At 39.7% G+C, this 72,089-nt stretch overlaps 3 protein-coding genes across 3 annotated transcripts; 1 reads left to right on the top strand and 2 right to left on the bottom strand.

Moving 5' to 3' along the window:
- Window positions 1-12,459: 12,459 nt before the first annotated feature.
- On the bottom strand, window positions 12,460-15,188 carry LOC147309820 (interferon-induced protein with tetratricopeptide repeats 2-like). Its single transcript, XM_086269958.1, has 2 exons — window positions 15,184-15,188; window positions 12,460-15,046 (listed from the first exon to the last, which is right to left on the bottom strand). The coding sequence occupies exons 1-2, from the start codon at window positions 15,186-15,188 to the stop codon at window positions 13,747-13,749; spliced, it is 1,305 nt and encodes a 434-aa protein (XP_086126084.1). The 3' UTR covers window positions 12,460-13,746.
- Window positions 15,189-17,002: 1,814 nt separating this feature from the next.
- Window positions 17,003-37,713, top strand: pomgnt1 (protein O-linked mannose N-acetylglucosaminyltransferase 1 (beta 1,2-)). Its single transcript, XM_086269322.1, has 22 exons — window positions 17,003-17,227; window positions 17,340-17,519; window positions 18,336-18,438; window positions 22,426-22,541; window positions 23,207-23,272; window positions 23,574-23,687; window positions 23,789-23,906; window positions 24,530-24,628; window positions 26,476-26,603; window positions 27,385-27,455; window positions 27,548-27,623; window positions 28,608-28,691; window positions 28,853-28,894; window positions 29,380-29,438; window positions 31,729-31,801; window positions 31,949-32,077; window positions 32,434-32,559; window positions 32,720-32,784; window positions 32,875-32,919; window positions 33,020-33,155; window positions 33,244-33,353; window positions 34,941-37,713. Exons 2-22 carry the CDS (start codon window positions 17,400-17,402, stop codon window positions 35,020-35,022), a joined length of 1,962 nt encoding a protein of 653 aa, XP_086125448.1. The 5' UTR covers window positions 17,003-17,227; window positions 17,340-17,399; the 3' UTR covers window positions 35,023-37,713.
- A 2,073-nt stretch (window positions 37,714-39,786) lies between these two features.
- Window positions 39,787-55,904, bottom strand: tspan1 (tetraspanin 1). Its single transcript, XM_086269384.1, has 8 exons — window positions 55,450-55,904; window positions 55,245-55,307; window positions 49,387-49,593; window positions 48,250-48,324; window positions 42,847-42,945; window positions 41,371-41,514; window positions 40,122-40,205; window positions 39,787-40,037 (listed from the first exon to the last, which is right to left on the bottom strand). Exons 2-8 carry the CDS (start codon window positions 55,299-55,301, stop codon window positions 39,978-39,980), a joined length of 726 nt encoding a protein of 241 aa, XP_086125510.1. The 5' UTR covers window positions 55,302-55,307; window positions 55,450-55,904; the 3' UTR covers window positions 39,787-39,977.
- Between the last annotated feature and the right edge of the window lie 16,185 nt (window positions 55,905-72,089).

Below are 72,089 nucleotides of genomic sequence, written 5' to 3' on the forward strand. Positions count from 1 at the left end.
GCACAAGCAGAGGTTTTTGTTTGTAACCGTAACCTCGTTTTCAGAGTCTTGTCTAACATTTAATGGTCATGAAATGTGTCAGACTTTTTCCTCTACTTTAACAGCTAAGAGCATTTGAACACCGTGGAGAAAAAGGTGTGCATTAAGTAGGGCTGCACGATTAATCGTTAGAAAATCGCGATCTCAATTCAGACTTACGTGCAATCTCATTTCCAAATGACAAGGATTTAAAAAAAAAAAGAAAAAGAAAAAAAAAGCGGACGACGATTGTACCGCATTTTGATCCGGGACGTAATCTGCATGAAAACAAGTGCTCACTCTTCCTGCTCAACAAATGACAAGGGCAGAGCCTTATACCACGTGATACAGGAGCTGTGCCGTGTGATGCTAAAATTAGCAGGGGAAAAACAACGGAGAGCACGTCAGGGATGACAAGAAAGTGACAGGAGAAAATCCGTCCCGGTCAACCACCCAAACATCAATAACGGGAACCTTATACAGTGCTTCCCTATACCCGTCGAACTTCTGCAGGCACAAAGAAATTACGGAGGCTATCACTTATCACCTGACCAAAGATATGGCTCCCATCAACACTGTGCAAAACGAGGGATTTAGGAAAATGATCAACACCCTAGACAAACGCTACACAGTGCTGTCCCGCAACTATTTTTCTATTGTTGCACTACCTGCTCTATACACGCAGTGTCGAGCAACAGTGGAGACGGAATTTCAAGCAGTACAACATTTTGCGGCAACCACAAAACGTGAGACATTTGTTGTTTTTATGTTTATTTATTGTTTTTATGTTCAGTCTCAACTGTTACGAAGTTGATGTGCAGTTAATAAGTGCAATAAATATTTATACTGGAAAAGAAAATCGTGAGAGAATCGTGGTCTCAATTCTAAGCCAAAAAATCGTGATTCTCATTTTATGCAAAATCGTGCAGCCCTAGCATTAAGGATTTTGAACTATGATGTTTAAGTGTTGTCACTGCTGAGGATTCGTGGACACAGATCCTTATTCACTACGCTGCTGTTTACAGTTTAACTTTTCATCAGAACAATCACTTCTAATTGTACTTTGCTCCTCACTGACAAAACAAGTCCAGTAAATACACTTTTATCTTTAAGTTTGGGACAGTAATCTGTCTTAATTTATTTTGTGTTGTAGTTATCATATGGGGAAAAGTCCTGAGGTTATCCATCCGTCCTGTTCGAATAAACCCAAAGTTCAGGCACATCTTCTTTGGATCTGTTCAGTTTTATTCATGTGGCACCACTTAAACAGTCAACAAATTTTGACTCAAGTATGTTATAGTATGTAAGGTAAAGACCCCAAAGAGTTAATTTCAGACAAATGTTCAGACAAATGTGAATTACATTCACTTCATTAATGAAGTGAATGCAATTCAGTAATCAAAGGTGTTTGGCTATAACTGACTACATGTGTATACTGTATCATAAGTTGACAGACATGGATGTAAACCACACCTTAACCATTTGGCTGAGGCAAAACTACCACAAGGCAGGGATTCTAACTAGAAGGTCCTCTGGATATTATTAAATGTGAACATATCGTTAAATATGACATTTTCTGTTTGTCAGGTGTCCTGTTTGAAGAAAACACTTGGTAGCCACTTGAATGAATGTAAATAAACACATTTACATGAGGGCAACCTCATTTCAAGGAAATAAAAAATTTGAAAGCTTGTGAATTATTTTGTTCATGTATCAGCTATTTAGTCGTTTTATGACAAGCTGGATGCTGTCATTATATTTTAGTATAGTGTTTGAGTTGAGGAGAATAAAAGAATATTTAACATTAATTGTACCAATGTTGTTGTGTACGAAGCACAAATTAATTTAAGTTTTAGTTTAGGAATTTTTGAGTACATGGTGTACTAGGTTGTAATTGCATAGAAATGTACGTTTAAGGATATAAAGAACTATTTAATGAGTTACAGTGAAAAGAAGTGCTTGGAAATAGTAATATAAACAGAAATTTCAATTTTTCTATTAACGGAAAATATCAGTTAATGATACAGAAAATATACTGTGAATAAACGGAATTTTCCGTTTTATAACTGAAGGAAATGTCCGTAAATAGTACAGAGAGTATACTGTAAATCTACAGAATTTTCCGTTTTATAGCTGAAGGAAATGTCCGTAAATAGTACAGAGAGTATACTGTAAATCTACAGAATTTTCCGTTTTATCATTTACAGAAAAGTCCGTCAAACATCCATAAAAAAACAGAAAATGTACTGGCAGAAAATTATCAGGACATTTTCCTTTTTTATACGGAATTTTTTTTTACAGTGTAGGACCTGGCGTCCACATATGTGGACATCACATTTTGGGTTATTTAGACCAAAATACTCAATTTTGCTCTACAAGGGCCTGATATCCAGTTACGAGGACATTATACTGCTACTGTCCTATCGAAATTTTAAATGAATATCCTCATATGTGGCTCTCATTTTTCTTAGAAACAAAAATTAGGTAATAAAAAATCTGGTAATTCTTTGTTTTTACATTCATCAATGTAAAACAATGTAAAATCGTCCCAATTAGCCCAAATATCAAAGAGAAATTAAAAATGCATGCCATGAAAGAGTTCGGGTCTTAGGAGGTTAAACTACTTATTATACCAGACTCTAAATATTGATGGTCATCGCATGTTTTGGAAAAATCCCTGCACAAACAAGACAAGAAAAATATTGAGCCTGTTAAAGTGTGTGAAGCACACCAAAACCATTTTCAGTCATGGTCACATGATCTGGGTGTTTTGAACCATGCGTTGGAGCATAGTTTCAAAACATCTGTGCTTGAGAAGCTCAACACATGCTGTGCCCAAATTCGGGGGAACAATGCACCGAAGGATTCTACCTACCTACATCGCGTAGGTAGTATCCTTTGACAGACGGGTAGGCAGGAAGTGAGCAGCTGTGGACAGCCCCCTTTTTTCCATAGAAACTTTACTGAAAAAACAATGAGTATACAACATATAAAAAGCTATGGACAACCTGCCTTTGTTCAAGTCCGCCCTTACTTTTGTGTTTTCCGGTCGCTAGCACCACAGTGCGAGAACTTTTAAATGGACACAGAAATGTTGCTCCGTTTTTATATACATTTTTAATTCTGGAGGAGCTAAAAAAACCTTTCTCATTGCCATCTCTTTGAAACCTTTAGAATCTAATTTTTTGGTTTCTTTTTTTTCATAGCACTTTATCAAACTGCTGTCTGCTGTATAGGAGTTTCTTTTACTTATGCATTAATCACATTATTTTATTGTATAATGCCTTGGTGCCACTGGATTTAAACATGTTCCACACCCATACTGTAAGACAAATGGTGGGGGTCTAGTAAGGAAGTTGGGTGGAAGCAGACAACTCCACAGGAAAAGTGGGTGACTTTTCCCTGTAGGCCCATCTTCTCCAGAATTGTCTTGATCACACACACAACAAATAAGAGAAGAGAGGAAACCATGGCAACTATGTTAATCCTTAAATCTAAAAGGTTTTACAGCAGAACACTAGAGGAATACCGTCAGGACACCACAGGTTCTGTACAGCAGCGGTCCGTTAGTCATTTGGTACCGCCGCGAGAGTTGAGGCTCAGGTGTGAAGTTTATGGGTTTCAGGGTTTTTATTGTTAACTCGGTTTCCCTGGGTCTTTTCCCGTGTGATAGTTGTGTGTCTTATTTTGAAAGAAATATTTCCGTGATACAATAGCGACCAGAGAGCGTTAAGGGGCAGAGAGGAGGATGTTACTCTCAATTTTGGCGAATTTCAGGAGGATGCTGCTAACAAAGCTACATAATTACACAGTGAATTCATGTTTTTTATTATAGTTACAAAATACCACAGTTTTTGTCTTGGTCATATCATTTCATTTTGTTTTTTTCTGCGACACCTTAAAGGCCGGTCCTTGTCTGACATAAACCAGTCTGCGGCGCAAAAAACGTTGGGGACCGCAGCTGTACAACATTAGGGTTAAATGTGTAAATTGATTTATTCTTGTACCTCCATGTCACAGTGGTGAATTCTTCACCGCAGTAAAGTAGTGATCCTTTTCTCCTCGTTTTAATCAATTGAGCCATTTGGTCTTTGTTCCCTACAACATATCACCAAAGCATGAATTTGTAAAAATCTAAAGTGGCTGTATGTAAGCAGCAATACATGAAAAACCGCAGAACCCACCACACAAGCTCGTTTACGGTTATTTAAATTAGAAAAAATCATGTCTATGCAGATGCTCATAGCTTAACAACACAACCGCTATAAAAATTTAACTTTTGTACCACCAGATTTTCACAGTGTTTTCCTCTCCTGCTTCGATCAACATTGTTATCAGAAAAAATGGCCCGCAATGAATCCTGGGATTAAGTAGGACAAGAAGGATACACTGGACCCACCCTTAAAATTCGGGGAAAAGTAGGACACATTTGTCGCCACATTTGGAGTACTCTTTGAGTACAGTCTTCGTGGCTTTGCTGTGACATCATTGCCTCCAAGTATGGCATTTGGAGCATCCTTCCCCTGAATTTGGACAAAGCCATCCTTCAAATTCGGGTAAAAGTAAGATGCATTTGTCGCCACATTTAAAGGACTCTTTGAATTAGGACAGAATTCCCCTGAATTTGGACACAGCTACAGTGTTAAAAAGGCTGTTTCAAGCTTCCCATCCCTATAGTTCTGGGGAAACTGTGGAGGGAGTGTTTTTAGCATTGCACCAGGAGCTGGGGATTTTACTGCTGTGGATGTTACTTTTTTGTAACACTGGTTTTTGCCGGTCACTCAGGCACAGCTGGGGGCCGGCGGAGCTCATGGGCGCGTCACCGCAACTCCCCCTGGCTTCTGCTCCGCGGCTGCTGAGTGAACCCTCATCTGGGACTCTCCTCAGCTCTTACTGGAACAGTGGCGCGGCTGCCCCTCTGTTGGTCTTCCATGGTCTCTTGTGTTCTGGGGGCCTCTGGATGTCTGGAGTTTTGATCTCCTCCATACCCGCTTCACACCCCGGAGGACGGGGCTGTGGCCCCCCCACACTCCCTAGCAGATCGTTACATGGAGAAACCTTTGGAATACAAGCGCGCTGATCCACACAGGTATGCACACGGGTGTTCACTGCTCGTAGACCCAAATTACACCTTTCTTGGCTGCTACTTCGAAGCACATCTGTCCTGCGTGCTGCACAACAACATTGAATATTTAGTATTTACTGCTGTTTACACTTAGCTAGATTAATGCGATGGTGTTGTGTTTAGTATGTTGCTTTGTTTTTTTTGCTTGTTTTCTATTCTTCTCTCAACAGGTGATCCAGGAGATTTTTATTTTTTTTCTCTCCCCCTTGCTCACTGTCCCTCTCCCCTTCTGTTTTTCCTTTCCTTCCTCTTTCTTTCTCCCTTTCCTATCCCTCACTCATGTCTGTCCCGTCTGTAACATCTGAAAATAAAATATAATAAATAATAAAAACAAAGATCGACCAAATGGACCAATACGGCAGTGCCACGATGATCCATTTGGCAAAGTAAATCCATTGGGTATCCTTGTTGGTCTTCAGACAACAATTCTGATGGCTAAAGAACCAAATGGGACAGGCAAAAAAAAAACAAAAACACTGGTTTTTGCAACAAAACAGTGTTTCTGCTAAGAAAGTCCTGCAATCGAGTCCTGCTTTCCTGCCCAGTGACGAAACCTGACACAGTTTTAATGGGAAATTGTGACTTTCCCCTACCATCAGGCAGTGTTGTTTTTAGTTAAACCTTAAGCTGACCTTTTCATCTTCTGCATCCATTTTTGTTTCATTTGCTATCAACTGCTACATGGCTGAAGTGTCTTCAAATAAACCATCCTTCAGCTGTTACAGGACAACTATTGAATTTTTTAGTAAAAGAGGTTAGAAATGGATTATGCAAGACATCTGGTCAAGAAAAGGCTATTTATGTTATGCATATTTTAATGACCGCAACTTTAAGTCACCATGTAGCCTTTCAACAAAGATAATCTGATAATATTTCTAGCATTTTAAGGCAATAATAATGGTAAGACTTATTGGAACAATCTTGTTGGGACCTCATTTTTGACATATCATTGACATGTTGATCATTAGGGTGTATAGTAGTAGTACACCACAAATGAGCAATGTGTCAGTGAGATTTTTGTTATGCTTAAACTCGTTACATGTTTAATATTATTGTTGCTGCTTTATTATATGGTGTTTTGGTGATTTGTACAGCACTTTGTCAAAATAGTGCTTTATAAATAAATTGGAATGGATTAGATGTGCCAAGTGAACAGATGTATGAGGATGTGCGGTTTTTCTGTCAAGAATGTTTTATGAAATAAAATAATTGATTAAATAGAAAATCAAGAATTCATGGCTCATTTAAAAAGGTAAATTATTCTGTGTGAGAATTACTGCAGTAAATAACAGCATACCATCCACAGCATGGTATGCTGCCACTCCCCAGAAGGTCGGTGGTTCGATCCCAGGCTGCTCTAGTCTGCATGCCAAATATCCTTGGGCAAGATACTAACTCCATGTTGCTGTCCGATTCATCCATCGAAGTGTGAATTTTTTTATAAGGGTTAGATACTTAGCACTTAAGCTTAGAAGTGCTTGTGTGATTGGGTGAATGAATTAGTTGTATAAAGCGCTTTGAGTGCTCAGACAGAGTAGAAAAGCGTTATATAAGAACCAGTCCATGTACCATTTAGCATCCATCGGAATCTGGTCAAAGTTCTGGTGAAGGGTGGGATATGAAGATCTCACAGAACAAAGCCTCTACCACACATTCCCAGCAACTTCATCTATGAGTAGATGCCAAAACACCTGATACACCTCAGACTTATATAGGACACTTTTGTTGCGTCAACTTTGTAGCTTGCTACAAATTTGAGGCAACAAAAGTCTCACTGTCTCACTGCTCCTAGATCCTAAGACTCAGTGTTACTGGCAGCTTCCAGCTGTCCAGGCTGCTTTGGTTTTGTGCGTGTTCAATTAAAGGCTTGATCTGATAAAGCATAACTTCTGTATAGACATGCAGAAATAACAGCAATGCAGCACCCAAAGGTCCGATGGTCTTACAACAGGGTTAAATTCTGACATTGTCTGTCTTTGTTCAAAGGGCAAATAAACCAACTTTGTCACCTTCTGCCCAACATGCTGAGAAGACATACATTCTAAGTCTAGGTTTGCATTGAACTGCAATAGCATCTTGCCTTCCATAACAGTTTTTTGAGGAAGTGATTAGTTTGCCTGTAAGCTCTTCCAGTCCAGTGGAAAAGTGCATCCACATGGTGCCTGTAGCACCATTTATAATTACTTCATGTTTTTATTTCAGGTAATTTCTTTGAGGCATATTCTAAAATGTTTGCGAATAATGTATTTTGTCATAATTTCAATTTATTTTGAAAAGTGCCAACAGGATCTTCAGCTTTATTGTGAAAGGTTTATGTGGGGAAAGAAAACAAGCAGACGGTGGAGGCACACGCTGGGTTCACCATTGTTGTTTCTAACGTCAACGTGTAAAAACAGTCACTGGTCCATCCGTAGTGTGGTTATTTTAAATATAAGAGAAAGAGAGAACTTTAAGAAATTAATATAGCCACTGCAGTGACCGTCAAACCAATAAAAAAATATTGCCGTAAACAGTTTATTTTGCAACACCATGAAACAAATTATGGCATAATATGAAACAATAGACGTTTTCATATCGTCATCCGATATATCTCGTTATATCCATCAGCCCTACAATGACGGTATATTGTCACCTTAAGGGATGGCAAAGTGGGTCTCCTGAAGTACCTATGGAACATGAGTTCCTCATGTTCCATAGGTACCTCATTTCTAGCACAACAGAAATGAGGAGACAGAATTGCTGACCCTTTCAGATTTAAGCCAACCAGGGAACAAGAGAATAACATCTATAGTGTATCTGTTGTGTTTTAGCCACTCTTCTCTTAACTTTATTATAATTATTAACTAGATTCTGTAAAATTGGGATTAAACGTCATGATGACAGCTTTGACAGCTGCAATTACAGAAAAACTTGTGTATGTGCAGACGTACTTAGTAGAGAACTCAAACTCAAAAGAAGAAGTTGGTCTCGACGATACTGATCCGATACCAATACTTTGTACAAAAACTTAATGTGTTATTGTATTTAAAATTATAGCTTCATAATACTTATAGGACATCAGACTACTTGTTCTTATTGTTTAATTAAGAAGAATTATCATATAGAAATAAAAAAAACAGTTGTGTGTTAATTGACACTATTTGAACACGTATATCTTATCATTTAACATGTACTGTATTTTCGCTGCCCCATATCTCCTTGTAATAGTGGCACCTGGGCCCTATTTCAGGAAGCCGGTTTAGAAAACTCAGAGTGAAAAACGATACGCAGGGTTGAGTAACCCCGAACTGTCCAACTCGGAATATTCGGTTTCAGAAAGGCTGATAACAATTAGTTCAGTCAACGCGGAGTTGCTGTAACCCCAAGTGAAGCGCGCGGACGAGGATACATAAAGCCCTGATAAGCGGAGCACAGATTAAGCGAGTCACCATGGAGACGGAGGGAAAGAAGGCGCGGTCAATGTATTTCACAGCGCTTGAGGCCGGAATTCTGATGGCAGCATATGCCGATAACATGCAAATTCCGCGGAAAAAAGTAACACAGCCACAGCTGCAAAAGAAAGGGAGCATGCATGGCAAAACATAGCCGACAGAGTCAATGCGTGAGTGTTAATATAAACATTGATCTAGGGATTTCCACCCATTTAACACGTTATTTTATCATATGTTATTTTATTTGTTATTTTATACATTTTATTTTGTGATGTGATGTGAGCGCAGGTGCAACCCAACAGGCCCCAAACGTGCCTGGCAGCAAGTAAAAACGAAATATAAAAATATAGTCCAAACAGGTAAGGTGTAATTGTATTATGAGCCATAGTGCTTGGTCTGTTTGTCCCATGTAAATCAATTGCAGTTAGAGGCTACATTAATTTCCCCTCTGTAAGCACTTATTGAAATTATCTGAGCACATTACAAGTACATATTTGCTTACTCTGTATGCTCAAATGTGGCCCGTTATAGCCAACAGAAAAAAAGCGGAGGCCCGAAAAACAGGTGGGGGTCCTCCACCACCACCACTCACAGAGGCTGAGCAGTTGGCCCTCAGCCAAAACAGTGGGCGCCCTGTGGCCGAAGGCATCTCTGCGGGGACATCCTCTGAGTCAATAACCCCGCAAGACACAAGTGCCTACATAAGGGGTAAATTCAAAATAATACATGATGTGCATACATCCTTTCTTCACAGTCACCTTTGCAGTGCTACTCATTCATCTGATAAACTCTTTACCATAATGGATTATTTTGTAGTGAAGTTATTTTCCGACTGATTTTGCCTTCCCTCAGTCTTGGTTGTCTTTGAGAGCATAATGACAATGAAGTGTAAGGTGATTGGTATGTTTGTTAATTGCCATTTGGTCCCTTGTAAGTTATAAGTGACCTGTATAAACCTCATATTCTATCAGTTGATGGTGGTGGTGTACTGCATCTGGTGCAGCCTCCTGTTGAGCCAGACCAACATGCAGTTGTGAGTAATACTCCACAGATTATATGAGTTTACAGTAGAACAGCAATGTTGTTTATTTCTTTACTACAGGAAAATAATGAAGAAACATTGACAGCTGTTACAGAGGAGGAAGCAACAGAGACACTTTATGAGGTTTACATCTTTTAATACTTTGTGTACAGGAAATACAGGCGACCAATAAAGCCAGTTGAACAAAAAATCTGTTTATTCTTCTTTCAACATGTTGAGGTGATGGGTCAAAAGAAATGATTGTGACATATGGTGTCTCTGACTGCGCTTCCATCTTGTATGTCCGTGGGAGGGTCAGGATGTTCATGGTTTGGATCACTGCTGATGTTTGGTTCAGAAGGACAGTGTTCTCCTCTAATTGTGGCAATGTTGTGAAGAATCACACATGCCACAATAATGTCACATGCCCTTTCTGGGGTGACCCTGAGTCTTTGCAGGCACTGGAACCGGGCCTTAAGCATTCCGATAGTCATTTCAATTCTGGCTCTTGTCCTGCAATTAGCCAGATTATATCGCTGCTGTGGGCCCGGTTCAGGGTCAGGGTAAGGGGTAAGCAAATAGGGTAAACATGGATACCCCCTATCACCAAGCAAGTAGCCAGTGAACTCTCCTAAGACTGAAGGATACACTTCAGTTCAAATGTCCCTGAAGCAATTGGTCTTTATATATTTTACAGTATTCTCAACTCACCATGTCCAAATTTTGTGCTCAGTGTACATTCACGGAATATTTGTGAGTCATGGACAGAGCCTGGCCACTTGGCTTCCACATTTGTGATAATGTTGGCAGCATCACATATGATCTTCACAGTGCAGAGAACACAAATTAGCATCCATTACTATAATGAAATAATTTGTTAGTTTGAAATGCTACAGGGAACTATGTACCTGTACATTAATGCTGTGGAAAGACTTCCTGTTCACATAGTCTCCTTCATTTACTGAAGGAGCAATGATTGGAATGTGAGTGCCATCTGTACAGCCAATCACGCCTGGGAACCCTGAAAATAAATGTACAATTTAAGTAGTAGTCCAAGTATCACCACATCATAAATTAAGTTTTGGTCATCCTGATACCTGCAATTTTGTGGCATCCCTCTTTGATAAATCTTGTGGGTCTATGACCGGGGAACACCACAAACGAGTACAGGAGACGTTTCAGTGCAACTGTAACATTCCTGACTGCCCGACAGACGGTAGCCTTGGAAATGTGCTCAGCGTCACCAATATTATACAGAAAGCTCCCGTTTGCAAAAAACCGAAGTGCAATACAAATAATATGTAATGAACTGAGAGCATGTCCGCGATGTGTCACATGCGTAATATATGGCCTGAGGATGTTATCCAAATAACTTAGAGATTGTGCTGAGAAACGGTAACGTTCGCACAGAAAATCATCAGGAAATGATAAAATGTCCAGACGCGCTCTGATCACTCTCTCCCGGCGGAGAGCTCTGCAGAGAATTTGGGCTTCACGATCTACTGGCTCTTCAAGGAAGTGGCACGCCATGTCCGACACTTCCTACTGTCAGGTTTCCGACAAAGGGGCGGAGACAGTCAGGGTTAGTTGTAGTAAACCTGCTAGGGGGCAGGTTAGCTTCACGGAGTGTGTCGTCATAGTGACTCACTGAGGCTTCATCTGAACTCGCTTTGTGAAACCGAAAACCCAGAGTTTTCGTTAACTCAGGGTATACTTACTCAGTTTTTCCACTAAACCGGCTTCCTGAAACAGGGCCCTGATTGAAGTTCAGATTACAGTTTTCGGCTGTATTGACTAGAGTTGACATCTCATTTAAAGCAGTTAGAACATCCTGTGGCATCTCAGCTTGGCCTAACAATGACCTAAACAGTGTAATTTCCTGGTTCACAACAAACTGCTAATAGTTCACATCTACTGGTGGACACTGTGTTGCATTGGTAAGTTTATCCAGTAGTCTTTGGCTAAGTTCATTTTAATTGCTCCTGGAACAAACAGCGGTTATTTAACACTACTGTATTAGCTTAATTTAATGATGACATTACAGACACATATATCGGGCAGCATAAAGGGTGGACTTAAAGATACTGTTCACATTAATGTCAACATTGGATACTCTGCCATTGTTTATTAAAAGTGTAATATCTAACAATATCACTCGAGGTTACCCTCAAATATCTCTCACCCTCAGTCTCCTCCCTTCCTCCTATATTAGTGTAAGTGTGACAAACAATGTATGAAATTCGTAACAAGTAATCATAAAATAGCATTAATATATGTGTGCGTGTGACAGACTTCTTGACACTGAATATGAGAATGAGCATGTGAAAGGAAAACAATTTATTCCAGCAACAGGGAATACTGTGATTTGATTGTTTGGTAGGTATATAAAATCCCCCACATTAAAACGCCTTTACACTTTGCAACATCTTTGATGTTACACAAAATCATGGTCAAAAGTCTGAAACTGCATTAAAAAATGACCTGAAACTAAAAAAATTAGATTTGAAATAAAAAAGAAAATGAAGCAGAAAAATTGTGAAACTAAATAAATGCAAGAAAACAATTTATTCAAAGTAAAATAATTCATGTTTTCAACACATTTTTATTTTATTTTATTTTTTTAATTTTTTAAACTTCAAAACTTAGAATTTCTGTGTGAAATCGCTTGTTTAAATAAGTTTTAACCCTGATTTAGCTCTCTAGTTAGCTAGCCAGTTAGAGGAACTCAAAACTCCTCCTCATATGACGATAATTTTCTAAAAACATCACATGCCTTCAGAAATACGTATTTTCTTTTTTTTTTTTTACAATTTCACTTTTCTATGATGTTTTTTCATTACATTAAGCTAAACTACTAAGGGATACTTACTGTAGGGTCTTACAGTATTTCAAGCCAGACAGCCTCCCTCTTTGTGTCCTTTGTCAGAGTGGCATGAAGAAAGACCGCCCCTTTCCCGCTACTAATATGTCATGTTCCTGGGCAAGATTTGATTATTTTTCCAGCTTGTCTGTTTAAGCTTCTTTTAGTTTAATTTATTACCTATTCTTCCAAATTTAGTATACCATACACACCTTGGCCCACATTAAATCATAAAATATATGATTTGATAAAAATTAAAAGTGTAGGACTGTGAAAAAAACAATAATTGGATATTTACATTCATTCAGTTTATATTGTTAGAATATAATAGTTAATATACACTTAAACACAAACACATTAATCCTGAACTGCTTGTTTTAGATCCTGCTTTTGCTGGATTTTGAAAATAACACAAAAACAGTGCACATTTTTAAATATTTAGTGTTTTACACATTATATTAGAATTAAAAAATGTTTAACTTATTCTTTCTAAGAGTGGACCAGAGCTTTTTCAGTAATTTTACACATTTATTTCTTACAATTCAAGTCCAAAAAGACGTGGTCACAGAGTTCTTTCTTTCTCACAGCAGCTTTTTCTTTATCATGTAGAAAAGCAGTTAAAGATGTGACTTCTTTACACTAACAGAAAAAAGGGTGTCACTGGTCCACTTAAGATCAAAGTGGCTTTATGTGGCCTGTAATCAGTTTGATACCCCTGATCTGCTTCAGTCTTTGTCGATGTGCACATTTTGTAAACTGTCTGTGAGAAGCTGAGGACAGTACTGCTTGAAATCCACCGTGCAGCTGCTCACTTCTTTTTTTGCATCATGAGCCCGTGCCAGCTTGGAGATGTTCGCTGATCACTCTGCATTCCTTTACACATAACTGTTATGATCTCATTTCAGAAGGTGTCATACTGTTCCAGATCATTTTCCAGTAACTTCATTTGATTGTCTCAGCCGCAGAGGATAACAAGAAACAAATACAAAAGCTCTTAAAAAAAATTATTCAACCTTTTCAAAATTAAACCTTTTATGTAAAACACAATTAAATGAATGAACAAAAAACAAATGCAAACTGCAAAATTTGGGTAAGAGTCAGCAACATTAATGGAACAATATTACAATCAATAAAGTTCTTTTTCAGGTCATGTATGTTCTTGTTACTGTTATAACAATATCTGAATCAATAATAATTTATTATTAGTTTCGTTGCAAACATTTAGACTGCCAGCATAGTAAATGTTCTTTATCTTTATTCTCTTTCTTCTTCGTAACTTTAGTGTGAGCTCTTACTGTTGCAGCTTGATTAGAAATTCCTCTATTTCTCTGCTACCATATTTTTTAGTGTATTTCTCCAGCATTGTAATGCTGTTTTCACGATGGAAGGATTGGTGTGGTATCACTGCTGCCTTCTTGTGATATTCTATTGAATTTTGTCTATCAATCAACTTTCCGTTAAAATATAAATGTTTTGCATATTTGTTGTAAAGCATTTGTTGCTCCTTATATTCCAGGTCACTTTCTAGCAGTTCATTGTATATCTGGTCAGCTTTGTCTTGCTTATTTACCTTTACATACATGTCTGCAAGAGTTATTTTCATGTTAAGTGAAGAATGAGGGTAAAGCGAAATCACCTCCTTACAGAGACTGATGGCTTTGTCAATCATGCTGTGCTCGAGCAGATTGGTCCTTGTCTGCCTGGAAAAGATCCTACTTCTGTAGCAGTTCGCAGCACACCACTTCAGGTAACGTTCATCTGGATGTCTTTCCAGAGCTTCTTCTATCAAATCAATAGCTTCATGTACAGATAAATATTTACTGTAAAGCATAAGTACCGGATTGATACCACTGTAGCTGCTAACTGGCTTTTTTAAAACTCTTCTGGCCAATGTGCATACTTCATCTTTCATTTTTGTTCCTTTTTGAGGACATGCATCAAGGTAAAGAGCAGCAAGGTACAAGTTCTCTGGATCGTGTTCTTTGGCGATTCTCATTTTTTCCACGATGGCATGGTCGCTATTGTTATGAGCATTCACTAATGCTAACACATAGCTGGTCCGCCATGCCACCATGTCAGGCTGCATCCTGATGGCTCTCTGGAAGTAATCTATAGCCAGCAGCTTTTTTTCTTTGTTGAACTTCATCAGGGTCCAGGCTTTTTCTGCAGAGATCTCTGGATGGAGTTCATCCTGGGATGGAGATGGGTATTCATTCATCAGTGCATTAATTTTTGACAGGTAATTCTGACTTTGTACTTGTTCTCCCTGTTGGTTGTGTAGCCAAGCCAGGTTCCCATAGTTCACTACCAGCCAGGGACCCTCATCTGATACTGTGTTTCTCATCTGACGGAAGGCTTCTGTGGCTCTGCTGAAAAAACGCAGGGCATCTTCACTGAAGCCCAGCTCGTAGTGAATGAACCCCTGCAAGTTATAAATGTGACCCAACCAGCTGTACCCCTCTTCGGTGCCAATGTCCTCCAAATTGTACTTGAGACGGAAAAGTGTGGACCTGCTACAGTCCAGATTCCAGTTGAAGTGGCACTGCAGAGCCTCCAGTTTGGACTCCAACGTTGACTGACTCTGAGAAGAACTATGGGGATTCAAAATTAAAACAAATGCACATTCAAGAAATATAATGTTCTCTAAATATTCAAATCACATACGCCCCCCTCCCCCCCCAAAAAAACAAAAAACAAAACAAAACAAAACAGAAAAGCTGCTACTCACCTCATCTTCTAACTCAGTTGCTTTCTAAATAGCACTGGTGTCCTTTCTTTGGACTGTTTCTTTGGGTGTGGCACCATAAAAGTCAGTCATGTTTAACTTCTGTACTGTTGTAAATGATGAACTTTGAACTTAGTGAACTATTACTTCTCATGAAAAAATACCGCCACGTGTATGTTTAATTAGGTTAGCAAGATAGGTTAGCAAATGATTAATTTTGGGTGTTACCCAAAGTATTAGTCAGGAAACTAAAGTGTTGATTGCATACTTTTTTGATTTCTTTACCTGACGTAAGATATTTTAAGCCATCAAAAGGCTAAAATCCAGGTGAGGTCATACTAGATGATGTCTAAACTGAATTCCTCTTGAAATTATTTTTCAAAGTCATTCCATTCAAAGTGCAGTTTAAATAAATGAAGTTCACACAGTTAAAGGCTGAGCCCTACCCAATCAACTCTATCAAATGTTTTTTCTACATTTAGAAACAATACTGTGGTTTCAGTGTTTTTACTGTGTCTATCAAATTAAGTAATCTATGTTTATTCATTCATCTATGTTTATTATTGGGCATACTTTTCAGGGCTTCCAGATGAGTCTTTAATGGCACATATAGTCATTTTTTAATTTATTTTGACTGGTTAGCTAGAAATTGTCCTAATTTGTTACCATGTTCTTGGAAGGCATCCCTTCTATGTATGGAAATAGGGTGTTGGGCCACCCATCACCGGTCATTCGGTACCTTTATGTACGAGCTTGGATTATAATGCCAGCAGTCAGACTTATTTCCAGTAGGTGGTTATAAACTGCAGCAGTAGTGGGATTAAGAAGCCATTTTTATTTAATCTTGTTGTCTCTTTTTTATTGGTTAGGAGCATAGATAATAAAAATTGTCTTTCTTTGCCTTTTATTTTCAGTTAGGGAAGACGAGGGAACTTAAACCTTTGTTTGCTGTTTTGGCATTGTCCCAAATAAACTAGTGCCAGGCATTTCAGTTGTTCTGTGAAGCTGGCCTTTTCTTATGAGTTGTTGGAGTGGGGAGTTGCACCTCATCTCATTTTTTTAATTTTCTGTTTCTCAACATATATATATTTTTTATTATATTTTATATATACATGAGTGTTACTTTATGTGCAATTTGGAGTTTTTTCTATGTACAATATTTAGGATTCCATTGCCAGTAGTGATGTGCCGCTGTTATCTGTATATGACTAAAAACACTTGAAATGTATTCAAATGAAAGTCTGTCTCTGCAGTAGTCATCATTTTGCACATGGATGTTTAGCTTTAAAATATGTGACCTCTCTAAACATTAGCAACTAAGAAAACTTGGCAAAAGGTGGCCTGGTAAATAATAAGTAAATCAATTTTTTTTTTCTCCTATCCAATTTGGGGTCATAGGGGGCTGGAGCCCATCCTGGCTGTCAGAGTACACCCTGGCCGGGTCTAGAGTCTGTCAATGGTCTAACATGGACAGACAGCCATCATGCTTACATCCACACCTACAGCCAATCTAGAATCACCAGTTGGAGTTCCTGGAGAGATCGTGCAAGCTCAACACAGAAAGACTGTAAAAGCTGCAGTGCTATTTTGTTGTTGTTGTTATTGTTGTGACATTTCAACTTGAAATACACAATGCTATTGCTCCCATTAAGTCCTTCTAAGTTTTAAAATACGAAGGAAAGCGGGCTCTTACTTACCTTACTTACTTTAAAACAAACAAACAAATTAACGTCAATCATAAGCGTTAACTCGAATAACAACCAGTAGAGGGCAGAAATACACCAATGTCTTTTCTGCCTATTTAAAAAACGAAGAAGGAAGAGGACCTCTGTGACGTATTTTGCTCTGCGACAGAAACTCTGTGTATGTTGCGGTTTAAAGCTACTTTTCTAGAAGCAGCTGCTTACTATGGAATATAAATGACACTACAAGACTTACTGATGACTCCGTGATTAATGATGTTCATACGCAAACAGAAAAGAGGCGGCTGGAGCATGTTAAAGCCCCGTACAGTCACATGGCAGTTTGGTGTCGTCGGCTAAACTTGGTGACTATTTGTGCACAGTGCCTTTTTATTCGCGTCTCTTGTTTAGCTCAGATGAGCATGTAAGAGTCAGCCGTGTTTTGGTGGTGTGGAGTTGTGCATGTCCCGGTTGCAGAAAGTGGAGGAGAGCAGGCGGAGGGCGTGAGCTGTGTCCAGGCGGCTGTCGGTGTCCGGGATGGAGACCTGGACCCCCAATCCCCGAGCTAAGCCCTTCATCCCCCGTCAACAGAGGAGTCTCTATCTCACCTGGAAATACAAATTGACCAACAAGAGGACGATTCGCCGGTTCTGTCAGGTAAATACTGATAGAGCTCAGCAAAAGAGTGATGTTGCTGCTGTAAATCAGTAAAGTAAACGTATTGTCCTGGAGAATTGTTCTGTTTTCTCGCTTATTTTGCATTTAACAAGCCACATTAGCTCATATTTAAAGGTTTCATATTGCCAAAAAGTTTTGGTAAACGAAATGTCAGGTGCTCTTTCAAAGTAAAGGCTGCAAGACATATCCTGGCTTGATTATATCAGTGCCCGTTCCTAGATGCACTCACTGGGCACTTTGAAGGTTACACGTTACTCGTACTGGGTTGGACCCCTATTTTCCTTAATTTTTCATGGCATAGATCCAACAAGATGCTGGAAACACTCAGTGATTTTGATTTATATTGACATGATGGCATCACACAGCTGCTGCAGATTTGTTGGTTGCACGTTCATCTCAATCTCCCATTCCACTGCATCCCAAAGCAATCCACTGGATTGAAATCTGGTAACTGTGGAGGCCATTTGAGTACATTGAGATTATTGTCATGTTCAAGAAACTAGTTTGAGTTGATTTAAGCTTTGTAACATGGTTTGTTGTCCTGTAAACAGACGTCAGAATAAGCACACAGTAGTCATAGAGGGAGGGATGTGGTCCGCAATAATACTTGTTGGGTGTCGCATTTAAATGACAGTAAAATAAATGCCATCTGAATCTCACAACAGAAATCAAGACTCATTAGTGCCAGTAGATCAGCAATTAAGTGAACCATTTGTAGAGTTTAATAATATCAAAATTAACTAACTACAGACATCAAGATGAACACTGATACATTTTTTTTTTTTTATCCTACAGGCCAGTGCCGTGTTGTTTCTGCTGATAACCGTCATAGTCAACATTAAACTCATCCTGGATACAAGAAGAGTTGCCAGTGAAGATGCAGCAGCCCAAGAATATGGTGAGAAACATGTTCACATGTCATTTTACTTATACTTAGTACACTCAGGTTTAAGTGAGTGTATGTATAAATTTGAGCCTGTATGTACGATTTTGACCCTGTGTGGATTGGTGAAAATCCTAAATGAATTCACACTAATGCGTCTAATTCTAAGACTTTAAAGATCTGTGCTGTATAATAACTCCGCAAAAAAACTGCTACAAGCAACTCATTACCATGACATTCTACCCAGAGTGTAGAATGTCGAGTGACCACAGCTTTAGCTTTGAGTTGTAGCAGACTTTTGTGATTAGTAGTATTTCGGCCTGATAGATGGATGTCTCATCCTTTGACATGTTAACTTGAACTTTTTATCTTGATTCGTGATTTCAGAGTAAACTTTAACTACAGTCTTTCACCCATCAGTATACTTGGACAGATGCTGCGATTTTGTCATGGATTTAAATTCAGTTTTATTTATATAGTTTCCTCAAGGTGACTCTATAAAATATCTCATCTACAATATATGTGTACAGTATACAGTACAGTCTATAGTCCCCAAATGTCTAACTCTGTGACTCTCTGGACAGTAATGCAGCTTTCAGTCAATTCCTCTGAAACGTTTACTGTATGTTAATGTAACAGTCAGTATTTAAATATGTACAAAATCAGTTTAATAGAAGAGTTGAGGGTTGATCTGTCTGTTGCTATCTGACATATTCACTAGGGGTGCAACGATACACAAAATTCACGGTTCGGTTCGGTTCGATACTTTGGTGTCACGGTTCGATATTTTTTCGATACAAAAAAATGTTCATGCCTTTTTTAATTTGTAATTTATTAAGATTATAAATATTTCTTTTAACTCAAAAATACAGTTTTTAAATGAGATGTTGCTGAAACAACAAAATAATAAAAGAATAAAGGAGTTTGGAAACGAGTTTATTTCAGAGAAATGTCCTTTTCCAAAATAAAAGCTATGCTATACCCTTCTTCTGGGGTAAATTCTCACGAGCATATTGAACATATCAGGTCCCCATAAAATGAACCACTCTCTGATGGACCTCACCTCACACACATCTTCTGGAGTGCTAGCACTTAGCTGCATATACAACAAAAACAACTTAAATAAAAATGTATTGCACAGAAAGGCCTTCCTAAATATATTTTTAAACATTTAAAATGTTCTAAAAACAAGATATCAACCACATACAGTTCTGCATTGTTTGGGAATCCCTGATGGTATTTTCTATTCTTGGCAGAATATAAAACAAACACACCCAATCCCTGACATGAAAAATTTTTTAGAACCATGTTCTATAGTGTACAGAAAACACATGAAAACTTAAATCTGGTAAAGCTATACTTCACATATTTTCTGTTGTGCAGACTTGGCACCATGTAAAACAAACAAACAAAAAAAACCCCACCATGTAAAGAATAAAAAATAAATACAAATAAAAGCTATTCTATACCCTTCTTCTGGGGTATATTCTCAGCAGCATATATAACAAATCAGGTACCCATAAAATGAATCACTCTTTAATGGACCTCCCCTAACACTCATCTTCTGGAGTGCTAGCACTTAGCTGCTTATACAGCATAAACAACTTAAATAAAAGGTCCTGTTAAATACAAACCAAAACATATTTTACTCAATTTCCATGTTCTTCTTCAGAAAAATTAGGAAGTCCACATGTTCTGCTGACAGTACAGATCTACTTGCTGTGACAATGTCACCTGCTGTGGAAAACACCCTCTCACTTGGGACAGAGGTTCCAGGTACAACCAAGTAACACTGTGCCAACTTGGAAAGATGAGGGTACAAGCTGTGATGTTCCTTCCACCATCTCGGTGGGTTATCATCTGTGGGAATGCAGTCTGCTAACCTGTACAAGTTAATTTCCTCCTCTGCCACTTCGGCTGCAGACCTGGTCCTTGGCTCCTGTGACATGAACAGTTCTCCAAACAACTCCTTCATGGCCGACTTTTTCTCTGGTGGAGATGCTGATGGTGAATCTGAAGAGTTTGCTGCTTGAGTCTCTGCGGAGGTCGCAGTTTCTGTGGTGCCTGCGGCTTGGTCTTGAGGAAATATAAACAACCAAACTGTTAATTGTATTTGTTTAAATAATATTTATAAATGAAGCAGTAGCTAAATAAAATTTCAAAAATAAAAAAAAAGAACACCTACTTGTTCAATGCTCAAGACAAGTTCTGTGGCGAGTGCTCCATAGACTCTCAGCTGAGTGACATTATCCAAGTGTCACAGGGACTTGAATCGAGGATCTAAAGCTGTGCACTTGTGTAGGTAATTCTGAAGGGCAGGATCAGCGTATCTCTTCTCCAGGTCCTCCCTGATGTTTTTTTTTTTTACATCTCTCACTGCTGGGCTGTCATCACCAGACTGCGCCATAGAGTTCAGGATGTTCATTTTAAGTGGCAGGATCATGGATGCTGTTGGAGATGACGCTTCACACATCATGACTGTCACAGTTTTTAGGGTTTTCATGACTGTAACAAGATTTTCAGCCAGTGCATGTTCTTCCTGAGTTAGATTCTGAATGTTCTTCATACTCTTCTTCACAGTATTGTCGGCCATAGCAGCATACACTGCAGCTTGCTGTTCAAGGTATCTTTCCATCATATCATGAGAGTTCCACCTAGTTGGAACATCTTGAATCAGTTTTTTTTTCACTAAGCTGCAGCAGTTGCTGTTTTTTCATAAACACATTGCATCCTGTTGTGCTTCTGTGAAAGAAGGAGACAATTCTTCTCATCTTTGCTAGGAGATGGGGAAACCTTCTGCACTGCCATTCCTTTCTGAGCAGTTATATTAATTGTATGTGCAAAACATCCGATTTGTGGCCCCAGTCCAGCAGCTGTGACAGCATTAACTATGTTCTTCGCATTGTCAGTAGTTACAGGTATTGTCACATTTGGTCGCACTAACTTCCAGCCTTCCACAGCTTCAGAGAGACCTTTGGCTAAGTCGTCAGTGGCGTGACTTTCGACCAGGTGTGTCTGCAAAACACAGTTTTTCATGTGCCATTCCGGATCAATGTAATGCGCGGTGACAGTGAGGTAGCTCTTGACGTCCAGCCGTCTGAGGTCAGAGCAACAGCGGGTGCTGCTGACACTGCCGTCTCTAATTTTGCTTTTGTCTCCTTGTACAAAGCAGGAACTGCGATATCGGTGAAATGGGTTCGTGAAGGAATACTGTAACGGGGCTCAAGTACTCTCAGCATTTCCCGAAACCCGGTGTTTTCTACAACAGAAAAGGGTCGCATGTCGACAGCAATAAAAGTAGCAATTGCCCTGTCGATTTCTTTTGCCCTCTTAGAATCATGTGCTAACGGCTGTCTAAATGACTCTGGCAAAGTGTGTAGCATGTGTGTTTGTTGTTGTTTTTGGCTGCCTTCACTCGTCTTTGCACTAGGGTGATGTCGGCGTAAATGTGCATTCATATTTGTTGTTGCCACCGATGTAATTAACCATGGCGTGGCACATCCGACATACTGTTGTAGTTTTGTGCACAACGCGCTTACCATCAGGGTCATACTTCACACGAAAGCCAAAAAAGTTCCAAACGCCAGATTTCAATGACTGTGGAGGAGGTTCAACTTCGGGAGGCATTAAGGCAGTTGCCATGTTGCAATGAGCTTAGCTTCTGTCTCGCTAGCTTGATTGAATGCATGTGGGTGGCACTCAGTGGATCTGTGCTCGACAGTGCAGCCTAGGCGGAGTAGTCGAACGCAGATTCACTGAGCGCTCAACACAGACAGCATCGTCAGAAGAAAAGTTGATAAAATAAATTAAAAAATTGTTCGATACACATGCGTACCGAACCGAAAGCACTGTATCGAACGGTTCAATATCGATACGAGTATCGTTGCACCCCTAATATTCACCCATCACTCATTAACCTTCTGATACACGGTGTTCCATTAAAGTGTAGTTTTATTATGAAGTGCATCATTTTGATCTTGATGTTTGTTTTTCTCTCTTTAGAGGATGTTATTCCTAACATGGAGACAGCACGCAGGCCGGCTAATGGACGCAAAGTCCTCGACATTGAGGTGTACTCCAGCCGCTCCAAGGTCTACGTGGCAGTAGATGGCACCACGGTGGGTGATTAACTGGTTAACTGGCTGATGCCTACTGACAGGTTACTTGAGACATCCTGCTTTAATACTCAAAGGGGCTTAGCTAATATAACAGACTCACACAACAACAGAGGGTTTGGTCTCACTAACTTTCCAGGTGCCTGAAGACAACAACAATCTTACTCAGACCAAGTAAGCTGCTGCTTGGGCCTCTCACCATCGCAGTTTTCAAGACAATCTATACATCCTAGACTAATCTTTCCTCCCACTAACCTTCATTTTGTTGTTAGGTTTTCAGTTGAATTCGATTTTGTCAAGGGAAATATTGGTAATGCAAGGTGTTTAGATTTTGGCTTTTTAATGTCATTGAACTCATGTTCAAAATGGTAATAATCCTTTATAATGAATTTGGTTAATGATAGACACAAAGCGTCAGACTGTTTCTTCTGGCCGAGCATTCACATGCCACATTTCTCACAGAATTATATTGTATTTAATAAATAATACCATGTACAGCAACAACAATACAAATTAGTCTCCAGTAAGTTTCTCATCACGTGGATAACTTTACCATCTTAGACTGCCACTGGCAATGAAGTCAGTGTGTCAGACACTAATAAGATTAGTGTCTGACACACTTGGCTCAGTAAAAATATTGTTTTTCTTTATTTTACTTGTTCCTGCAGGTGCTGGAAGATGACATGCGAGAACAAGGCAGAGGGATCCATGTGATAGTTCTCAACCAAGCAACTGTGAGCATGTGCTGCTTATTCTTCATATCATGACGCATGTCTTTCCACTGGCAACTCATATGTAAATATAACAAACTGCAATTACGGTACATACTAGAGGTAGGAGGAAAAAATGGATGCATCATATTATGATTTTTTGCTAATTGTGTTTCACTGTTTTTATAGCTGTATTTATCACAATACAAACAACGTTGAAGTTAAACTTATCAAATGTCAGTAGTAGATTTTTTTTTTTTTAGCAATTTCAGATTTTTCAGTAAGTGTGTGTGTGTGTGTGTGTGTGTGTGTGTGTGTGTCACAGGGTCATGTGATGGCCAAGAGGATATTTGACACCTACTCTCCCCATGAGGATGAAGCCATGATCCTGTTCCTCAATATGGTGACTCGTGGTCGAATCCTCATCTTTACCATAAAGGTCAGGAGCTTCTAACTATCTGAGGAGTGAAGGGGATATTCATGTTCCAGTCATAAACCATACCTGTAACTGTGTTTTTTGGGGGCTTATTTGTCCTGCAGGATGAGGGCACATTCCACTTGAAAGATGCTGCTAAGAACCTGCTCAAGAGTCTGGGCAGCCAGGTGTCCCTCAATCTGAGCTGGAGAGACATGTGGACTCTAGTGGTGAAGAAAGGAGGTAGAAAAGCAGACCTTCATTTTTAACAATGACATTGAGGACAGCCATTATACAGGAAGAGCTTCACTAAATCGATCAGTCACAAAACATCTGAGGAGCTGGGGAGAATTATGATTGGTTGTTTAGAAACATTAAGAAGATTTGATTATGAGATTTCACAAAGTCAGCCCAAAGTGCACCATTTTATCGTGGATTGACATATGAGTTTTATTTTATTTTTATTTTTTTTTAACTAGAATCAGCCTAGATTGTTTTCAGGGCCACTAGAACTTTACTGTGTATGACTGAAAGAAAGACTTTTTTTGTTCTACATATTCACATTTGTGTCTTGACCTTTGTGCTTGAGGTGTTGTCACTAATGGCTAAACACTTTTTCTTAGGCTGAAATTAATCATCTTTGATTTACAAGAAACAAAACAGATGGATATATTGTCTGTGCAGTTTTTCATCACTATTTTCTACATAAACTTGGATTTTGTTGAGAAGTTATCAGTATAAACCATAAATAAGGCATCTTTGATCAAATAAATCAGTCAGTAGGGGGGAAGAGACAAAAGGAAAAACAAGAGTTTATACTTGCCCTGAAATTACCTCTCTTGACTTGATGTTGTTTTTGTGTTCAGGTCAGGTTTATGGAGAGAAGCATTCAAAGTCTCCAGCTCTGTCTACCTGGGGAGACCCAGTGCTGCTCAAGACTGAAGTGCAACTTACTGCCTCTGAAGGTAAGAGCCAGTTTTAGCATGCTTGACAAAGGGTGAAATATTTAAACTTGATTCCCCTCTCGTGCACAAAATGTTATAAAAAAACGAAAAGACTTGTAGCTTTTTTTTATGAATAATCTTTTGAAAGTGCGATGACATGCAGTAAAAGTTGGGTCCTTGAGAAAAAAGTCAAAGTTGGGGATTTGCTTCTCCTTATATTAAGATGTTTTAGTCCCGGCGGTGTAGGGACCAGATGGGTTAAAAGTTTGAGACAAAGACTGTATATGAATGATGGTTGAATTCACCGGTAGTTTTGGATTTCACATTTTGTAGGTTTAGCATGAGCATTTTGGCCACAGTTGGGGAAACTGTAAAATGTAAATTTAAAAAAAGATGATGATTTGAAGGTCTCAAACACATTTTATGCACAAAATAACACAAATGTTAAAACTGAGAAAAAATATTAGTTCAAACCAGTTGCTGAACTTTGGGGAGAGGAAAGTTGCTCATTCTTGTTTGATACAAGAGCCGAGCTGCTCAAAAGTCTTGTGTCATCTTTGTTGTATTTTTCATTTCATCATGTGTCAAATATTTTTAACTAATTAAAGGTCTCGGCTCCAGGCAGGCCAGTTCAACACCTATAATTCTGACCAATGTATTTTGCGGTTTAGCATTGTCTTGCTGAAATAGGCCTCACATGGAAAAAAACTTGTTCTCTTTGAGAGCATATGTTGCTCTAAAAGCTGTGTACACATTTTAGCATTAATAGCGCCTTTTCAGATGTGCAAGTTGCCAGTTCTAATGCACCCATCTATATACCATCAGAGATGCAGGCTTTTGGACTGAGTGCTGATAACAAGCAGGATGGTCCCAGTTCTTTTTAATCCAGAGAATGCAACGGCAGCCATGTTTGCAAATAATAATTTAACATTTGGATTTGTCTGACAAGAGAATAGTTTCCCACTCTGCCTCAGTCATTTTACGTGAGCTTTGGCTCAGAGCAGAACACAGCATTCCTGGATCATGTTCATATACATCTTCCTCTTTTGCATGATAGAGCTTTAAGCTGTATTTATGGATGACACAGATGCAAGTTTGCCTCTCAAACATGTTCTTTTCAGTCATGTTGCTGGCCTGTTGACAGTTAACCTAATGTATTGCAACATGTTCCGCCTGCTCTATCTTTTTAGTATTATTTACTTCTTCAGCCTTTTTCCCCACCCCAACTTTTTTGGTGATATAGAAATCGGAATACTTTATGAATCGTCTGTGAAGGTTCTCAGTCATCCAGGTCATCGTAGTCAAAGGAGCTTGCAAAGAAAAGCGTCTGGACTTCTTTAAGTTGCTTGAAGACGTTTCACCTCTCATCCGAGAAGCTTCTTCAGTTCTAAGGTCAAATGGTGGAGAGTCCCAGATATAAACCTAGTGGGAGAAACCCCCCACAGAGGGACAAAAGGACCCCCTGATGATCCTCTAATCGCCTGAGCCAAGGTGTGAAACTGGGTGTGGGTCCCAATCAGCCAGAGTTTCGGGTGTGTTCATTGGCTCAACTCTGGCTGATTGGGACCCACACCCAGTTTCACACCTTGGCTCAGGCGATTAGAGGATCATCAGGGGGTCCTTTTGTCCCTCTGTGGGGGGTTTCTCCCACTAGGTTTATATCTGGGACTCTCCACCATTTGACCTTAGAACTGAAGAAGCTTCTCGGATGAGAGGTGAAACGTCTTCAAGCAACTTAAAGAAGTCCAGACGCTTTTCTTTGCAAGCTCCTTTGACTTTATGAACCCATAAGAGAATAAAGTTCAAAATAATTTTATATGTTACAAAAAACTGTAAAATAATTTGGGATGTGTTCTTATGTTCTGCAGAGGCAGAGTGCCACTGGGCAGACACGGAGCTGAACAGGAGGAGGAAACTCTTCTGCAGCAAGGTGGAAGGATACGGCAGCATCTGCAGCTGCAAAGATCCGGCACCCGTAGAGTTTAATCCTGACCCTGTAAGACATGTAACAGACACGACGCTTTAGTTTCACCATGTTTTTCCTGCGTGGGGAAGCACAGGAATGCCAAGCTGTAAGGAGGGAGTAATGTCCTTGCATCAGTCAATGATATTTATTTATTTTGCTATAATTTGTATGGTTTTTTTGGTCTTGGATGAAGACAGAATCCCACAGAAGTGAGAGTAGCATTTGAGCGAGTAGTAAGGCACTGAGCACACTTGCTCGTATGTTTGAGTATGCTCAACTTCACTGTCTCGATGATACTTCCTGTGCTGCTCTGTAGTGAGCCCAGGATTTTGGCGTTAGTGCTCTTCAGGCTCAGTTAGAGTGACCCTCCAGTTTGCAATGGATCTCCACAACAGAACAGAACACACTGTCATCATCTGCAGTCCAAAATGGTGGAGCTGGAATTTGTCTGAGCATGTTGCGAGGGACTCAAGACAGTTGAATGACATAAGGGGCCTCCATCCGACAAACAAGCCCGAAGGATGCCACAGAACAGGAAGGACTGAGTTAGCTTAGAGTCCAGTAGTAAAACAACCACTTCTTAGACAGATGGAAAAATAAAGGTAAATTGACGAATTTACCTGGCCAGCTGTCCGAATACATGAGGCTGTATAGTCTATGTAAAGTGTCATTGTTAAAATGCTCATATACTTGGATTTAAGTAGTCAGGTGTATGCTTTACCGATTCTTGTCTTCTTGTCCACTAATTTGAGTTTCTTGTGTGCAAGTATAGATTCAGTATGATCACATTTTTACTGTTTCGTCATTGCAGCTCCCCATCAATAATGTTTTCAATGTCCCAGTGGCCGTTATTGCAGGAAACAGACCTAACTATCTCTACCGGTAAGATCTGAAAAATACTCTTCTGTCATACAAGGAAGTAATAAATCTCTGTCAAAATATAACTAAGTGTTTGGCTTTTTGTTGTTGTTTAGTATGCTGAGGTCACTTCTTTCAGCCCATGGTGTTAACCCACAGATGATCACAGTCTTCATTGATGGATATTATGAGGTACCTTCATTATTATTATTGTTATTATTATTATTATTATTTGTTTATGTATGTATGTATTTATTTATTTTGATTGCTGCAGTTTACTTCTGCCAGTGATTGGGGTGTACCTTTGCTGGTGTTAGGTCATGTGACTATCAAAGTCATACAATTTTAAGATCTTAATCAACACATCATATTTCAATACCTTATTTTAAACAAATACAACAACCATAATTTTATTTGCAGAAGTCTTTATAGATAGTTTAGGTATCTATATATCTTTTTACTTGTCAGAGACTTTGAAGTTATTGATAACTTTTTACACCTTGGCTGTAAGAGGCTGATGCGGATTTGGTGTTAACCTGCCGGGCAGGCAGCGTTGGCACCGAAGTTGTGAACGCGATAACTCAAGTAACTCGTAGGAATTTGAAATTGATAATATTGGTGCTCCTAATAAAAATGTTGGATGAGTTTGAATCTCAGTGACCTCAACCTCAAGGTCAGAGGTCAAGTTTTTTTAGAAAGCCTTGTGAATGCAATAACTTGAAAACAAGGCTTTTGAAATTGATACTATCTCTAGGAGACGAAGGGGTACCACTGACCACTGCCCCCCAATTTTAAATTTTTTTAAATTTTTTATTGGGAGTCTGTTTGACTTATAACGATCACGTGTGTTTTACCAAATGAATGAACTGAATCTATAAATTATCTTGTTAAATGTTAAAAAAACTAATTAATCTCTACAGTGTATCCTCGTCATAATTACCACGAGAGTAGGATTAAACTGCATCCTTTGTGAGATTAAAAGAATTTAAACTAGAACTACAGAAATCTGTTTTTTGGATGTTTTTGTGTTTTCTCTTTAGGTTTCTATTTCTTTTAGAAACAGAATTGTCATTTCAGGTTATACTCACCACCTCAGTGGATTTTGTTCAGGGAAACAGTTTGCAAATTATTAAAGAATCTTTTTGTAGCTCTCAAACATCTGCCTTTTTGACTCAGGAGCCAATGGATGTTGTTGACCTGTTTGGACTGAAGGGAGTTCAACACACACCTATCAGCATCAAGAATGCCAGAGTGTCTCAGGTAAGCAACAGCTTCTCATTCAAGGGTTAACACATAATTCAGAGCAGTACAAGCATAGATTTTAAAGAACCAATGTTTCCTTTACAGAAACGTTGAGCAGTGTTGTTATTAAATTATTCTTTGTTACTGTGAAACTCAAACATCTCTTTCCTCAATCACAGCACTACAAAGCGAGTCTGACAGCAACCTTCAATCTTCACCCAGTAAGGACCAACATCAAACACTCAGCTGTATCATGTTAATGCAGTTTGTTATAACTCTTATTTGAATTTTTCATCTTTTATAATAAGTGCATTGTACAGCCTCAATTTTACATTGCACTTCAGCATTTCTTTAATTAAGAAAAAAAATCATTTGGCACGTCCAAACAGAGGTTTCACAGTGCACACTCAGTTGCTCCAATTCATTTGTTTCTCTGACCATCATAACTAACCTGCAACTTAACCAGAGGTAAACCCTCTAACATAAGTCTGAATTGTAACTGTATACATATAAATTTCTGCTTCCACTCAATATTAATGAGACTTCTGAAACTCTTACTGTCAACACTGACATTATGATTTTATGCAGTGAACTCTGTGAATGCACTGTGGGTGTTTTAGTGTGTGCAGTTGCCTGGGGTAGAGTCTGTATGCACCATATGTATGCGCTCATTAGAGTTTGTTGTGTCTGTTTTATCTTTTCCCAGGATGCTAATTATGCCATTGTACTAGAAGAAGATCTTGATATATCCATTGACTTCTTCAGGTATTTCTTCCAGTCTACATTACCACTACTAAAAGCAGCCAGATGTCCATGTTAGTTCCAGAAAAGGGCTCTTACTGATTGATATCTAGTCACTCTCTACTGACAACTTTTTATGCAGCTGCTGTTTTTGGTTCTTAACCTGGTAGTCTCATTCTGTTAGACTCTACTCATGCTTATGCTTATGGAAGCTGTGCTAAAAATTCTCCATTATTTCAGAGCAAAGTCCCTTTAAATTGATTTTACATTTAATGTTATTGTGAAGTTTATTTAATTGCTTATGTATTACTTAATTACTTCAGTGTAGTAAGCTGTAAATGCTTTAAACTGCTGTTAAAAGTTCAAAATGTACGCCCCTTACACTTTTTCTTGCTTGGCTGATTGGTGACTCCCCCCTTGTATTGTCCTGAGCAGCCTGGAGATCAGGCTGGCTGGATGATGATTAGAATGAAGAATAGGCCTAAACAGAAGTTCACGGTATTCCACCATCTTGAATTCCCCCCCCCCCCCCCCCCCCCCCACACACACACACACACACACACACACACACACACACACACACACACACACTCTCAGTGCCACACCCGCCAAGGAACAGACTCTGATTATTGGTGATTCAGCAACCATAATAGATTGTCTTCCAGGGGAAGATATCATACGGGATATCATAGTGTGGCTCAAGCACGTTCATCATAGTTTAAACCCCTTGTTTTGCACAAGGGAATACGGCCTCCCGTCTGCAGCTAAACACTCCAGTAGCTTTTGTAATAGCTTTAGCCCGGTCGGATTGGGCGGCAAAGGGCTGCTTAAATACCGCAAACTCCTCTGCTCCTCCACTTGGACCGCTAGCGCCGGCCATAACTATCGCTTGACAGACCCACCACGCGCACCATACACATACCTTTTTTCCTCCTTTTTCGGAATAACGTGCGTGCCGAACCGTGGAGTGGGTTCGGATTACGGATCAACCGTGATCCGTTGCACCACTACATCTCTCTGTATAATTTGTGATCTCTGAGCTTCTGTACTGAGACGTTATTAAAATTACAGTAAAAACTGACAGTCCTACACTTGTATCTTCGTCCTGGCTGCAGCGGCAGTGAAAGAACGCACCAAGGTGCACGACCGGTCAAAACGACATCAAACCAGCAACTTGCACCAGTACTCTAGTACTTCCATATGGGAGGGTGGGGATGTGAAGCAGAATCACGTCATAAGACACTTCAGGCCCATTGAATAGAACTCTGTATTTTCATTTTTAACCTTGGAGATGAACTCACAGTGCACTTTCTTGTGAAGGTTGCTTGTTTCAGTCCTCTCATAACAAAGCCACCTTTGGGTTTGAATGTAGGCACACATTAAAACTGGTGCTCAATCTCTTTCTCCAAGAGAAAGAGAGCTTGTGCATTAAATGAGATGCTTACTCTTAAGGACCCAAATGTATGCTAGGAATATGTGTCCAAACTGTGTGCTGTTGCTTTTGCAGCAAGCTGTGGTTTATAGTTAGCCACAATTTAATTAAGAAATGATGAGGAGAGAAAGTGGAAATACATCTTTATTTTTTTGTTAAAGGAACTTTCTGCATAGCATCCTCAGCTCTTCTGTGAAATTTTTAAAGATGTTTTTGATTCTATAATGTCAGCTGAGACGGCCCTTTAACACGCTGACCTGCAAGATTCACCACCAGATGGCAGTAGAGGGCAGTGATAATAATGCTCTGCTCTGTTAGAACCTCTAGCCTTCCTTTGTTGGACAGGCTGTGCTTTGAACTGTGTGTTTGCTGCTGTGAAAGCTCCAGCTTCCCTCCTGGGCTGACCAATCTGTTTGAAGCTCTGACTTCAATAGTGGAGAAGAACTTGCGGCCATCATCTGTGTTTGCGCCAGTTTGCTTTTGAGCTTCAAGCTTTCAGTTAGAGAGCAGTGAAATTAAAGCTTGGTTCTATTGACAAAAACAAGCCTGTTATTTCTTCTTTATGTCCAATAGTTGTAGTTTCTTGAAGGAATATCTACAAGTCCAGTTCAGAAGCTCCCCGTGTCAGCTGTCAATCACAGTGAACACTTGCTATGAAAGGTCTGGTAGAAAAGCTCAGTGTAATCTGTTGAAGTACCAGAACAATGTTCCTGTTCAGTGATCAGACGTCTGTATGTTCGGGTCTTCTGTTTAGATCAAAGTTTTCTTCATGTTTTTTTGTTTTGTTTTTTTTCTAAAATCATAACTGCAAACTAGACCCCTTTTTATATTCAGTCTATTGTCAGAAAACGGTTACATTATCAATATTTTCTGTTTCTGTAGCTTTCTGAGTCAGACCATCCACCTGCTGGATGAGGATGACAGCCTGTACTGTATTTCAGCCTGGAACGACCAGGTGAGTGCTGACTATCATCTGTATTCCTTATTTTCACACTTAAGTGACTTCACTATTTGACTTCTCTAAGCCTGCTTTTCATGAACATTGTCCCGCCAGTCTTTGTTATGTAGATGATAACACTCCCCTATATGTGGTGTTGATCAGGGCTATGAGCACACAGCAGAGGACCCGGCCCTGCTCTACAGGGTGGAGAGTATGCCCGGCCTGGGCTGGGTGCTGAAGAAAAGCCTCTACAAAGATGAGCTGGAGCCAAAATGGCCTACACCCGAAAAGGTGCTTGAAGTTGTCTTTTCTTTTGTTGTGATATTTATCACCGATTGATTCTTCCAGTGGTCATAAATAGATATGTGAAGTGAATAATCTTCAATAACTTTTAATTATAAATAAAGTTTGTCATTTAGAAAAGTGATTAAAAGGAGCTGCATGAAAGGATTTTTAATATATTGTGTTGTTGATTTTATTGTCATGTTGTAATTCTAAAAATCTTGAATAATATCTATGTAGCCCTTAAAAAGAATAGTGTCTAGCTGACAAGTAAAAACAAATGCAGGAACACGCTGTGCATGCATGTGAGGCCGTGGCGAAAAGATCGTGACTAAGTGCGTGCCTGCGCTCTTTCTGGCTTGTAGCTGTGGGACTGGGACATGTGGATGCGAATGCCAGAGCAGAGGAAAGGCCGAGAGTGTATCATCCCTGATGTATCCCGCTCCTACCACTTTGGTATCATCGGCCTCAACATGAATGGCTATTTTCACGTAAGATCTGAAAGGAAAATGCTTTTTGTTATCAGCTTTTCATTTGTGTATTCCTGACACAAAGCGACAGGTCTGAAGGCAGCACTAGAGCAGTTAAGTCAGCTGTATCTTTTTAGCCCGCTGTTAAAGATTGCTGTTTTTGTCTTATCGTGTCACATAGGAGGTATATTTCAAAAAGCACAAGTTCAACACTGTTCCCAATGTACAGCTGAAGAACGTGGGCAGGTGTGTACAGCCATGTGATTAAATGCTATTGTTTTTTTGTAAGTAATCTGGCTACATGGTGACAGACTTGGTTTTAATTGGTCTTCACAGCTTGAAGAAAGATGCTTATGAAGTTGAGATCCAGAACCTGCTGAAGTGAGTACAAACTCTGGCATCACTCAGCGTGTTTGCTTATGGTTGTTGTAAACCACAAAAAGTAAATTTTGTGTGTGTGTGTGTGTGTGTGATATTCCAGAGAGGCAGAGGTGCTAGACCACACCAAAAACCCATGTGAGGACTCATTCCTACCTGACTCTGAGGGGAAGATCTACATCATGTTCATTAAGATGGAGTCTGAAACAGACACATCCACTTGGACTGAGCTTGCCAAGGTGGTCATATTTACATAAGTGGTCTTGCTTGTGATTTTTACAGGCAGTGATTTAAGCCCTAATAAATTCAATCATGTCTCTTGTTTAGTGCCTGCACGTTTGGGATCTAGATGTTCGGGGATACCACAGAGGTCTATGGCGGCTCTTCAGAAAAAGGAACCATGTGTTGGTCGTGGCTGTTCCGATCTCCCCGTACTCGTAAGTAACTCTCAGATTATATGTAGCCCATACCTGTAATCTTTCTGGGAAAACAAGAAAGTCAGAGATAGAGACATGGAAATCATATGACCATTATCTGATGGTTTACAGCAGTTGCACCCTAAAGCAGTGTGAAACAAGATGAAACATTTTCACAGCCCTAAGAGGAAACCGTAAAAGATCCTGTTTATTACCTAAGAGCAGCTTCTGTTTGTTAGAGCAGCAGGTTCTGTGTGACGGCCTGTAAATGCAGAACAGAAAATGGAGATGGAGAGGGATGCAAACAGCAGAGATGTGGCCTGGTTGTTACATGAATAATTCAGGGTTTTCAACACAGTGGAAACACAGGCAAACAATGACCTTGTACGTGACAGGAAAGGGAGAAAGGAAAAGTTTCAGGTACTTTGAATAGATAAAGGGCTATGCAAATAACTTATGCAATCTAAACAAAATATTGTCTCTGTTTGCTGCCTGCCTATGAAATCAGGCAGTCAGTCTGCTATCACCTGCAGTCTTCTGTTGGAATGGATGTATTCAGGTCCAGGTCTCAAGTGTTTGGCAGTCCAGCACACATTCTGTTACACAGTTGGTATTTAGCTTTGAAATGCTTAGAAGGTGCATTCTCCTAATATGTAGGCTAAAGTTTTAGCCCTATTGTTGATATTTTGGTGAGATGCTGCATCTTTCACTTGTTTATAGTTAGATTGATTCTCATAGCAACACAAGGAGCAGATTTATTAATTGTAAACATGATTAAGTGAAGGATCTAAGAGTTCATGTGGGAGGTACTGGTTACAACTGGTGCTTTTAATGAGAAGAGCATTTCAGGAAGGCAGACTATTGAAACACTCCTGAGTACCCTGGCTCATTTCTTTTAAAGAGGTACCTTGTTGGAGGGGAGGGAATAATTCATAAATAATTAATTAGCACCAATATTTGAAGAAAATGTTTGATTTCCTTCCATTGCCCATAAACTTAATTTATATAATTATATAAAGGTTATATAAACTCCACCTCAAGACATGATGTGAATACGATAGGATACAAAGAAGCAAAGTCACTCCTGCTGCACTGTGCCAGTCATCAGAGGGAGAAAGGGAATTTATTTCAAAAGTAATATGATAACTCCTGTGATTGTTTACACTTCCTTTCTTCAACCATCCAATTGTTTTTGTTTTATAAAACTTTATTTCAGTAAAATAACTTTAAGCCCTTTAACAGAATCTCTAGTTGGAGTGAGAATTTTTACCCTGTTTTTGCATTAATTACTGATTTACTGATAATGTTTCCTATCAATATATGTTTTCTTTGTTAGTGACCACAAGAGACAAAAATCACCATGGTTGATTAATCTGCTTCAGATTCACAACAACCAGAACAGCCAACTACAGTTGCATTCTTAAAGTCTTTTGCTTTTAATTCTCATTTTAATAACCATCTTGGGTAAATTCACACCAGATAAAAAAAACAATTTGCCTTAATTCACTTGTATTTCTGTGTAGGTTCTCTGATCTCTGCTTAATGTTATCATCGCTCCACTTCCTTTTTTGTAACCTCATGTGTACTCTCTTATTTTATTCTGATCAGTGTGAGGAAACCAGCGAATGTCACTCCCATTCATTTAGAGCCTCCTCCTAAAGAAGAGGGAGCACCGGTGGAGCAGATGTAGATCTGATGTTACACACACACACACACACACACACACACACACACACACACACACACACACAAACAGAGACTTCAACAAGCCCTGGCCTTAACACTACTACTTCTCTCCATCAACGAACATTAATAATCCAGCCTGGGGCCCAGAGCTACAGGTCTGTCTTGGGTACAAGAGGATACCTGGGACACAGAGTCTATTTTTTATGTTGGAGGAAGAATTAACACTACAAACAGCACTGGTGAGTCCGTCCAGCAGTGATGGTAAAACTAGTTATAGTTAATTGTGATTGTTCAACCACAACAGTGTACAGCTGCCAACAGCTGTGTCTTTTTGTGGATCGATCACTAAGCTACATCTTTGACAGAACAGTACAACTGACATAAACACACTGACCTGAAAGAAGGCAGTGCTCCTTATAGTTTGGTATTTTAACTACTGAGTGTTTGTCCATTTTTGTACATACATTTTAACGAATCTCTATTTATTTTACATCTGTCAAAAGTTAGTGTTTTTTTCTAAATAAGAAAATCCACTTTGATCAAGTTCAATGCATTTTTAAGAGTCTGACTTTTACAATGAAAAAATGTAAGTGTGTGTGTGTGTGTAAAATCTAAAGGTTGGCATTTTTCTCAGCATTAGATATCGAGTGTAAAAGCCCCATGGGTTTGTACCGTTATTGACTGTATAGATCACTTGCCTCGGATTAGTCTTGATGATGTAATCCGAAAGGTGGCTGAGAGACAAAAACCTGAAAAGTCATACTTTTAACATGTGCTGCATCTGAAACCAGAGAAATTGCAAATGCTGTGATGTTAATGTGTGCTCACCTACAAAATGATGCACATTGAACAAATCACTTTAAATTCGGGCAGTTTTTTTGTTTGTTTGTTTGTTTTAAGTAAATTAACCTTTTTCTATGTAATTATCTGTTTCTGGCATAGTTCACTACTGGCTTTTGCTCTGTCAGGGGAAAAAAAAGCACGTGGCCCTTCCAGTACCAACAAGTAATAATTGACACAGGAACTGAAAATCATAATTAACAATCATTAGGAACGAAACCTTTTTGTTGTGTACCCCAAAAAAGGAGGAAAATCCGTGTCTAGGATCAGATCTAAATATGCAAACGTGTGCTAAACAAACAGTTCAGGATATTTGTATCCTAGCACAGCATTTACGTGTGTACGCATTTTTTTTGTTGTTGTTTTGTTTTGCTTTTTCCTGAAGCAGACGCACTTTTTTTCTGTGCTTGCTGCTGTTTTTGATATACAAGAGACAGCGGCAGCTGCATAAGGTGCTGAACGTTCAGTTGCTTCTTTGTTTCCTGATTGAACAGTGTTCAACTACTGAAGCTACTAAAACTGAGCTCAACACTGTTACTTTTCACACAGCCATCCAGTCACGTAGGAGAAGGGCTCAGATAACAAGAACACCTGGTATAAACACTAAAGAACCGAGTCAATTTCTCTGCTTGTACCAAATGAAATCCCCAAACTAGCACTTTAGTCATATATTAATTAGATCATTGTGGGTCAGACATCACAGCAGGCAGGTACTTGCAACCAGCTACTTCCTGGAAGCAGCATGTGTTAAAAATGTATTTTTTCCCCCTCCTAATTTCTTAGTGTGCGTATAAATTTTGGTCTCTCTCAACCATCCTGGAGGCCAGAGGCTCCACCACTTCCATCCACTGAAGGTAGCAATGTGAAAAGAGTACTAAATCTTCGTTACATATATTTATCTGAGTTTCTAATTGCAGTGTTCTTCATTTTTAAGAGTAGTAAATACGTGAGAAGATTTATTTGATAATCTCACTGGCTGCATTCAATGCCCTGAGATGCAGCTGAGAGAGAGAGAGTGTGTGTGCGTGTGAGAGAGAGAGAGAGAGAGAGAGCGCGATTTCTCTTGTAAAGCTTTTCTAACTGGTGGTCAAATAGAAACCCAACCCTTTAAGAAAATGTTATTCTTTATGGTAAGACATGCAAAAGCAAACAAAGTATTATCTGCTTATGGATACATTTATTTTGAAAGTCACACTATAGAACTGTCTAAGCATTTATTCACTCTGTACTGGTCATGTTATCATTTCAAACAACTGTTATGGATGTTTCAGGCAATTTAAAAATGAAAAGATAATTGAAATATTTGTTCCAATTGAGGTCTAAAAACACTGACTTTTAATCCAGATGTTGATATTCTGCCAGATGTTTTAAAAGAACGTGGAGTTTTCAACCATGTTAACAGAGAGGTGTGAGTGTGAGGAAGAGATACTGGACATGTTCTTACCAGCTGATGTAAGAACGCATTAACCAAATGAGTGTGAATTTTAATTCTGTTAGTATTTGCAGTTATTTGATTGGAAGGTGTTTACCTGTCAGAATGAACCACTGACGTTGGGGCTAAGTTTAAGTCCTAGTGTGTTTCTCTGGTTTCAGATCTCTGCAAATTGTCTTTTTTCCCCCTCTGGTTTGTTCTTTCATTTCACTTTGTGGTGTTCCTGCTTTTCTGGGTTTCAAAGGTTAAATTAAATTGAATCATTGTTTCAATAGCAATACAGTTGATTTAATACTGTGGCAGGATTCTGAAAATACTGGAAAGCGCTTCGTATGAGTGACAGAGGAGGATTTGTGGACTTGAATGCAGTTTGACATGTATGAGTTTCTTTTATCTTGGAGATGAATAAAGATTTTTTTTTAAACTCACTCTCATGCTTTTTTGCTTTTCTTTTTTCCCCCCCTCAAGGCTGTACTGTACAATATTTTAATAATTCAGAAATAAAGATTTATTGTGTGTATAATATTCATGGAATAAACCAGAAGCTCTTGTTGTTCTGAGAGTGTGTGTGGGAGAGAAGAGAGCTGCCTTCAGATTTCCCATGAGAGGCATGCAAAGGAACTGGGAGGCAAAAACCACATAGGGAAATGTATGCAAATCCTCAGGACTCGGTGGATTTCTGTATTCATTGTGGCTGACCAAGGATGAGTGCGGCTTCCTATCCTTTGAGGTCCAACTTTTGCAGCTAAACTGTTTGTTTTTGGTGATTAACCCCACTGACATCAGTCTTTTCTTTTGTTCAAGGAGAGCCACATGTTATGATGCATGTATGTGTGTGGAGGCAGACTTCTAGAGGCGTTTTAAATTCTACTTTATATTTAAGCCAGCAATCAAAATGAAACTGATCTGAGGCTTTACACTCATCAGAGTTTGGCTTGTAGATGCTGCAGAGGACATGCATCTCTTTAAAGGACCATTGTTCAACATTGTGAAATTTTTTGAAACACTGAGATTATTTGGGCATGACAAGGGGGATCTGAATTGAATTGCATGTCAGTGATAGTATTCTTTAATCTTTCATTTATTATTATTATTGTTATTATTATTATTATTTTCAAATGACTTTGTAACAAAAGCAAAAGAAAAGGATCTTCACCCGTGGTCTCAGATCAGTTAGATGTTAAACTTTGAAATGGTGCAGATGAGGGGGTTCTGTGGGAACAAGAGCAGTTGCAGAGATGAATGGAAATTCTCTGTGCATTCATCATTATGAGTGACATGTTTCATAGCATACAAATACATTTTGTTCATGCATCATCTAAATTATAGATTAGTGTGCCTGCTGAAAATTTAAGGGTCTCCTCACTCTCACTTCACTACACAACTGCAGCCATGACAGAAGGAACTCAATCAATTTATACAGAACTCTACAACTTGTAGTATAACTGTGTAATAAATATAACATGATCTCATTTGATCAAATATCTTACATGCTGTTCCTTTTTCATTTGAAAGTCAGCCATGTCTGTACTTCTTGCTGTTATTTTTTGGTTATAAATGACTGTTTGAACAAGGCTAATGGATAATGTTTGAAAGCATTAATTCAAGAGCAGTGAATAAACAGTTGAAATTAAAATAGAGAAAAAATGTCTTAAAAAGGTAAAAATATTAAGTTGCAATATTACAATAATACAGAGAAAACATAAACATTCAGACTACGCCGTCATCTAGAAATTTGATTCTGGATTTAACAGGGACCCAGTGAGAAGAAGCCAAAAAGTTACATCAGTGCTCTGCAGCATTTTGGATCAGCTGAAGGCTTGAATTTAGAAGCAGGACATTAATGATCATCTTTGTCCTTAAGACATTCCTGTAGTTTAAATAATTGGTGCGTGTTATGTGGTTTCATGAACAATTCAAGCTGCATATGTCATCCACATTCTTGTGTTGTGGCATTGTTATGCAAGGCCTTCTAATTATACTCCATAGAGGAATCATATATAATGCAAATGGTATTGGTCCTATCTAAAAATCCTTTTTAAAAAAAACCATTTATTGTAAATTCCAGTACTTTAGATTTTCATTTTCATCGTCAATATGATGTCATGTCCGCCATTTACGTTTCTTTCACATCACATTTAGCATATGTCACCTGAAGCAATTTGTTTCCACAGCAGACTTTTGTTCAACTCTCCACTAAATATGGGTAAATATGGGTAAAGGTTTTTGTTAGTTAAACTAAATCATTTTGTTCTGGGTGCTCGCTGACTGAACCTCTTCAGCTCACAGTTTTTCGTTTGCTTCTACCTTTAGGTCCTTATACTGAGTTGACTTTCTGACTTTTGTTGCAGATCTGAAACTGTGGCCACTAAATGTGGATATTAAAAAAAAAGCAAAACCCAAAAGGTGTTGAAAAAAATAACCCAACACTGAAACATATTCAACAAATGTTTGAAATATTTTATTTTATACATACATTCTTTTTGAAAAGGCAACATTGAAAACCAAGGATGATATTGGTAAAAGTGTACTACTTCTAACAGAAACTTATATATGATGTTTTCTTTACATAATAAATATGACTTTATAGCTAATTATTGCATAAAAAGAATAAGAGTGATGTTAATATAGATTTGATTTTTAATTAAATTATCTGTCACTCCCAAAATGTTCTCTGTGAAGACCTCTCAGCTATCTTCGTTATCCAGGTGGCAGTACAAATTAATGGATACCAATATGGCAGCAATCTGGAGAAACAAAAGTGTAAGAGTCCAAACAGAATGACATAAACAGGTTTTGAATGCATCCTTAAGCTTTGCATGAGTTTTTACCTCCAGTAATCCAATTCCTGCAGCAGTGCCTCCCATGGTGCTAGCGTTCTCTTTGATGATCATCAGGATCTGCTGAAAACAGCCCTAATAGGAAATGGGCTCTGGTTAATTCCTAATGCATCATCATAACACGCATGGCTGACACTCATGCAGACACTAATGCAAAAATAACAATCGCAAAACTGCAAAATAATGGTTGGCTCAAAATCCACTACATTTCTAGGCCAGAATCAAGATGCTTGGGGCAGTCAACACTTGGTCCAGAATCAAATATTTTAACTGTTGCTACCGTCATAGAATTTAGACATACATGGTCCCCCACTGTTAAAATCTTAGTGACGTTTTGGTGTTTTTCATTTGTTTGCATAGCTCTGAGGTTATGCAAAAAGAATGACTGTGGAATTTCAATCCATGCAGGAGCTACAATGAGACTTCAGTTGAAGATAAGTTAACCTGAAAAAATGTTAAAGCTTAAAAACGTATGGCAAAAAACAAAAAAATAGCTGCAGTAGACAGTTTCCATTGTTTTTACTGGACATTGTTGTCATTGGGCAGGATGTTCCACACATTTTCACACCACTACATGTGTCAGTAATGAACTACAATGTGGGTGGCATGGTTTCAATACCAGGAATATAAACTTTATTTATGCTTAGCACCATTTATGTCTATGTAAAAATATTTAATATTACAGCATTAAAAAGGTCTTTTACAGGTTTTGGTCTCTATAGTAAGTTCTTATCTAACAACCATACTTAAATTGCACTTTTCTTCTAGAATTAAACCCTCGAAATGCAGTTTAATAATACAAGTCTCATACTCCCAATCACTCACACATTCATACAGTGCTTTATTCTATGCCATACCATCTTGTCTAGCACACATACTCTAATATAAAGCCATCAGAATCTCGGCCGAGGATATTTCAACATGTGAACCGGAGGAACTGACAATCAAACTACCAACTTTCAAATTAGTAGGAAACCTGCTTTACTTCCAGGCCCACAGTCCCCAGACAACTTCATAGCATGACAGAATATTTGTTTTCACTTCTTTTGATTCTATTTTGATTCTAATTAGTGGTCACTAACAGCTACATATGTAGCTGGCAGTTGTCTGCTACATATCAGTGAACTGGACCTGGAACGCCACAGAGCATGGCAAACAGTATTCCTGCTAAACACTAGCTTGTTTGAATTGTCATTGTTTTCATGCCAGAGCTGCACAATGTATAATATGGTAATTTCACCTGCACATTGCTGTACTCTGCCTGGGCTGGGGTGCAAGTGTTGTTGTTGGTCCTGCAACAGATGGAAGGCAGGCTGCCTCCAGTTGCATTTTGGAAGTTAGAGCCCATGAAATCAGTGTAGTTGGAGAAACCACAGCAATTTAGCTGAAAGAAGGATGACATTCTTGTGTTATTCATGCCGCAGGAAAATATGTGAAGAGGGTTATCTACATAATGGTCCTTTCTTAAAGGCACTGTCTTGTCTTGATGTTAGTGGTTTCTATCTCCTCTTTCAGACATATATTCCAGCAGGGTGTAGGTGTTACTTGCCTAAATCTCATTCTTCTCTTTCAGCTAACTCTTCTGGACTTGCCTTAGTCTCTGCAGGTATTTGGTGGTTGCAACTTTCCTGGCAGCCGCTTCATGATTCCCACATCCCTGTGAGATTGCCCTGTAATTCTCGCTATTCTTAGTGTCTGCAATGTTCCCTTTTGGTTTTGCAATCCCCTCAGTTCTGACTACCATCACTCTCTTTGTTTGTTCCCTCTCCAGTTCGAATAGCATTCCACTGTCACTGGTGTAGATCTTGGTGGGATGGATAAGTGAATCGATGTCCTGTTTACTCCTGGCATACAGCTTGATATCATCCATGTAGAGGAGGTGGCTAACGATTGCTCTATTCTGTAAGCAGTGTGTGTAATCAGTCTTGTCAATCACCTGGGATTAAAGAGTTCAGGCCTACAAAGAACAGTGGGGGGAGAGCATCTTGAACAACTGCTCTGTTTACCAGTAGCTGATGTTTTGCCCCTCTGATCCCCAAGGATCTGTGAACATTGGGGATCAGCACTGTCCAGCCTTCAATTATCCATTCCAGCTACGTGTTGTCCATTATCAACCGGTTCATTTCTGCTGCCAGGTGCTCATGGAGTGCAGTTAGTTCTTCAGCAAGCAGATGTGAATCATGTTGGGGCCTGGTACTGTCCAACTGGTGCTGTTCATGCTTGACACTCTTTGTTGGATGTTTGTAATGGTTACTAGATCCTGTTCAGGCAGCAGAAATCCAGACTCATCCGACAAGACAATGTGTTTGCAATTGTCTGTTATTTGAGTTAGTGTTGCTTTCCTACCAGCTGAAAGCATCCCAGCCAACCTTGTGTGACTTCCAACATTCAAGGAATTTCACTCCCTGGATATTTTCTCTTTTGAAGATCATTGTCTGTAGGATGACTATGTTCTAAAATACAGGTAGATCAGCGATTTCTGAAATACTCAGACCAGCCTGTCTAGCATCAGCACCTATGCCATGTTCAAGTCCCTTAAACCACTTTTGTACATGACTAAATGCATTTGTTTCTGTCATGTGATTGGCAGAACAGATATATATGTTAATATGCAGTTAAGCAGGTATACATAAATCAATGGTGAATGTATATACAGTTTATATATATAAAGTTCTAAACACATATAACAAGAATAGGAAAACACAATATCCTGTACCTGTGTCATGGTGCTGTTCCAGAGCTTAGTGACAGCAGGATCATTACCATATTGATTCTGTAGAGCAGGAGTCGCCCACGCTCTCAAGATCCCCTCAGCCTGTGGAAAAAACTGATTTACTGACATCATATATAAACAAATATATCCTCACTGGACACATCTAGTCTGAATTTTATATTTTGTTTCTAAAGTCACTGGGTCAAAATTACCCAGTGACAATCCTTTCTATCTATACTCGCTAGGTTGTTATGTTTAGTTTTAGTGTCTTGTGATGTCTAGGTAAACTGTGTCAGATGTGTCCTCACTTCCCACATTATCCCTCTTGTATTTAGTGTCTGTGTCTTCCTTTGCTCCGTGTCGCGATCCATGGCTGTGTGTTTACTTGTGTGCCTCTCCGTGTGTTTAGGTTATATTTTCCCAGTTTACTTTTGTATCGTTTTCCCCTTGTGTCAGCAATAAAGCTGCCTTTTGAGTTCACTTTCTTGCCCCCGTGTAGTCTGCAATTGGATCCTGCCTGCCTTTCCTGCCTGCACAGAGCCGCATCATGACAAGGATAGCTTGCCCTCATGTCCTCCCTTCTTTGTTTCCTTTCCTTTGCAGATTGCTATTTCTGTTTTGATAAATAAACCTATCACGTACTGTCACAAAGACCTAATTGATGGGTAGGGAGGGTCAGAAATGTACTCTAAATGCATGTAGCCATGTACAGCCCTATTTTCTTTTCTTTTTAGCTTCTCTGTGTGGGTGGACATGTTTGAATGCGTGCACAGTGAATGGGATACATGGGGTATCCCAAGGGGATGCTGCGATACAAGTCACGATTAAATGTGCCCCCCAAGTGAGGCTAAAATCAGAAAGATATATTACTAGGAGGCTAATTCAATACTGTCAATTGCCCTGCGCCTTGTCACTTTCTGTTGGATGCATACACGTGCATTCGCCCACACATGCACGCATGCACGCACGCACACACACACACACAGTGGATAAGCAACAAAGAGCTTGAAGTAATACACAGTTCAGTGATGCAGGAGATGTTAGCACTGTACATCTATCAATGTAGAGTGGTATGAACACATTTACACATGATCAAAATCTCCACCTTCATTGCTCTATAGTATGTTGCTGTTTTTCAAATAATTAACAGTATCTTTTCTTGTATGGCATACATGTTAAGAAGAAAGCAATAAATAAAAATCAAAGCAACTAATTCCAAAGAAAGTGATATACTCATTTGTTCATAGGAGTGGGTTAGTTGTCATAATTGTCATAATTGTCATATTTAGTCATGTTTTTGCTCGTTGGGTTAGCGGGTTGTTGGGTTAGCGCAGAGGTTCCCAAAGTGGGGGAACAGAGCCATTGCGGGGGGGGGGGGGGGGGGGGGGGGGGTTATGATAATAAAAAAAAAAAAGAGAATGCTTGGATACTGCTAGTATAATGGACAGAGTTTTTTGGGGGGCTTCCAAACATCGCCAAATATGTTTCCAAACCAACTTCTGTCCAAGCCAAAGATTAGAAAATATGATGAAGCACATCTTGCCGTTGGCTTCACCTACGTGGCTTCACCACCTATGTGTCGCCTTCTGTTCCTAAAAAAAGCAACAGAGCACTCGGTGGTCTCACAAACTCAGGTGGGATACTGTCTGTCCAATCCAAAGTAAAGTCCGGGTTCTGTCTGAGGTTGATGTCTAAAAATGATCAGTGCATTGCTGGAAGATGCAATAAGACGGTAGTTGGGAGCACTGTGCCACTGGATACGTCCATACGTGCCAGCAAGAAGTAGCTTTCCAGAAGTGGTCCTTGATTCTTGGAAAACTCTGACTCTTCTAACCCTTCTGAGAATTCTGTTCACTGCTCTGTGTGAACTCTTGTGGGGAACACCTGACCATGGCTGGTCTATGGTGAAATTACCCTTTCTAATGCGCTCAATACTGTTTAGTAACATGGACATGTATGTTTTGGTTTATTGCATGTGTGGGTTAGAATGGATGTTACCAATATCTAATCAGAATTTCATGTTAATGGCACATTTAGAAATATATTTACTTAGAAAATTGGTGGCATGTTCAATACTTTTTTAAAAAATCTGTTGTACATGTATCAGTACAACATACATTTATATTCCTCTTGTTTTTTGGGGTTTTTTGTTTGTTTTTTTAAGGCATTTGGTTTTTAAACATTTTCTAAGTAAGGATAAGAATTAAGAATTAAAGTGGCGCAACTGTTGTGTCACTAAACATCACAGCACATCTATTTCACAGCACATCTATTTCATGTACTCATAACTCATATCATATCAGCCCTGTAATATATCTCCACTTTGGTCACTTTGTACAAACAGAACCATGACAACGACCACTGACAGCTTCTCATAATACATGCTGGAAATCTCAGTTACTCTGACTACCTGAAGGTTATTGACTTCCTGGTTAGATGAGCAGCAGAGACCCAGAAACCAAAAGGCAGATTTATGCTGCAGATAAGTAATACATGATAGATCAGGTCTTTATTTATATCCTCCTTTATTTGTACCCTCCTCTGTCTTTTACATATTTACACAGGCAGCTATATATATGCATATTAGATGTATATTGTCCATTTTCATTATTCCACTGGTATACTGTTTATTGTGTCTTATGAAAAGCAGGAGATGGAAAGCTGGTCTCACACATTAATATCCACGATGGAACTTACCATGTCTGCAATGAACAAATGATGCTAAAGATAACAAAGAGCACATTAAATTGTTTTAATGAAAACAAAGCTGAGTTATATCTTACATTTAATGGGGGTTCAGGCAATAGCTTGGACCCACTCCTCACTTTCTCTAGACAAGCATGCTCTCTGTTGTCAAAACGTGTCTCACCAGTTGCCGTTTACATGGTTGGCTTTGGTTTGCTCAGCTTTTGGAAATGAGAGTGGAGAGATTGAATTTAACAAACTCAGAGAACGACAGCAGGAGAGCAGCTCAATGTTCAGTCTCCAAGGACAACCACCAACACACTTGCCTATAGCTTCTTTGTTTGATAGGTGGCACACTCAGGATTGAACAGGAACATAATATATTACATTCCACCCAGAGAAAGAAGTTAAATGCAAACCTGGACACTGCAAAAAATAATCTTTAACAGAACATCAGGGCAACTGCATAAAAGATTTAAATCGCTCAACATATATATACATATATATATATGTATATATGTCAATTTAGTTCAAAAACTGCTGATTCAAAAGCCTCAGTTTTAAAGTATTTGCACACACATACATCAATGAACGAGAAGGTCGCTTCCCTTTGCCTTTTGGGTCAGAGAATGGGTTCTGTCATTTGTGCTTATGCACAGAATGGCAGTTCAGAATACCGAACCTTCTCCTACTGGGAGACTTTAACACTGTGGGCAACAACAGTGAGACCTAGAGGGGTGTAACTGGTTGGAACAGCGGGTTACCCTGTGGGACTTCAGAAGTAGCTCATGGGTACAGGCAAGCCAAACAGAATGTGGCTCAGCAGTAGCTGAAGCCAAAAAATCTGGTGTGCAGAGGGTGTTCCTGACCTCAACTGAGGATATAGTCAACCAGTGGAAGGAATACTTTGAGGATCTCCTTAATCTCACTGACACATCTTCTGTAGAGGAAGCAGAGTCTGGGGACGAGATCACTGAGGTAGTTTATCCTTTATTGGCCAAGATTTGTACAGGTCCAATGGATTATTTTGTTATTTTGGGTGCAAAATGAAAAAATAATTAACATCTTTTAGGAACCATTTGAATTTTCTCTCTAGCCCAAAATGGTTGAGGAATATGAAAATGTGAAGCGCGTGTGAAATAATCTAATCAGACCTGATTTTTTTTACATCCATGTTCAGACAGTACTACCTTGTGGATGTCTTCTGCTACCATGATAACACAATATCCCTGTAAAGCTCACTTTTTCTTCTTTCCAAAGCATTTTGTCTCTAGCACAAATGGTAACAGAGTTATTGACATTTAAAAACTCCTTGTAAAATGGGCCTGCTGGTGGGCAAATGGTAAATTATAATGGCCAACAATAAGTCTGTTTGGTTTCCACCGCAGATGCCCTTTGTCACCAATTCTAAAGGTTAGCCAGGTGGCACACCATTTGTCATCATCACTATACATGAGATTGTTGTTTTCACTGGATTATCATACAAATGATATGGGGCAGCTCTGTCTCAGGAGGTACAATAGGTCATCAACTAATTGGAGCATAGTGGATGGATCAGTCTGTATGTTGAAGTATCCTTGGGCAAAATAATGCGTTGCCCTCTGAGTTACAACCACATTCATTGGAGTCAGTGTGTGTGAGTATGAGAGTATGAGAATGTTATGTCATAGAGTAGTAAATGCTGTATGAATGTGTATGTGACTGAGTAAATTAGTAGAGAAGAATCAGTAGAAATTTAGAGTAAGTTAAAGAAATAAATGCAGCAGCCACTTGGCAAATAATAATGAGCCAGTCAAACTGTACAGTGGAACCCCGACTTACGAAACTAATTCGTTCCAGAGGGTAAGTCAAAATGTTCGTAAGTCGAAGCACCTTTTTCCATCGCCTTTTCCCAAAACCAAAAACGTCCTCCAGTTTTTGGTTTTGGGAAATATTTTAGCAGTTATAATCTACAGGACTTTCTTTTGCTTGTTTTGTTTGTTTTTGCTTGTTTTTGTCCTTTTTTGTGATACTTTTTGCAGTGTGTACCTGCAGCTTAAACTGGTTTATCAATAGCAGAAGTTCAAACAAATTAAATGAAATTTTCAAGCACTGCAGAGTTCCCTCTGCTCTATTCCCCATTTCCCAGCTGCAGAAAGCCAAGTATTAGATTACCATTCTTGCCTCTGGAATTTCAGGAACAACCGATTTTCTCTTAGGACCCCAGTCTTCACTAACCTCCCTTTTCACAGCGCCTTTGAATTCCTTTTAATTTTTACTTGGTGTGGCACTAAATGAAAATGGAGTATGCATGTATGCAGGTGTGTGTGTGTGAGTGTGTGTGTATGTGAGTGAAAGAGAGAGAGAGAGAAGGCAGACAGAGGGGAACACATATCTAAATAGGCTGTTTTGCATATAAAATGCTTTAGGTTTTATATTTCAGAGTAATATATTGTTCAAAGTGAGAGACAGTGCACACAGCCCCAGGCTATCCCAGAGTCATTAAGTAGCAGAAATGTAGTGAGGTGGACATAAAGCCCATAATTCAATAATAGTCCACTGCTAAGATAGAAAATTTATATTGAGATAAAATCCAGACAATAGCACAATGAGGTGAAAGGGTGGGAGAAAAAGCAGAACTAGATGAGAAAAATAAAAAAAGACAAAAGAAAAAGGAAAAGGAAAAGGAATGAGAGTAATAGACAAAGAGAAAAAGGATGGATGCAGGAAATGAAAACTTACAAACGAGGTGTAGGTCAAAGCTACGACTCCAGTAGCCACTTCAGAAATGAATATGATGAGCATGATGGAGGCAAACTGCAGGGAGAGAAGAAGAGGGGAATGTGTCAAGGTTTTTCAAATATACTGATTAAAAAAAAGCTTATCTATAGTCGCATTGTTGTAAAATCAATGGACAGTGAGTACACGGGTCTATGCTGAAAGGACAGAGCTGATGATCCATCTTCATTTATTATGTTTAGTTCATTACAGCAGTTTCTCAGGTAGGCCAAATATCTGCTGCTAACTGTGATGCCAGTTGTAGAATATACTCCTCTGCTGTCATTCAACTCACCAGGAGCTGTAGACATGATGGGGGCGCTGCAGGGGCAAAATGTGCTGCCTGTGCTCCTCATTACTCACTGCAGTGGGCTAAGAGGTAGTTAACGTCTTCGCTAATGAGTGTAATAATGTACAATGTGTTGTACAAGGGTTGGTGGTGTTGCTGATATGGATGAGGAAGGAGGGTGGCTGATGAACCCAGTGTAAAAGCAAGGATGGGTGGGATACCAAAAAAAATGTGGGCCACTTCATGAAACCACACAGTATCATTTTTAGTGTTTTTGATCTTAATATCAGTGTCCTCATTTAAAAGCAGTGAAGCAATACATATATGGATTATTAATCCATGATTGCTGTTTTATTCCATCTAATGAATTGAAGTTTAACATTTAGTCTTATTTCTTTAGTTGCTCAAACTTTCCATTGAGATGTGATTGAGATATGATTCCACTGAAATAATATTTAAGCAATTACAGGTGACAAACTTTTATTGACTCTGAAGACAGACTGAAACGACTACCTGAAACTGTGCATGATATCAGTGACTGACGTGACAGGGTAGTAAAAATATTAGAAGATTGTCTAGGCCTCCGGAGCCTGGAAAATCTGTTAGTGACTCATTATCAGCTTCAAAATTCTGCACACCAAGTGAGTTTCTCCATCTGAATGCACACAGAGAGTGACTCTGCGTGCACCCTATGGTTTTCCTTCCAGTATTTGTTCTTTTCCTATTTGTTACTGTTTGCTACACACTTATTTGTTACGCCAGTGTTCAGGTACTTTATTAGCCATCGTCTAAAGCAGGAGTTGTCCACTTACTGTAAGGAGTAGACACTTGCTCTTCTTATGGGCTGCATAACAGCCCAAGATTCCCAGCAGCACCAGCGCAGCCCCGATGACAATGCAAAAGAAGCCAACATTGACCACCTGGGTACTTTGTTTGGAGAAAGGTCTCAAGATCTGTAGCAAGGAAGCCCCATCACTGCTCACCCAGATCCCCAATGCCAGCAGAGTGAGGCCACCCATCTGTAGGAGAAACAAGATCCATATACTGTACACTTAAGAAAAAATTGTGTTCATTGCAAATTTCTGTTAAGTATGTGCAAGTAATTCCCATTTGACAAAATAAGTAAATTAAATTGTTTAATTGAAAATGGGATGATCTGTTCAGTTCACTTTTTTATTTCTTTATTGACTTCTGCATTTACTTTGCCATGCGTCAAGAGCAGTGCATCAATTTTAACATAGTATGTCCGTTTCTGTTTCCCTCACTCTCACTGTTATTTTCAATGTATTCTACTAGTACAGAATCATTTAAATTGTATTATTGGATACATTAATTGGTTACATTGTTTTTTTTAACAGAGCTGACAAATCAACAAGTTATAATCTCAGACAGACAGCCTCACGCTGATCTTGTTATATCAGATTACTGCTTTCCCCAGGGTGACTGTAGCTTAAGCTATGCATTGTAATGTTAACTGTAAAGTAGTATTTACAGGTAAAAAGAAATTATGAAATAACTACTACAATGACACTTACTTGTAGCATTCCTTATGTTTCCTGCATTTTTTATGTTTGAAAAGACAAATAGGGTCATCATCATTATTATGCACTAATTTGCATATATTTCTAATACACAGAGTGTAGTCAAATAAGTACCCAAATGTGTATCTTGGATATTTCTTTGCACTAATGAGAAAAATGGCTATGTAGCCTAATAGAAGGAAACCAGCTTAAAATATAAAAAAAAAACTGCTTGGTTCATGAAGTCTTCAACCTGTAGTGTCTCACACTGGTCCACAATCAAGTAAGCCTCCCTATGGATATAGCCATTGCCGTTACTTAAGAAACCACATTACAAAACATTACATGCTGCACCAATTAGATTGATGCATGAGCATTACAGACAACAGATAAATTCTTTCAACCACAATTTCCGACTATTTAATGATGTGTTATGAATCCAAACAGAGGTGTCACCAGACAGTGTAGTAGTCTTTGTGTCTAGATTTCATGCCAGCAGCCCCTGAGGGTAAAAATAAAAGTTCTTTTCCTCTTTCCATCTTATAAAAATCCCAATTAACTTCAATGTCTGCAGCAGGCTGCTCTATATGTTTTATCAGTCTCTTGTTGCAGGCACCATCTTCTTTGCTGTAGCGTGCTGGGTTGCAGGCATCAAAGCAAAGGACACAAACAGACTGAACAAACTCATCAAGAAGGCAGAGTCTGTTGTTGCCATGAAGCTCGCCACCCTGGAGGAGGTGATCAGTGACAGAATGCTGGCAAGACCGCAGGCAATGATGCAGCCCCCCCCCCCATAACACACTGGACAATCTGAAGAGCAGTTTCAGGAACAGGTTCCTTCAACCTCGTTGTTGAGGGAACGTTACAGTAGGTCTTTCCTTCCCGCTGCTATTATTTATATGTATATTTATGTTTATACCTATCTCTATTTATGTATTTATCTTAATATTTATTATTCTTAACATTTCTTAATATTTATTCTATCAATATCTCTGTTTCTACACTCATTTTATATGAGTGCTTGATGTTTGGTGTATATTTGCTGCTATGACAACTCAGTTTCCCTCTGGGATTAATATACAGTAGTTTCTCTGACCTGTGTGAAGGCATCTGCAAAATGACAGCATCTTTATGTCACTACCTTTAATTCACACAGGCTCATTGACCAGGAACCGATTCAATAATCATCCAATGCTGTTTGAGAAAGCCAGCCTTCAGGTTTCTGGAGGAAGGCTCCAGGATTACCGCTTTGCCCGTAACAAAGAGAGAATGTTACTATCCTCCATTAATTTTATGGACTGCAGTGTAATTTTTCCATCTCCAGCTTTACAAAAACTGGACACTACGTATGTGTCCAGTATCCCCATGGGCATTCACCGAATAGCTTAGTAGTTAACAGCACTGTTTCACAGAAACTGTTATCTCCAGGTGCTTTACAACACAACATCAAAGTGAAGCCCAGTGAATATTAGTCTCTAGGTTTGGTGAGCGAGATAAATATGGATAACAATTGAAAAAAGGTCAATATGATAAGGGCTAAATGTGATGTTGTCTTGCTGCTGTATTAATCATGTAAAAATATTTAATACATTTTCATTAACATGACAAAGAGTTATGGCAAATTTAAAATTGGATCACATTTTATATCATGTCTTGCTGTCATAAGTCAGTAGTCAATTCAATTGCTGATTTCACTGCTGCGTGATACTTTCTGGTGAATTTCTGTTCACCAGATAGCTGTTGTACTTTGATTCTACTTGCATTTGCTAACAAACTACTGTAATGCTCTCTTTGCAGAACTCTAACTATATGTATGTATGATAAAATGTGCTCTATAAATAAAATGTAATTGCCATGATCTCTCCGGCTCCTCCTTCATGTCTCCATCTTTGACTTTCTCTTCACTTTCTTTTATACCCTTTTAACCTTCTCCCTCCCCTCTGTGTATTTCACCCTCCACTCACCCTACTTTGAAGCCTCATATGAGCAGTCAGGCTCTATCAGACTGGTTTCAGTCATGGGACCCCCTTCTGCTCCACATCAGGAACCAGCACTCCACACTCCAGCACTCTTTCAGACACTGACATGTCCCTTATGGGAAAAATCTCCTGCTTCCTGTCTTTGTCTTTCCTACACATTCTCTTTGTTTTTGACTCTCTCATTTATTCTTGTTTTCACTCTCCACCTCTTACTCTGGGGTGTCTCTTCAGCCTGTTCAGTTCATCATAGCATTGTCGACTAAATGTAATGCAAGAAGCATATTTCCCCTCAAACCCCATTTCTGTCACCATCATGCCCCATCTACAAAAAAGTGAAAAGTGTGCCAGCTATAAATACACTTATCACAGCTGGCACAGTTTTCACCTTTTTTGAGACCTTTGACGGTGTGTTATATGCATTTGGATGTCTTTTTCAGGATCTACATTGCAAAGGGAATGGGAGTAAACCAGGTTTTATGAGACTGAGAATTGGTGCTAGTGGTGGAGAAACAATATCTTTGTCATCTATAGAAACAGAAAGAGTCTTACAGTTAGTGGACTGTGACTGAATAACAGGCTGCAGAATGAGAAACAAAGGCTCCAATAAGGGGAGAGTAAAGCTACAGTGGGAATGAAAAGAGAACCTCAGGGGAATTAGTTCACTTTGAAAAGCTTGGAAAGTGATAGAAGAATAGACAGATAGATTTATCTTTATTAATGGGCTATGTACCACAGCCCTTTAAGGTGGCAGTATTAAAAAGCCATCACTTGACCCAGGAGTTATAATTTTGGATATTGGCCTAATTATAAGGTAAATTATAGAGTAGTTGTAAAACAGCTAACTGGTTTGATCGAACTCATCACATACAAAAAGTGCAATAGTGAAGATCAAAAATGATCTGCTTATGGCCTCTGACAGTGGACTTGTCTCTATGCTTGCCCTGCTAGAGCTCAGTGCAGCTTTCACCACTGTTGACCATAATATTTTATTACAGAGATTACAACATGCCATAGGTAATGAAGTTGCTGCACTGCAGTGTTTTGAATCATATCCATCTATAAACTCCAGTTTTTTTCATGTAAATGGAGAGTTTTCTTCACACACTGAGGTTAACAGGTATCTGTGCTAGGACGCTTAGGCCATATCATTAGAGGATGTAGCATACATTTTCATTGCTATGCAGATGATGCATACCTTTATCTATCAAGAAAGCCAAATGACACACATCAAATACTTAAACTACAGGAATGTCCTAAAGACATAAAGACCTAGATGCTTTAATTTCCTGTTTCAAAATTCAGATAAAACCATGAGGATTCTACTCTTCCCTAAAGTCTTGGTGTATAAAAACATGGTGTACACATGGTGGATGGCATTACCTGGGCTTCCAGTAACACTGTGAGGAATCTTGGAGTCATTTTTAACCAGGATATCTTCTTCAATGCGCACATTAAACAATTATACCATCAGTCAGTACTGATGCAGAGAAGGTTGTTAATACATTTCAGCTCCATTGGTGTTTATAAAATTAACAACGGGTTCACTAGAGGGGCCAAAATGAGATATCCCCACTAGTTCACCAGTTTTCCTTTTAGGGCTGGTGTAACTACTGGTAGCATGAGGTGTTACGTGGAACCTACGGACATTGGGCAGGTAGTCCAACTCCTGGCAATGCAACATATTGATGTGCCATCCTGGAGGCTTGCTGTTTCTCCTAGCACAGCGGTCCCCAACCGTTTTTGCGCCACGGACCGGTTTATGCCCGACAATATTTTCACGGACCGGCCTTTAAGGTGTCGCGGATAAATACAACAAAATAAAACTAGTACCGGTACCGAAAAAAGAAGATTTATTCATAACACACGTGAAAAGACCCAACGATAAAAACGATAACAAAATAACGCTCAAAACCGAAAAAACCCCTGAAAACCATACATTTCACACCTGAGCCTCAACTCTCGCAGCCCGGTACCAAACGACTCACGGACCGGTACCGGTCCGAGGCCCGGGGGTTGGGGACCGCTGTCCTAGCACACTCTCAAGCCACTTACTAGTGTTTTGATCATGAGCAACACATTCACAGATTAGAAGATTCAGTGGAGAAGTACAAATCATATGTTAAGATAATCTTGAACAGTTAAACACTTTGATTATTAAGTGTGAGATTCAGATTTTGTTTGGACTCTACTATAGTAGTTTTGCATGATTAGCATTTTGAAATAACTGGGCTTTTGAGCTGCCCCTCATTTCACTTCTCTGTCCGATGTGACATATTTTAGCTGCTTCCCTGTTCCCTATGAGATTTATCTCTCTTTAACTAGCATTTGATTACCTGGACCTTGTATGCACCTGAACAGCAGGAAGGGGCTTGTGTGCTCATAGCTCTCGCTTTTACTACATTTAATACTTATGCATATGTACTCACACTATTTATTTATCACTGAAGATAAGGAAACACAGTCTTAGTTGCTATCCTTTAATGTTCCTATACGTGCTCACTTATTTAGTTTTCTCCTGCCACTATGAACAACAGGGTTTAGTTCTTGAAAAAACGTCTGCTTTAGATATGTTTTGAAGGGAGCTGCAGTTGCAAAAATATGTTTGAGCGTTCACATTAAAGCAAGATCTTCATGACCAATAAATAACTGTTACATCATTCTCCTGTGCTGTCTTAGATTTCAGACGGACATCACAATCGCCGCACCTTGAGAGCTGCTGCACCAAATTTATCAAGCAGCACTCAGCCGATGATTTCCATTTTGAGGAAAATGGCTCATGCTATATCTCATCTATAGCTCACCTGGGAGAGCAAGAACCCAAGTGAGCCCAGACCCCAAGCAAACTTAGCTTAACATTGGTAAGACTGAGGTGAAGATGTACGTGGCATAATTAATGTACAGCCTTTAAAGTTAATGAGGTAAAAATTGCAACAACCAGGCAAAATCTTTGGTATAGAAAAAGTATTATTTAGGCCTTCAGAGTGGTCAGAGATGATTATGTAACATCTCTTTTTGCACTGAATGGGAAAGGGAAATTATTTTCCAGGTTGTTTGTTTGTTTTTTTTAACTTTTTTTCTACGAATGTCACTCAGTAAATGAGTATCTCACAACCATGCCTCAACATCTTCCTAGTCATGCTGTATGTGTAATCAGAGTGGAAACATACTTACAAAGATAAAGAAGTTGAATAGCACCATCATGAATTTGAGAAGCATGAAGGAGCACATTTTAATCTGCAAAAGGAGGAAATTAATTTTAGGGTTTTGTACTTACATTACTGAGGACTCTTATCTAACACACACGCAAATGTTATTGGAAGGTTATGAAAAGGAAAATTAGAGAAAAGATAAAGTTCAAAAGTGGCAGCGATCTTACCTCTTTCTGTAAAACCAAAGTAGAGAAAAATTAAACCAGTTGGCTTTCTGAATTAAATAGTGACTAAAAATGCAGCAGAAACTTAAACACAAATGATCATCTGTCTCTTTAGTTTATCTCTTTCCAGGAACTTCCAGAGATGCAGGTAAAAAGTGCATGTCTGAGATCACAAATCTGAAATTTGTTTCCTCTTGGTGGAGCAAGAGGAGTGCTGGGTGTGTCTTGGAGGATACAGGTGACTGCAGGTGAAGGTGTGGTGCTGCTTAGGTGGCAGCTGTGAACCCTGCAGGGACAGGGACACATTCAAAGCAGTGGATTTCTTTTTTTCCTTTTGTACATTTTTACATATTCATCACACTTACATATATCATTTACATTTCCGTCATTTGTGGATATGGCTGTCCATGTGGTTTACTAGAGTCCCAAATCCTTAGAAATGTGTTTTTGAACCCTTTCCAGACTGATAGAGGTCATTAACTTGTTTACTCATTTGTTATTGAGGTTGTTTTTTTTTTAGATTGTGGCTTGACGTATGTGTCTGTGGTTTTTCACAGCATTGAAAAATGAATTTGCAATAGACCTTTAAACCTGTGACAAGATTAAAACAACCCACAAATCCTAGGACAACAGATTAAAGTGAAGACCGAAAGGTGCTGTAGGTAGCGCAGTATTCGACTTAGAAAGACAGAACCTTTCAATTCTAGCTCGTCAAAACTTGCAGCTGTGTCACGCTGTGTGAAACTTGTTGATGTTTGAGCTGTTCATATACTTTACCATCCAACTCTGAGGTCCCATTTGTACTCGAGCTGAACACTTTTACCGTTCCCATCTTGGTGTTTGAAATCAGAGCATAATAAGCAAGGTGAATCTGCTGACACACACGCACAGATGCATCAGGCCAGCTTAGGGCTCACTATCTCGCCCCAGGATCCTTCAAGATGACTTGCTCCATCTCCTCAGCCACATCCATCATTTTTGAGTCCATCTGTATAAGCAAGACCTGCCCTGTAAAATAAGTTTTCTCAACCTCAACATATGTTGCATACATCATCCTACATTACTACAACTAAATAGGTCAGAGTCTTAAGAAATCAGTAAATCCTAATAAATGAACAAATAAACGATACAATTGTTCCATTATTTTATTACTTCTGTTTTTGATGTCTTCAACATTCATAGATTTGCAAACTGCCCTGTTCAGCATTGTACACAGCCTCTCTCTCGCATCTTTTGGAAATATTATTACAAGACTTAACAAAGTACACTTATTTTATATGATGAATCACACTCTGCATATGTTCAGTTACTGTCACCACATTAAAACGTTGCTCACACTTGTTGGCACTCTCCTTGTCTTTGCTGTTTAATGGTTACTATCAGAGCCACAGATCAGCAGTATCTGATCTCTGTTACTGCTGCCTGCTGTCAACTCTATTGTTCATCTCTGCTTTCTTTGTTCTGTTTCTTACTAAGCACTGCAGCATCCCGTCCTGACCACCAGAGGGGAGCAGTGAACTACAGAGGTACCTGTCAGAGCTTTGTCTCTATTGTCCTGCAACTTTTACTGGCTAACCGGTCTTTCTCTGAGTGCAAGAATGTGCCTCCCTTTTTCTTTGTTCTTCATTTTAACTAGCTGTGTGCACCTTTAGCAGCCAATCAAATGTAACTGTCTAAATAATACTTCTCCAAAATAAAACCTAGTATATAATTAGGAGTGTTGTATGTTGACCGTTTTCCCATATTGTCTTTTATGTTTAAAGAACAAAAGCTTCCTTGTCTCCCTTTGTGTCTTTCTGATAGTCTTTATTTGAAACACATTTCTACAGCGCTACAGCGAAGGGGGGGGGGGGAGAGAAAAATGACAGGAACCCTCAATCTAGTGCCACCTTGTTGGGAAGTTGAGTCCATATCAGCCAAAGTCTTTCTCAGTAATATCACTTTAATGGTCTTATTGTGAGTTATGACAGTCTCACCCACAGGGTCGTTAACCCACTGGTCCTTAATCTCAGTGAGTGAAGCACCTGTCAGGCTTTGTTAGCCATTAAACTGTTAATAATCTCTGCTCACGTCCAAGAACGCACGTACTCTGCAGCCACTGTGTGTGGAAAAAGAAATGGTGATTTTTCATCACCTCTGATGAAAGAAGTGGCAGCTTTGTAGATGTCTCACCGAGATGAAAAAGGTAAAAAACAAAGGTCTCTTAATGAGGTCATTTAGACTGAGTATTATCAGTGGCCCTCCAGGGCAGCCACCACAGTTATACATCTGCTGTTGCTGGGCTGTTTCCATAACATGTATACCTTATAAATCCCATGTGAGCATCGACTCATCTTTTACCTTGATTTTAAAATTGATGTAATATCAGCCAGTATGTGATCTTCTGATCATTAAAAGTTCTCAGAATCCTCAATGGAGTTTCAGTCTAGAAATAAATTATTACACTAAATTGCAGAGCCATACCTATAATTTGTTGGCGAGACATAAAAATATCCTTTACCTGTAAGTTTTAGGGAAATGTATTTTTTGGCCCTGACGATTTCGCTGTACGTTGCAAAACAACATGTTTGATTACAAAGATTAGTTAATAACTTTAATGTCAACCATGGAAATACTGGGAGAAGTATTTATGGTTGGTGTCTTTTACAGGAGTCACTTTGTGTTAAAAAGTGATCATCATTGTGGGAAAAAAAATCCATAACAGCTCAGCAAAGGCTATCACAAAGACAGTATGAAAATTCTCAAGCTAAAATGCAAAACACTGACTGCACACCTGACTGAACACCCATAGGCATCCTGACCACATCAGCAACATTACGTCAGTCGAATAATGACAGTGTACCATTCAGTCTAAAAAGCAGCACTGTTTGTTTATCAAACCATTATTGTTACAGTATTACATTTTAATGCCCTGAAAACCAGCCTCAGCCTGAAAGCATGTCTTCCCCTGGGGTTGATCTCAGCCATTCAGGAGAGGCTTGGTCATACGGAAAGTAGAGGCGCTTAGTTCCTCACATGGAAATGAGCTAGGTGAGCTGATATGGGCAAATACTATAACCCCTTGAACACCTATAGAATAACTAGCTGTTGTCTCTTAGCTGCCTTGAGCATGCATTGCTACACCACTGAATGAGGTGACTGGGGTCTGCACATCTCTGCTTCTCTAGAAGAAAGAAAGTTGGATGGATGCATGGATGACTCACCTAAAAGATGAAAACAAAAGAAAAGAACAATTTTGATGGAATATTGTTAGAAATTTTGGCCTCCTACAAATAAACCTTTCTCAAAGCATATTCCTGTTATTATTATACATTTCTTGGCACACGCTATTTTTTAGAACTACCATGAGCGTGCTCCAACTTTTGACTGTTACTATGTTACTGCATTATTATATTACCATTTTAGTACACTTTTGATATGCACACTGACCATCCACAGGATTAAAATCTTGCACCTAATGTTATGCCCCCCAAAACAGCTGTTAGGACTGTTAGAACATGAAGACGGGATCTCTGAGCAGCTCCTGTAGTGTCTGAAACAGAGAAATTGGAAGCAGATCCATTAAATTCTAGGGTGGAGCCTCAGTGGATTGGGCTTATTCAAGCACATGCCACAGATGCTTGATCGAATTGGGATCTGGGGAATTTCCCTGGCTGGGTCAATGCCTTGGGCTTTTTGTCATGTTACTCGAGCTGTTCTTCTGTGAAAGGCCCCTACTGTTGGAAAGCACTATTGCCATGGGATGGGTGTGTGTGTGTGTGTGTGTGTGTGTGTGTGTGTGTGTGAGTGTGTGTGTGTGTGTGCGCTTGTCTTCTGCAGTTATGTTGGGTGAGATATGTCAAGCTAAAATATAAATGAATTTAATCTGACACTGAATGAGTGATAAATCATCAAATGTCTCTGTGCTGTGTAGAAAAATCTCCAAGATCTTTTCCCCTTTCCATAAGGAGGAAAATGTTTGTTCCAAAAAAGCGAGCATTGGCATTGTGAAGATGAAATGTTTCCACCTGACAGTGATGATATGCTGTCCGTGTGTGTGGGCAGAAAGGGACTAACAGGCCCCCTTTCAGACAGTGTGAAATCTGGCCTTCAGAGTTCATGACCCTGCTGTAAACCACCAACACAGGGCCTCTTGATTTGTATTGGAGCAAATAGCCTCCGGTCATAGCATGTGAATTACAAAAATCAGATGACGATGATGATAAGGGTGATGATTGTGATGTATGCTAGCACCTATCCTGACCTCTCCTTCCTGCTACCCCAAGGCAGGCTGTGCTGCTAATCTCTGAACTCAGCAACAAAGAGGATGAAAATATGAGCCGATGAATCATCTCTGCAGCCCGGTGATGCCCTTTGTTCGCACAAATAACAATTGCAGGTTTCACTCATTATGAAAGGACTAATTATTTCCACATGCTAATGATATTGAGAGACTTTAAACAAGCACTCCAGTCACTCCATTATTGTTCATAATCTATTATGTCAGGATTACAGGCAGATTTTTTTTTTTCAAGAGAGGGACCGACCAGCAACTATTTAAACACGGTCAGTATAGCAAGTGATACCTCTGTGACCTCTATTGTGTCTCCTGGTCCTTAATTTATCTCCCTGTCTTACACACACATGCACACACACAAAAGCATTGCATATTAAATTCACAGCCATCCATTAGGCCATAGGCGGCCCATGCTCTATAAATCAAAACTAAAGGGCCAGCTAATTGACTCACACACAAAGGAACAGGATCGCTAGATCGGGAGATATATGAAGGGGGAGAAGGGATGAAGACGAAGGGATGAGGAGGAAAGGGTTAATAGAAAAGGAAATGTATGGGGGGGGGGGGGCAGGGACAGAAATGAAGAGGAGTGGAGCAGCAAAATCCAGGAGTGTATTGCTGCCTTTGACCTGGGTGCCTCCTTTGTTCTATGACTGATGGTGTTCGCCAATGACACACATTGCTTGTGAGCCCCCGTGGCCACAGAGTTGATCTCAACACCTATAGGGCCATGGTGCAGCAGGGGCAACTCTCAGAGGGCCCTTAGCAGCACTGCTAATTAGTTAAAAGGGGTCATTTTTATGCAGTCTCTCCGTCTCTTTATCTTCAACTCTCATGCTCTCTCTGCCTCCCTCTATATTTCTCTCAGCTATCACTCCATTTCCCTCACACCCCTCTTGCACTTTGTCACTGCCACTCTAATTGTATCTGGTCTAATAACCAGTGTGACTTGGGTCTAACATGCTGGTCGTTCGCTCTTGATTTAAGTTTAGAAACTTTAACTTCCGTCCCTCACTGCTTTAGACTAATCTGTTGAATATAGGAACCAGAGTGACATTATTCTTTCTACAAGTAAGAACTCTATAATTAATGAATGGAGATTGAGAAGGCCCAGTGAGTTACAGGTCACCAGGGTCTGATGACTAATCCAGGACTTGAGCTGGCCAGAATTATAATTATATCTGACTATAGTTGGAGAAATCTACTGTCCCAGAGATCATATTTCTCTGTAAAATTTTGAAATGTTAGTGATTTGTGATGTTTAATAAAATTATTCATGGTGGTGTTCTATAGACATTCAGGCCTAATATGTACAGTGCATACAGAAAGTATTCACAGCGCTTCATTTATTTCACATTTTATCATATTACAGCCTTTTTCCAAAAATGTCCAATATAATTTTTCACCACAAAATTCAGCACACAATATGCTATGAAGATAAAGAAGAGAACATTTTTGTGTATTAATTAAAAATAAAAAACAAAGTGTACATAAATATTCACAACCTTTGATCAGTACTTTCACATGCTCTGTAGCATCTGACCTGCTGCTCTTATAGTGTACCTTTAATAAAATGTATTAAAGGTACACAACAGGGTTATTGACTGCACTTCTATATTGCAATGAAGTTACACAGTAACATATTTTCACAACTTTTCAAATCCTCCATTTTTGTTCACTTTGCTACAAGTTTTTCTATTTTCCTTTTCTAAAAGCAGAGTTGAGCGTTTCAAATCCAGAAGTTTGTCACTAGGCTTGACAAAAACCTTAGCGCAGCATATAAAGATTTATTGTTCCACATTTCCTCAATTTTATCTAAATATTAAACTAGTCCAGCCTTGAATCTTTTAGTCAGAACTGTAGCCTGTATAAGAAGGCTGCTGTCATGTCGGTTTTTTTGAAACAAGAAGTAACTTTTATTTAAATATGGTTACTTTAGGTTTAGTGCTCAGTTATCAGCTAACACAAACAAGCGCCACTTAAAACTGTATGAATGAACATTACTAATTAGTGAAAATGAAGCATCTTGGTAATTTTCAAAAAAATATTACCAGATTAAGTATTTCAAGTTTTGATTTCAGGTAACTAATTGAATCATAAATGTTATGCTTTCATTTGTAAATCATTTGTATAAAGACACTGAAATCATGAGTATGTGTCAGACAGTGTGTCAGCCCCAGATTTGCTTTGTGGTCTCTTTATGCCATTCAACAAGTGATGATGATGAGAGATGATGAGATAGCCTTTATTTGTCAGTTGCAGTTGCCCACAACCGAGATGACAGACCTTGCCAACCGTACATACAATACACAAACATCACATTGGGGAGGCTAGGTAGCAAGGGGGGGAAAAAAACATCGAAATGTGTAACACAAAAGGATAATACAGAAAAACCCCTCTGCACAGAAGCACATAAATGTCCACAGCACAACATTATGGAGCACGTGACAAGCAACTGGGGTGGGTAGGGGGTGAGGAGTAATCCCAAGCAAACACAGCAGCCATCCTGCCCTGCAGCTATTTTTCCAGCGCTGGGCCCAGACCCGCCGTGTTCTCCAGGAGGGAACAAGCATCGAAGGCGTTTGGGAAGTGAAACAATGCTAATCAGATAAGTTTGAGAGAGATACAGGTCTTCTTATTGAGGCTACAAGATGCTTCAAAGAAGAAAACAAAAACAGATGACCACGTGGCACAGATGAAGCTAACACAGTTAAACAGCATGCCAGATGTTTTAGAGATCTTTTGTATCCGTTTGCATTGTGCCTGCACCGCGCAGGTCATTCTGCTGCACTCTGTGAAGGTCACATCTCCACACTCGTCTCTACTCAGTGCACACGTCCTGGGCCAATCGATGCATGAAGCCATTTCTGGGATGTTGAGCATGTAGCTCGTTGACTAATGACATAGCTCTATCACGCATGAGAGTTGCAAAAGGAGTTGCCATAGCAACAGAGTCTGTTTATCTAAACCCGCAAGATTAATAGCTTGAAAATGAGTCTTCTCTATAGGGGAATATTTTAACAGACGATCGTGGCTCAAGAGTTGGCAGTTCGTCTTGTAATCGGAAGGTTGCCGGTTCGAGCCCCGGCTCAGTTGACACTTCACCTACTGGTGTTTGCTGATGGTGTGATATGGCAGCCTTGCTTCTGTCAGTCTTCCCCAGGGCAGCTGTGGCTATAACTGTAGCTTGCCTCCACCAGTGTATGAATGAATAGTGGAACTGTAAAGTGCTATACAAATGCAATCTATTATTATTATAGGTAGAAGGTCCCAAGATGGCATTATCTTGACATTTTTAACCAAAGGGGCCACAACATGCTACACTTGTAGAACAAGTCAAACACTGGGAGTTAAAGATTTTATAAAGGGAAAGGTGCCGTCGAACAGTTTGGTAGTTCTACTGTTAAAGGAAGGAACAGGCTCAGGAATTCTAAAAATCTTTAGCCTTGTTGATGTCTCATGAGCCTCAGTAAAAATGGGACTAACTCTTTGTTTTGCTCTATTTCGTCAGATGCATATTGTATCAGACCTCATTATCCTCCGGTCAGTTTCTGACAATAACTCACTAACCTCACGCCCCTCTGTGGGTCTCTCCATGTGAACTGTGGTTTGTGCTTATTTTCTGGAGCTGTTTCTGGGATGTTCTTCCTTTCCTTTCTCCTTTTTTCTTGCTAAGATGTACCAATACACACAGTGTCTCTGCTTCATTCCCTCTTCTGTCATTTCCCACCTTTAGAAGGAGATTGATGGAGATATGGGAGGCTGTCATGCAGTAAATAGCATGGACATCGGCACCCCGCCATAAAATTGTAATAAAGCCCTCTTTGTCTCCTCCTAACACCTTCCCTTTACTATAAGCTTCCAGTGTTCCTCTCCAATTCCTCGCACACTGCCTCCTCACCTAAAAGTACAGACCATGGAGGGCAGCATCACCAAGCCTCCCTACCCTCTCTCAATCTCATGCATCAGCCAATCTGTTATCCCAAGCAAAGGATTTTCCACCAAATCACTCTTTTTTCCTCCTCCTCTACCTCATTTAATCTGCCTTCTTTGAACTCCTTCCTCTCCATTTCTTTGTCTTGTCTCCTGAATGCATTATTTCCCTGCATCATTTCATCAGGCATACGAACTGTTTCTTGGCAGTACCGTGGACAATGAGTCCCCGTGGCTCGTGAAAGGTTAAGGCTTTGGGGTGTGTGAATGTAAACAGTTTGGACTATTTTAAAGAGCTGTGAAAATGAATAACTCAACCATAGAATTTGATTTGCTGCTTTCCCTCTCTTCGTCCTCCAACTCTCATCTGCAGCACCCGTCACTTCCTTCAGTCGTTCTAATTTTAGAGGCATGTTTTGATTTTCCATCACATATGGAGGCAACTTAAACAACAAACCTGGTCATTCAACTTGTCCTCTCAAAATGCGGGACATTTTCAGATGCTGTGTTTTTTGTGAAGACAACAGTTGTGATTTCCAAAGTTAAACATCAGCTAAGAAAGAAAGAAAGAAAGACTACTTCTCTATACATGTCAAGATTAATAGAAAATCTGTCCCTTGTTAGATAAACATGTCTAATGTTATATTCAGTGAAATCACAAGAGTCGATGTGTTCTTTTTTATTTTATCATATAGATAGTAACTCTAATCCTACCCGTACTCTACCCACAGACTTTTTCAGAAAAAAAAATATGAATTATTTTTTAGCTTTGTCAGTTGAAATAACCTGCTTTATTTAACTCCCTGGTGTGTGTCTTCAAAAAAAGAAAAAAAAAGAAGTCAAAAGACTAGTTTATCCTGCCTGGTATGAGGGGCTAATGGGAGAACACCTGGTGGTCAGGGTTTAGGCCATGGACTGCAGTCAGTCGCAGCCCAAAGAGGTGACATGGACTCAGGAAGGAACCACCACCCACAGAAAGACCCGTAGGCGTCGGGTTGGGCTCACCTTAATGCAGCATAGAAAAAAGTGCTTATATGAATGACTGAATGAGGCAAGTTGTATAAAAATGCTTTGAGTGGTGATTTACCATTTACAATATTAAGCGCCTTGAGGTGACTGCTGTTATATAAATGGTGAATGGACTGGTTCTTACCGGTATATAGCGCTTTTCTACTCTGTCTGAGCACTCAAAGCGCTTTATACAGCTAATTCATTCACCCAATCACAATCCATTCACACAAGCACTTCTAAGCTTAAGTGCTAAGTATCTAACATTCATACTCCGATGGATGCATCGGAGAGCAACATGGGGTTAGTATCTTGCCCAAGGATATTTGGCATGCAGACTGGAGCAGCCTGGGATTGAACCACCAACCTTCTGGTTGGTGGCTGATCCGCTCTGCCACCTGAGCTACAGCTCAGGGCTCAGGTGAACTGAACTGAATTGAATGAATTTCCACTATTGGAACAGGAGTGACAATCATCAGTCTTTCACTGATTAGGTGTTTTGGTGATAGTGGTGTCCAGCACATGAAATTTTGACATGTTAGTCAGTATTTCCCATAGGTAACTTGAGATGTCATAATTGGAAGTCCATAGCATGTGATTTCCACCAGTTACCTCTTTGTTAAACCTTTCAGTCGGTGATAAAGACAAATTTTATCAGAACGGAAACGTTCCATTACAGGGGAAAGATACAGTAACAACGCCAACCCTCACTAATGGGACCCATGATAAACCACAAATACAATAACAGGATTTGGTCACCTGCTTGTAGGGGTCAAGGCTCCCCCTTTTCACTCTTCCCATATCACCCATCTTTGAAAGGGATAGAAAAGCAGAGTTATTCATAAAGGCAGAGTCTCATTTGGTCAAGCAGCACCAAAGGCCAGGAAGGAGTAATGAAGTAAAAAGTTCAAGGAGAGAGACAACAAGCAGCAGAAGATGCTGCCTGAAAGATGTACTATGAGAGAAGTTAGGAAAGGAGCTTGTTACCAGCAATAGACAGATGTGTGTCAGAGAGGGCTGGGAGTGAGACATTTCATGGGTAAATGACAGGAGAAGACAAAGAAAAGAAGAACAAAGAGGAGGACAAAGAGAAGGTGTGCGAGCACAGATGGAGATAATGAATCCATCAAGGTCGGCTCATGTGATATGACGTATCAGAAAGAAATTGCCTCCTATGTCCTTCACTCATATGTCCATCCCTCAATCTGTGATGGCACTGCAATGTTTTAATACCACACTTTTGGCACTTGAATACATATATCGGGTCTGATGAGAGCTATTCATTAAGAGGAGGGGGGCTTTTCATATGGGGTGCCACTACCTTGCAATCACCTCCACGGCATTCCCATTACCTCCAGTCTAATTGATGTTAGATTTATTAAAGTTAATGAGCCAACTGGCCATCTGTTGAGCAGCTGAAACAGCACGAGGGACGATTGGCAATGTGAGGGCAGAAGACAGACGATGGAAAAGCTACAAGGGCAGATCTGGTTCGCATGGGGAAGGAGAAAAAACTGAGTGGAGACAGACAAAGAGCTTCACTGCCAGCTCCTCCCTCCTCCCCTTCCTCTCCTGTCCTGTAATCAAAGACAAGCTCTCACATCAGTCTCTGTTTTTTCCATACTCCCATATGTCTTGCATCTGTTTTATGGGATTCATATTTCAACTATATGGCTCTCTATATATCCAGTATATATATATTAGGGGTGCAACGATACACAAAATTCACGGTTCGGTTCGGTTCGATACTTTGGTGTCACGGTTCGATATTTTTTCGATACAAAAAAATGTTCATGCCTTTTTAATTTGTCATTTATTAAATTTTCACGGCACATTCTGCACCACATCTCTGTGCGTTCATCATTTGTTTGAAGCCAGCTCACCTCCTGCAACCACTTTTCCGAGAATACGTGCATCTTTTGCGGTTCGGACTCCTTCTGACATTTCTTTGGAGATGGAGGAACATCACAGTAATTGCTTAAGGGAGCTTCTTCGACATCTTTAAGAGTTCTAAACAAATGTCTGTCCTCCTCCTGAAAATCTTATGTACGCAAACACGCGTTGCAACTTCTTATCTTGTGCACGTTTTTTATTTTGACAGCAAATGCGCACCTGCGGACCACTTATGTGCAGCCCTGGTTATTTAGCTCGTCATATTGCAGCCACAGAAATTATTTTGTCCATGAAACCATAAAGCTGCACTTTCTTTTTGCCTTATAGTCTGATTTTTCATAACTTCTCCGTTTTGTGGTAAGCTTTTCTTTGGCTGTCACTTCTTCACGCTGACCTGTCTTATTTGGCTCAGCAGAACTAAAATATATATCGTGCTGCTTTTATACACGCACTCACATAAGCTCAGCGATTCTCTGCGCGATCAACCTCTCACATGTTTAAGCTTGCTGCGGGAGATTTCACTTGTCATGTTTGCATAGTAAGCTAACGATTAATAAGACGATGTCAGAGGAATTGGTGCACAAATTATCATCACTCACAGATCAGTGCTGTCGCTCTCTATACACAGTTCGCGCGATTGCAAAGTGAAAGCAAAAAACAAGCGCAAATTCAAACGCGATTTCAATATGTCACATATTGACAGTGGCTCACCGATGCCAATGACATAATTACCCAGCTACATTTCAGAAAGAATGCAAGAAAAAAAAAAAAAAAAAGAAAGAATGCAAAAGCATTGACATATATTTTTCCTTCCTGAGATAGATTTTGGTAGCCCGACTGGAAAAATCGCTAGCGATTTTGTGAGCCCTGTATCTGATTGAGGAATCACTCATCTTTGGAAAAGAGAGTTTATTACAGAGAAATGTCTCTTTCCAAAATAAAAGCTATACTATCCGCTTCTTCTGGGCTATATTCTCAGCAGCATATTAAACATATCAGGTCCCCATAAGGAGAATCATGTGCTAACGGCTGTCTAAATGATTGTAAATGGTAAAGTTTGTAGCATGCCTGCTTATTGTTTTTGTCTGCTTCCACTTGTCTTTGCACTAGGATGATGTCGGCGTAAATGTGCAGTCATATTCGTTGTGTTCCCACTCAGGGCCGTGCAGAGAGGTTTAAAGGGGCGGGTGCTCAAAGTTAAAAAGGGGCACATTGAACCAGGCTGAATAACAAAAACACACATTCATCAAGAATCTAATATGGGCAACAAGGCAAAGCAAACGTCACCGATGTTTCACCTGATGGGTACAATGTTGCTGTTGAGGGGTTGCTGCTGATAGTGCTGGAGGGCAGGGCTGTGTTGATCTGAGACTGTAGACATTAAAAAGTCCATAGGAGAGATGGTAGCTGATTAAACAAGTATCATGAGATAATAACAAAATGCAAAGATTGGTGACAGCGCTTGGAACCATAAGGACACAAAAAACTGAGAAATAATTTAGGCTCTGCCTGTGAATCACTCTTTGCTTCTCTTCTTCCTTCCATCCCATCATTTCATATATATCTCTCCACTTGCTGTCTATGTGAGAACAAGGCACAACTTGCTATTGCAATAAACTATAATTTAATTGTCCACACCTAACAACTCTTGCACTTAATCTATAATAAAATGATGACAGAAAAATGTTATAGCACTGCCTTTAGTAGCCTCACACAGCTCCTGCTGTTTCCTCCTCATGTCCTTACCAGGCATGTCTGGACAATGTTATATCATGAGTAATATTTTTTTTAAAAATCCATCTAAATAAAACACACACACATGCAGGCTCACACAGTGACATTTTAGACCTTCTTCAGAATACTGTATATACTATGGGCATCATGGTGCTGATCCAGAATCCTTACATTATTATTTATTACTAGAGCTACAATAATAAAGCAATGAGGAGGGGGAAGTAATAAATATGATATAATGTATTTATGATGATTCCATTTGTTTCACTATCCACTCTGTGCAGGGGCAAAGCTTATTACATTTTTAAACTGTAGAGATACAATCATTTTACTGCTGTAAAATCCAAATTTTGTCTTATTTAAAATATAAATCTAATATAATCTGCTTCTTAATGTATGTTCTTTAAAATACAGCGTGTGTTTTTTAATATATTATATTATAATAATGCATATTAGATCGTTTTTTTGTGAAATATAATCCCTCCAGAAAGGCAGGAAAAGCCCGGAAACTTACTTTAAAACTAAATATGGTCCCTAAAACGGTGGACAGAGCTACAGACCCATGACAGCCTTACACAGGTAGCCAGCAGCTGTGACCAGCACTACTTGTGCAGTTAATAAAAGGACAGGTAATGTTTGTCGCGCTGTTGCACACACAGCACGCTCGTTTGTTTCAGTTCGTCAGTTGCAACAAGACAGCTTACCAACGTGTATGTAATAAGCTAATACTCCTGTGTGCTATACACTACAGTGTACGCTGTACACCCACTTACTGGTTTCAAATTCAAAATTCAAATTCAAATTTTATTTGTCACGTACACAGTCATACACAGTACGATATGTAGTGAAATGCTTGGACAACTGCTCGTGACCTAAAGAAAACAAAAAAGGAAAAGGCTATGAATAAGATAGGAAATAAATATGAAAAATTAAAAAGGGTAAATTTAACTAGGAAGGAATAGAATATAAATTAAGGTTAAAAATGAAATAACTGTACAACACAAATTAGAATGAAGGGTAAATTTAACTGGGAAGAATAAGATAAAGATAAATATATAAATTAAAGTTGAAAATAAAATAACTGTACAACAAAATACACAATACACAATATAGAACTATATAAGAATGTATGAAGAAATCTAAATATAAATAAATATATACACAATAACAGCAGCTGTACAAGTATTAACCGGAAATGAAGAATATAGTGACCAGTGTTGTGCAAAACCAAAGTCCAGAAAGTCCAGTGTGTGTGTAAGAACTGTATGTGTGGGTCAGTACTGTGTGGTGGTGTGATTGAGAGACCGTATCGCCTGCGGGAAGAAGCTCCTCCTCAGTCTCTCTGTGTTGGTCTTCAGGGAGCGGAATCGCTTTCCTGACCTCAACAGAGAGAACAGTCTGTTGTTGGGATGGCTGAGGTCCTTCACGATCTTCCTGGCCTTGGTCCAGCACCGCCTGCTGTAGATTGAGTGCAGGTCAGGGAGCTCGGAGCGGATGGTGCGCTCAGCTGACCGCACAACCCTCTGTAGAGCTCGTCTGTCCTGCATGGTGCTGTTCCCGAACCAGGTTAAGATGTTTCCCGCCAGGATGCTCTCTATGGTGCACGAGTAAAAGTTCCTGAGCACCTTGGAGGGCAGTTGGAAGTCTCTCAAGCGTCTGAGGTGGTAGAGACGCTGTCGGGCCTTTTTCACCACGGTGTTGATGTGACAGGACCATGACAGGTCCTGCGTGATGTGAACTCCGAGGTATTTGAAGCTGTCCACTCTCTCCACTGGGCACTCGTTGATGACGGGGGTCTGGTAGTTCCTCTCCTGCTTAGTGCTGAAGTCCACTATCAGCTCCTTTGTCTTACTGACGTTTAGAAGGAGGTTGTTCCTCTGGCACCAGTTCTCCAGATTCCTAATCTCCTTCAGGTAGGCCGTCTCGTTGTTATCAGAGATCAGGCCCACCACGACGGTGTCGTCAGCAAACTTGATGATGGTGGTGGAGCTGGTAGTGGCCACACAGTCATATGTGTACAAAGAGTACAGCAGGGGGCTCAGAACACACCCCTGGGGGGCTCCAGTGCTGAGAGTGGTGGAGGCTGAGACATGTCCGCCCATCCTTACTGCCTGTGGTCTGCCAGTTAGGAAGTTGGAGATCCACTGACACATAGATGAGCTGAGTCCCAGATGCTCCAGCTTGGTGGTGAGTGTGGAGGGAATTATGGTGTTAAATGCAGAGCTGTAGTCTATGAAGAGCATTTTAACATAATTCCCCCTTCTAGTGTCCAAGTGAGTGAGTGATGTGTGGAGGAGATGAGAGATGGCATCGTCTGTGGAACGATTTGGACGGTAAGCGAACTGTAGTGGGTCCAGTGTGTCTGGTAGTGAAGAAATGATGAAGTCTCTGACCAGGCGTTCAAAGCACTTCATCACTACTGAGGTGAGGGCTACAGGGCGATAGTCATTGAGAGAAGCAGGGTGGGGTTTCTTCGGGACAGGAACAATGATGGACTCTTTGAAGCATGTGGGGATCACCGACTGAGATAAAGAGATGTTGAATATCTCAGTGAACACAGGAGCTAGCTGGTATGCGCAGTCTCTTAGGATACGACCTGGGATGCCGTCTGGTCCTGCTGCTTTCCTGGTGTTCACTCTCTTGAAGGCTCTCCTTACTTCATGCTCGGAGATGACGAGCACGTTTCCGGTGCTGGCAGTATCTTCCTGTCTGCAGCCGTTAGCGCCGCTAACACTAGCATTGTTGGAGACCTTAGCTGCAGCCTCGAAGCGAGCATAGAAAGTGTTCAGCTCGTCTGCCAGAGTCACGGCCACGTTCGTCATACCGGTTGTTGGTGCTTTATAGTCCGTTATTGTCCTTAGTCCCCGCCACAGGCTCCTAGAGTCACTCTGTTGGAGTTGTGACTCTAGTTTCCTCCCGTAGCGCTGCTTCGCCTCTGGTTTTGTCGCATCAGTCTGTGTCTCTGAGTTAATTTGTGTCTCTCCTACAGCTCCGGACCGCAAAACATGCGCGTGCTCTTCGTGAACTCGTTCCCGGCTCGTAACCAGCGCTTTCTGCCGTCAAAGGCGATCATTGGTTAATAGTGATCATGTGACTGATGCTAGCCAGATCCTTTTATTTAGCAAAACTGTGATTAATAGTTAAATATTATTGTTGATGGGCACAGACAGGACTCCGCACGCCCACACACATTAAAAAAATAATAATAATAATTTTTTTTCTTAAAGTTGCCTCAACAAAAGGGCACTTTGGGCACCCATCAGGAAAGGAGTGGATGCTCAAGCCCCTCTAGCCCACCCCGCACGTGCCTGTTCCCACTAGTGCTGTCAGCGTAAATCTCGTTGAAATGACATTAATGCCACAACACGGCAAATCTCCGTTAACGAGCTACCGCGGATCGCCCCGTGCATGGGGCTGGACGGCCAACACGTTAACGAGCTAACTGCGCTAACACACTGGCTCCCACCCATGTAATTGAGCATTGCGTGACACATCCAACATACTGTTTTACTTTACTCCATGACGAGCTTACCTTCAGGTTCCTACGTCACATGAAAACCAAAATAGTTCCCACTGAGCACTCAACACAGCATCGTCAGAAGGAAAGTTGATAAAATAAATTAAAAATTTTGTATTGTTCGATACATATGCGTACCGAACCGAAAGCACTGTATCGAACGGTTCAATAGCGATACGAATATCGTTGCACCCCTAATATATATATATATATATATATATATATATATATATATATATATGTATGTATGTATATATATATATTAGGGGTGCAACGATATAT

Source organism: Aulonocara sp. 'chitande type north' Nkhata Bay, linkage group LG17 (assembly GCF_057382095.1).
Source record: "Aulonocara sp. 'chitande type north' Nkhata Bay isolate Kocher_YH1m ecotype deep benthic linkage group LG17, A_spYH_male_GT1.1, whole genome shotgun sequence".
Lineage (NCBI taxonomy): Eukaryota > Metazoa > Chordata > Actinopteri > Cichliformes > Cichlidae > Aulonocara > Aulonocara sp. 'chitande type north' Nkhata Bay.

Coding starts and splice junctions, on each gene's coding strand:
- tspan1 (XM_086269384.1), bottom strand. CDS start 55,301: ATGTGCTCCTTCATGCTTCTCAAATTCATGATGGTGCTATTCAACTTC. Junction 49,594..55,244: donor TATTCAACTTCTTTATCTTT/GTAAGTATGTTT, acceptor TTTCTCCTACAG/ATGGGTGGCCTCACTCTGCT. Junction 42,946..48,249: donor CTTTGACCTACACCTCGTTT/GTAAGTTTTCAT, acceptor TTTTTTCCACAG/GCTGAGGGGATCTTGAGAGC.
- pomgnt1 (XM_086269322.1), top strand. CDS start 17,400: ATGGAGACCTGGACCCCCAATCCCCGAGCTAAGCCCTTCATCCCCCGT. Junction 28,895..29,379: donor CAACCTTCAATCTTCACCCA/GTAAGGACCAAC, acceptor ATCTTTTCCCAG/GATGCTAATTATGCCATTGT. Junction 32,560..32,719: donor ACATGAATGGCTATTTTCAC/GTAAGATCTGAA, acceptor CGTGTCACATAG/GAGGTATATTTCAAAAAGCA.